Source organism: Typha angustifolia, chromosome 8 (assembly GCF_048772165.1).
Source record: "Typha angustifolia cultivar Huaian chromosome 8, ASM4877216v1, whole genome shotgun sequence".
Classification (NCBI taxonomy): Eukaryota; Viridiplantae; Streptophyta; class Magnoliopsida; order Poales; family Typhaceae; genus Typha; species Typha angustifolia.
In genome coordinates, this window is record NC_133246.1 from 7,297,227 (window position 1) to 7,369,315 (window position 72,089).

The 72,089-nt window shown below is 35.6% G+C and overlaps 2 protein-coding genes and 1 pseudogene across 3 annotated transcripts in view; 2 read left to right on the forward strand and 1 right to left on the reverse strand.

The window, feature by feature from the left end:
- Positions 1–9,487: 9,487 nt before the first annotated feature.
- Positions 9,488–34,432, reverse strand: LOC140764316 (uncharacterized). Of its 2 annotated transcripts, XM_073102824.1 has the most exons (10): positions 33,919–34,057; positions 28,642–28,834; positions 26,213–26,447; positions 25,963–26,132; positions 24,519–24,661; positions 24,171–24,348; positions 23,428–23,995; positions 18,806–18,918; positions 11,014–11,257; positions 9,488–9,782 (listed from the first exon to the last, which is right to left on the reverse strand). In XM_073102824.1, exons 3-10 carry the CDS (start codon positions 26,429–26,431, stop codon positions 9,555–9,557), a joined length of 1,863 nt encoding a protein of 620 aa, XP_072958925.1. In that variant the 5' UTR covers positions 26,432–26,447; positions 28,642–28,834; positions 33,919–34,057; the 3' UTR covers positions 9,488–9,554. The 2 variants fall into 2 exon arrangements, with proteins under 2 accessions (XP_072958925.1, XP_072958924.1); XM_073102823.1 differs by lacking the exon at positions 28,642–28,834 and having other exon boundaries at positions 33,919–34,432.
- A 5,778-nt stretch (positions 34,433–40,210) lies between these two features.
- On the forward strand, positions 40,211–41,696 carry LOC140764530 (uncharacterized; annotated as a pseudogene).
- A 28,929-nt stretch (positions 41,697–70,625) lies between these two features.
- Positions 70,626–72,089, forward strand: part of LOC140766082 (uncharacterized) — a 2,175-nt gene continuing 711 nt past the window's right edge. The window contains exons 1-3 of the mRNA XM_073105493.1: positions 70,626–71,480; positions 71,564–71,837; positions 71,960–72,089. The exon at positions 71,960–72,089 is cut by the window's right edge and continues 70 nt beyond it. Of these exons, the coding sequence (XP_072961594.1) occupies positions 71,140–71,480; positions 71,564–71,837; positions 71,960–72,089 (745 nt within the window). The 5' untranslated portion in view covers positions 70,626–71,139. The remainder of the gene's footprint in view (positions 71,481–71,563; positions 71,838–71,959) is intronic.

Here is a 72,089-nt window from a genome sequence, read left to right on the forward strand (position 1 = left end):
AAAGAGTGTGAGAACTCAGATTTTTTGCTTTTAGATTGGCAAGTATGCTTCTCCATAGTAATAGGTATTTATGAGTTATTCCTATATAGTGTCATCTCTAATTTATTATCAGTTTCTACTGTCCACGTATAGTGAGGGAGAGATTACATAGAAACCTTATATGCTTTAGCCCTGATATTAAGAACTGAACTGTGCTGAACAGAATATTAGCATTATGTTAATTTTTGGAAAGAAATTTAAAGGGCTTGGCATTTATTAAATGTGACTTTTGTTTAAAAACTATTAAATCTTGGCATTATTCTTTGAATCTCCTAATTAGAACTTTAAATTTAATTAATTATTTACTTCTAAGATTTTCTTATCTGGATAGCATATTATATCAATTAGATAAAGACACTTGTATTTGGATCAAATTTAGTGGACATCAGCATTCCATTAGGTTAGAATACTATTTAATTTTGTTTAAATTAGCAAGCGTAAAATAAAATAAAGCAACACTAAAAAAAATAATACACTTAATTCATTCATGCATATTAGTGTATGCCAACACGTAGAGGTAAGGCTTATCTCCTCAATAAATCTAGTAAGTTCAGCAGTAACAGTATGAATCCCTGACTTATTAAGAAGCTCGATGATATTATGGGTCAACTAAGTAACTTAACTCAATAGGTTAGAGATACTCAGGATACTCAGCTTGGGTATTAATAGGTGATCGATGAACGACTACATAGGGTAGAAAGACCTTGTGAGCACACCACACCTCAAAATACTTATCGCTTTGATCCTAACTATGGTGAGTCTCTCGGTCCTTTATCTCATCAACACTTTCAAGGGAATGAACGAGATCCTTATGAACGGTAACTTTGAAGCATTAAAGTTGATGCTCCGATGTTTGATGATCATTTAAATCCACAGTACTTCTTAAACTGGATCAAAGATATGGACCGTTACTTCAAATGGTATGATATGTTGGAAATCCAAAATGTCAAGTTTGCTGCCATGAAATTAATTAGGCAAGCAAACTAATACTAGACCAACGTTGTGACTCTTTGTGAGATTAAGGGTGAGCTTCCAATTGAAATTTGGGCTGATATGAAAAATGAGCTAAAACATAAATATCTCCCACCTTCTTATTACCCTAAACTTCTAAACTGATGGAACTGACTTACCCAAGGAAGTAAGTCAACTAAGGATTACATTGCAACTTTTGATGAACTACTAGTTCGGTGCAGCGTGATCGAATTGAAAACCCTTATGAAAAAATAAATCCCTAGACACACGTATGTATCTAACCTCTAGGCAATGATATTTTTCGTTCGTTTAAGTAAAAGTCGGAAGAAATATTAAAAACGAAAGTAGAGATGAACGCCAAGATTTTAACGTGGAAAAACCCAAAACGGGAAAAAAACCACGAATCCAAACTCGGATCAAAACCAATCACTATAATAGTAGCAGTTACAAGACTGACTCACAAAACACCCCGTCGATCCAAACGACTTTGTTTCTCTCAGTCTTGTTCGCTAGAACCCATGATTCACTGCTTCTTGTGATTGAAGTCCAATCTCAGTAGCCCTCGAGATTGATCTTTCGTCTAGATCACCCTTAAGACGAAAGATTAAATTCTTGTAGATGAGTGGAACATTGTTAGTTGAAGAATCGATGTAGCCTCAAGAAGTCTCCTTCAATAATATTTCTTCAACTCACCTTGAGATAGGATTTCACAATCCTTATATATGATCTTCAGGATAGAGACAAATCCGAGTCTTATCCGTACTCATGAACTTCAAGATAGAGCCAACTCCGAGTCTTATCCGTACTCATGATCTTCAAGATAGAGCCAAATCCGAGTCTTATCCGTACTCATGATCTTCAAGATAGAGCCAAATCTGAATCTTATCCGTACTCATGAAAGTCCAATATTTTTAAACTTTGTTGGTGCGTTCGAACGGGCTCGAGTGCGTTCGAACGCGATAGCTTGAATTCTTCAGGTTGCGTTCGAACGCGTTTGTGAACGCGGCTCTCTGTCTGTGTGAACGCAGTGCCCGCGTTCGAACGCGTTTGTGAACGTGGCTCTCTGTCTGTGTGAACGCAGATTTCGCGTTCGAACTCGTTTGTGAACGCACCGCGTTCGAACGCGTTTGTGAACGCGGTGTGAACTCAACAGCTTTTCTCCAATAACCTTGCAATTCTTCAGACCAGAGATATTCTAGACTTGTGTAAAGCTCATATACATGTAAAAAATACACTTAGAATATTTTGTACACAATTGCCAACAAATAAAAACCTAACACCTTATGTAAATCTTGTCCAGATTTAAAGCTGGCCTATATGAAGATTTGAGAAGTGAACTATTTGCGCGTAACATTGATACTTTGAAAAAGCCTATTAGTTCAATTCAAGACTTAGAGGAATCTAGATTTAGCCACATCCTAAGGAATTATGAAACGAGACCTCAGATCCATAAACCCTCCATAGGTTCCTATCAACCCAAACCTGCCAATCAATCCTATAATCGATCTACCCTAGCCTTTCACAACCCAAGGTAAAATACAAGGGTAAGAGCATCAAGAAAGACTTTTCTAAGGTTAATCCCAGGGTCAAATGTTATAAGTGTCAAAGCTATGACATGTTGCTGCAAAATATGCAAGCCCATATAAGATAAGCTTAATTAAGGAACCTTTGAAGAAGACTCTGAGCAAGACTTTGATGAATATGTTCACCATGTAGATGGGGAAGAAGAATATTTTGAAGGCGAAGAGAAAAAAACCACTCTAGGATGCCTGAGGCACAGGCTCCATAAGATTATAAGTTGTCAGATGTGCCCTCTCTCAACTTAAAATCAACAATGATTGGAGGCGTAGCTCTATCTTCCACACATTCACAAAAATTGGAGGCAAAAATTTTAAAGTAAATGTGGATAGTGAGAGCTGTATAAATGTTGTGTCCTCTAACATTATTTTAAAATTAAACCTCAGAACGATTTCTCATCCTAATCCCTATAAGGTTTCATGGATCAACTCAACCACACTAGAGATGAAGGAGCATTGTTTGGTCCTAATAAAACTCATGATTTATAAGGATAAAATCTTGTACGATGTATTGACCGTGGATGTGGGTCAAATTATCCTTGGAAGGCCTTAGCTATTTGATAATGACGTTCATATTTATAGTCATTCCAATATCTGTATATTTGAACATGAGAGTGAGAAGATCAAAATTCTTCCCTCGTAGCCTAAAAATGGTAAGGTTAAAAAGAAGTCTAATCTCATCCAGTCTAATAGTAAAATTAGCTTGATTAGTGCTCGAAGCATTGCATGCGAGATGAGTAAAGGAAATCCTATTCTGATTCTTACTGCTTGAGAAATCCTAACAAGCCTAATGAGTTGATTCATCTTGAGGCCACTACCGTGATTGAGGAATTCTCAAATGTCTTTCCGAAGGATATCCTAGATAACTTGCCATCCATGCGAGACATTCAACATGCTATCGATCTTGTCTCGGGTGCATCTCTTCCTAACTTGCCTAATTACCGACTTAACCCAACTGAAAGCGCTAAATTTAAATGACAAGTTGACGAGTTATTGAGAAAAGGCTTTATGAAGGAAAGCCTAAGTCTTTGTATAGTTCCCCATTGTTAACACTAAAGAAAGATAGAACTTAACGCATGTGCATCGACAACCGCACCATTAACCGAATAATGGTAAAATACCGTTTTTTGATTCCTCGTTTGGATGACATGTAGGACATGATGGTAGGGCCCACGATCTTCTCAAAGATATATTTAAAAAATGGCTATCACCAAATTCGTATACACCCTAACGATAAATGGAACACTGCATTTAAAATAAAAGATAGGTTATATGAATGGATGGTCATGCCTTTTGGCTTGACTAATGCTCTAAGTATTTTTATGAAAGTAATAACTTAAGTATTACAACCCTTTATGGGATAATTTTTAGTCGTATACTTTGATGACATCCTTATCTATAGTTGATCTCAAGAGCAACACTAGATCATCTTTGTCAAATCTGCACTGTCTTGAGGAAAGAGCAACTATATGCAAACCCTAAAAAAATGAACCTTTATGATAAAGAAGGCTATTTTCTTGGTTTTATGTTTCATCCGAAGGAGTCTCTATTGACCCTGATAAGGTCAAAGCTATTAATGAATGGCTTGAATCTCGTACTATCAGAGATGTAAGAAGTTTTTATGGACTTGCTACCTTTTATCGTTAATTCATCAGGGAATTTAGTATCATTATGGCTCCAATAACTGAATGCCTCAAGAAGGGTGAATTTGAGTGGTCAGCAAGTGCCACCAAAGCTTTCGCCGAAATTAAGAGGAAAATGGTGAAACTCCTATCATGCGACTCCCCAATTTTACTAAAGTTTTTGAGGTCGCTTGTGATGTTTCTGAAATTGATATCAGAGGAATTCTGAGCTAAGAAAGTATTTCAATTGCCTACTTTAGTGAGAAGCTGAATGAAACCAAGCGATGGTATAATTCTATGTTGTGGTTCAATCTCTTTGCCACTAGAGGCATTATTTGCTCCCACAAGAATTTGTAATCTTCTCTAACAATGAAGTTCTTTGTTACATCAACTCCCAAACGAAACTTAACGCAAGACACGATAGATGGTTGAATTTCTCCATGACTATATGTACACTTTGTAACACAAATCTGGAGCAAACAACAAAGATGTTGATTCAATGAGCTGTCGCATGATTCTTCTTTCAAAAATAAATGTGGAAGTAATAGGTTTTGCCAGAATCAAAACTAAATATGAATCATGTCCGAATTTTCATAAAGTTTACAATCTATTAAGTGATGGAGTGACTCAAGAAATAGATAGTTTCATCTTGTAGAATAGCTATCTATTTAAAGCTCGAAAGTTATGCATTCCCAGCACCTTGTAAGGCGTAATTTGGGAATTACATGTTGGAGGTTTAGTAGGACATTTTGGGCATGAATTTTTAAAATTTAACATGTTTCAAATGAATTTTTAAAATTTAACATAATACATGACCAAATAATGAAATCCATTAATCAATGTCATTTTCCACTAAGACTACATAACATAATCCACTACTTGTTAGTATTTTTTATCATATCATTCTTATACGAATTCCATCGAATTTTATTTTAGATGCATTAAAATCTTACATAATATTCTACAATTTTATCTCTTATGATTATCTTCAAATTCAATATAAATAATGCATTGCTAAAAGATGTAATTAGTTAATAGTTTATGTAATCAATTAATAAATATCTTCACTACTAAAGATGTAATTCTTTAATGATTGAACATTAATAAATAACCGAATATGCAACTCTTTAGTATTTTGGTCATAACTTTCTCATATTAACTCTATTGGTTTAGTCGCATGAGAAACTTATTCAATTATCTACGATTTTATATTTTACATGAATTTTCAAATTCAAACTAGTATATGGTTGAATGATGCAATACAATAATTAATGCTACTTTTTGTTACAAAATGACATAATTCACCACTCGATTCTATTTTGATCATATCATTTGTGTATAAACTCTGATTTAAATAATTTTCATTGTAAAGCTTATCCAATCTTCTATAAATTATATTTATCTTCAAATTTGATTAATATGCTATTGAAAGATGTAAACCCATTTATCTTCTCTTTGCGGATGATTTTTTTATTATTTCTAAAGCCAAAAAGCTTCTGCTGAGGCAGTTAAGCTAGTTGTTGATATATACTGTTCCTTGACTAATCAGAGAGTCAATAGTAGTAAGTTTAGTATGTACTTTGGTTCAACTATTCCCCAGTCCATCCAAAATAGCATATTGAATAACCTAAACATTAGTTTGGGTAAATTCCCTTTTGTTTACTTAGGGGTTAAAATTTTCCCTAATCGCATTCTTGTTGCTAACCAAAAGGACCTTACTAATAGAATTGCTAGCAAGCTTGCTGGCTAGAAGAGGGATTATCTATCCTTTTCCGGGAGGCAAATGCTAATCAACTCCACTTTGACTTATTCCTAATTACTTGCTAGCGTCCACATGGGTTTCAGATTCTACGTTGGATCAAGCTATCAAGCTTGCTAGAGGATTCCTTTGGGAAAAGGGCAAAGATAGGAAAATGCTGCATTTGGTTAGCTAGTCTAAAATTACTAGACCTAAATCTAAGGGTGGTCTAGCTATTAGGGACTTACGGTTGGCCAAAACTACTATGATCGGAAAAAAAAAACGTTTTCAAATTCCTAAATAATAATGCTACCTTTTAGGTTACAATTATGAGACAAAAAGATGGCTCCTTTGATTACTGGGATACCAAGCCAAAAAAAAGGCTCCTCTTGGGCCTAGAGGGCTTTATGGGCTGCAGCCAACAACATGAAAAGTGATATAAAGCACTTTTTGGTTAATGGTAAAAATATCAATATTTTGAGGGACACTTGGATCACTTTTGAACCCCTAGCTTATAAGCCCTCCTATGTGAATCTAAATACTATAAGGTTTGATACGATGGCCGCGGATCTTATGAAAAATGACTATTGGGATATCGACTGAAAATGGCTTTGGCCCCCCTCTCAGCAATGCTATATTGGGCCTTAGAACTGGGCTTTTGGAGGATAGGTGGAGTTGACGGCAGGATAGGTGGAGTTGACGGCCTGATTCAAAAGGGAGGGCCACTGTCAAAATCATATACTCCCACCTTAGGCCCAAATATGAGAGTAATGAGCCAGAATGGAAGATTTTATAAAAACTTAGTTAATCCAAGAGTTGAGTTCTTTGTTTGAGAACTCATTTAGGGAAGATTGCGTACTAAAGTTCTCTTCTATAGCCTACACATTAGGTCGGCAAATCTATGCCCAATGTGTGGTCTATGGGAAGAGACATTTTCTATACTTGCCGCTATGCGCTTGAGGTATAGGAGATCATTGCCCACTACCTTGGCACCACGTCGCTCCTGATGCTAACTAGATCAACTACAATTGGAGACACTTTAGGAAATAGCATGAGAAATTCCTAGCTACTGTGGCAACCACCATGGATGGTTTGGAAGACCCGAAACAAGACTTGCTTCCAAAATAATCGTAACAAACTAAAGAATACAGCGTGGATGGCGACCCACATGACCATGGAATACTATGAGAGGAGGGCTAAACCTCCGAATATGAAGAATACACAAACTGTTCAGCATTGGGGGAGCCCAAATAATGGCTTTATCAAAATAAATTTTGATGGGGCTTGGGACCTACTAGACAAAACTGGTGGAGTTGGAGTTGTCACTAGAAACAATCAAGTTGAAGTGCTACTTATCTCGGCCAAACCAATAGCGGTTAACTCAGCATTAGAGGCAATGGGACTTGCACTTTTGCATGCCATCACTAGTGTTGCCAACAACAATTATACACATATCATCTTCGAAGAAGACTCTAGTATAGTTACGAATGCAATTAACAAATCTGAACACCCTCCATAGGTTATCCCAAATGTTATATATCGATGTAAACTTTTACTAAGCTTTTGAACTTACTTTGTTGTTCATGCTAGCCAAATTTGTAATAAGACAGCTGATTGGGTTGCCGTTTGGCAACATCTTTTTGTGACTTCGAGCGTTGAGCACTCTTTGTTGTCGCCAGCGATGGTCTGTATCCTATAGTTTGACACAAATGGAAATCCCCATGAAACAGTTAACTAATCCATAGCTACCTTTGGTGCTCCTTTTAATAAAAAAAATGATCCATTAATAAATAACATAATTAGCTACTCATGAGTGTTTTCATCGTATCTTTCTAATCCTCTACAACTTATCCATGTTGACTAATATAATCTTTTATTAAATAATAAACTTTATTATTTAATAATGGATAACCTTAGTTATACATAGATTTTTTTATTCTTTTAAACTTTCCAACAAAACTTTAATCACCAAAAAGACCAAATGTTAAAGATACCCATGAAAGATAAAAATGTAGAGAATTTAATAAAGATTTTCAATGTATTGAAATTCACACGAGAAAATATAAGCAAAAAGAGTGAACAAAAATTTATTTTGTTATTTAGTAACATATTACATCATATGTCAATCGATAATATTATTTTAAGCTTTCCAAGTAATGCAAAATAATAGTATATATAAGAAAGATAAAGCAAAACATCAAACAAAATTTAATTCCACTATTTAGTAACAATACCAATGGATTGTATTATTTTTTTAACAAATTAAGTTAACTTTTTAAAGTATCCATTTTCCAATGAATTATTAGTATTGAATAATTTTTTTAATGCATATAAAATAATATCAACTAGAGTTCATAAGAAAAAGATATAAGCAAAACAGTGAACAAAAATTAATTTTATAATTTACTAATGGATTGCATAAGTTATTAGTGAATTACATTAGTTTTTAAAGCTGTCATCTTCCAATAAATTGTTAAGCCTCGAAAAAGTCAAATTTGAGTATACTTGAGTTAAAAAAAGTCAAATTTGAGCATACTTGAGTTAATCTAACAAACATGTAATCTGATAAGTTCAAATTTGAAGATACTTATGAGAAATAATATTTGAGAGGATTGGATAATCCTTCCAATACATGTAAAATAATATTGATCTAAGTTCATATGCCAAAAATAAAACCAAAACACCGAACAAATATATATATGCTTTTAAATGTTCCACTGTTATAAAGAGAAAAGTATATCTGTTCAATAAATATTTAGTTAAATATTTGAGTGCCAAATCAAATTAAATAGAAATTAAAAATCACTAATTAGTAAGTTTACTCGTTTGTTTTGAACTTAGTCTTCTTCAGTTAACGGCCCGGCCCAATAAAGGAAGGTTAATGTATGCAATGCCTCTCAAGTATGGTTTGTAGGGGTGAAAACGGATCGGTATCTAACGCAAAATTATTAAGAGTTTTACAATAAATAATTTTTTTGTATGTCAAATTTATAAAATTAAAAAAATTAATCTCTATAAATAATATATAACGTATTATTAGTAACAATATTAATATTTACTATTTAAATAAGCAAACTAAAAACTATAAATTATTTAAAAAAATATACGAGTAAACAGATATCCGATATCCGTATCCGAATCCGAAATATACATCCGACTCATATCCAAATTTTTTTAAAAATTCTATCCGTATCCGAATCGGATAAAAATTTTTTATCCGAATCCAATCTGAATCGGGTCGGATAGCGGATCGGGTCGGAGTTAATCCGACCCGTTTTCACCCCTAATGGTTTGCGTAGATAATAATGACAAGTTTGTTTCCTAAATATGGTGTTAAGAGGAAAAGGAATATTTAAATCCTTGGATTTAAAAAAGTATTATTCTCTGATAAAAAAAGCACTACTCCATTTGGATTGTTGAGGGCGTCAGTTATAATGCGATTGATTGGAGTCTGGGTATTGCATGCTTGCAAATAAGCCTTTCTTTTCATTAGAGTTTCCATCTTCTATATACATTAATAGCGATGTCTAGTACTGTAGTTTAAAAAAAAAAAGAACTTATTTATTAATAGAGAAACATAAAAGATACATGAAGCTATACAAACGTTCATCTCCTCTTCTTATCTTCTTTTTCTTTTTCAAGCACTACAGGAGCTGCGGGTATACTGAACCACCATTCTCTCATTCTTCTGGTCCACTTCTCTGTACTTGCTCGTCGTGGTGGTGAGTTTCTTGTGAATATCTCCAGAAATATCATTAGGAATATTACTTTACTCGGTAGAAAAGCAACACCTAATGCTGTTAAAATGAGTGCAAATATAGCTCTATCTGTTGCCTGCCCATTAGATGACCGAAGTCAGTATAAGATAATGATACTATCTTGGGATAAAGAGCAACGAAGATAAAGCACATTTATATCCCATAAGATATATAGCGTTGCAAGGTGAGTCCACGTGTGAAGTCCTATCCTACTGATTCTCATAGTAACAATGCAAGTACAAAAGCTATAATGCAAATTATAGTTTCAATTTCATATGTTATATCGCAAATAGGATTTGTATCTATACAACTAGAAAGCAAGTCGTATATTATGCAAAGAAAGAAAATATCTTCTAACCAGCTAAATGACATTCCACAGGTATAATATGCCTCAGTTATCTGTATAGGCAGTTCCATCCCTGCTCAATAGGTGAGGACTCAGTAGAAGAGGTAGGATAGTGAAGTGAGTCCAAAGCAACACCACCCTCGAATATTCTACCAATTCCAGATCAAGCAATCCCAAATAAGAAACTTCCATTATCTGAAGATCTCATGGCATAAAAAGGTCTCTTGATTGTTGAACCAGTGATGTCCTCTTTAACTAACTAAATTTCTTCCTTTGTTAGCACCAAAAACTTCTAAATCCCTGGTTTTATATTTGGTAGATAGATAATCCAAGGATTTAACTTGATGGAATTATAGATAGTTCCATTCTCCTCGGAAGTCATTTGCTTGAAAAGTTGCATATAACAAGGGACGCATGAGCACTAGGCAGTTCAGTTCAGATTAAGATGGAGTCAATTTGGGTCTCTATCTGTCAATTTGACAGTTCTTCCAAAGAAACATTTTCTAATTAAATTAAGTTGACAAAATTAAATTGTCCGATTAGTGAACAATGAACGCCAGAGCATTTAACTAGATAATAATAGACTTGTAATTTTAGGTACTAATCAGCATGGCCTATCATACCAAAAATCATGATATCAGCATGCTACCTCAGCAATACCTGGTGTGCTAAGCACACCAGGTCGTCTGATAAATTATTTCATGTCTGTATCATGCTTTCTCTATGTTTATAATTGTCTGACTGACAAAAAAATCCTACAATTCCTGTGATATTTAAGATAACAACTGAACATGAAAATGAACTTAAAATAGTCTGAAAAAAGTATGAAGCAGAGGTTCAATGCATACATCACAACATTTACTTTTGTCATGTGTGCAAGACAATGGAGTTCTGCTTATAAGGCAAGTAGATAACAACTCAGTAAGACAATAACTATAAAAGTATTAAAAAAACAAACTACCTGGGAAGGAACAGCCAGCAGCAAAGCTCTTAACTTCAGGAGAACAATATTTCCATCTTGAACAAGCTCTTCAACTTGAGAAATAGCATTCTGAACAGCCAAGAGCTGCTCCATCGTGGTCATTGATGGAGGAGCCATCACCTTAATCCCATTCATTGGCCTTCCCTGATTACTAAATCTCGTGATCAACATGAACACTGCAATAAAGAGGAGCACCAGAACAAAAACATAACCTAACCACCCCCTGCATGAGTTCCAATGGAGAAATAAAAAATTAAATTCAATTTCGTAAATGATATAAACAGCATTATTTTTGCTAGACAAGTGCTTCTAATTGAAAAAACAAGAAAGAATTCATATCTAATGTAGTGGTGAACTTAAAGTTGTTTTTTTGCACAAAAAGTACATGTCCTTCTGGAACATAATAGTTTTGTGCTTGAACTTGCAGAATATCCATATTCTCTATATCAATAATGTAAATACCTCAAATAGTCACATACTTTTGCCTATTCCATGTGTACTATGTACACACAAATAACATACTACACACATATAAATAAATCCTATTTATTTGCAATAGAATGAATATCTTAAATTTCGGAAGGCTCCACAGACAAGAAGGAAGCAACTCTGCTCCTCCAACATACTAGCATTGTCAATTCTATATTGCTGTTTGTTCATCATATTCACTTCTCTGTCTTCCTATTTTAAAGTTTCAAGAAGATAATCACAAAAATTTAGTCAATGTTCTCTAGAATAAACTAAAGGACAGAAGTCACATTTTCTGACTGAAAACCTTTCCCTTCTTTTTTCGGTCAAGTTAGCCCATAGGCTTAATAAGCTGGACGATGGCTAGCTCTCTACTTACAGCTGTTGTACAATGGCCCAACCCTACATACCAGCAACACATGGTCTACAACCGGCCACACCCAGACTACAACCAGCTGTACATGCATTACATCAATGCAAGAAATTGATGCACCTAAAGCACCACTCAGTTTTTGATCAGATGTACGCTCCTGTACCACAAGACTATCAAAAAAGAAAAGGTCTCAAACCATCACCAACTTAATCTCAGATATTACAGTAAAGAAGCGGTGGGTCTTCAGCTTTGCAACTAGTATTAAGGATTCAATCTAGTTACCGGGGAAAAATCATCTAGTCCCTCTCAACTTCTAAATTTCAATGACTTTTAGTTGATACTAACCTTATTTTATCCCCTGGTACAAGTTTTTATAATCTAACTCCCCCATGTGGACATAACTGAAGTTCAACAGTGGCCATTTTTCATATTGATTGATCAAAGAACTTTCAGGACAAAATCTGAAAGCAGCATTAAGTTTGGTGTATCAACAATTAAAAGATTGCATGACCAACATATACAATTCCATATTCAATTCTGTAGCAGCACGGCACCAATAAATTACAAGGGTCAAGCATATCAAACAATACCAAAGGCAAGGTGATGTGTACTGGTTAAAATATGAAGATGTACGAACTAAGTACAAGAATTTCGGCATTATACATGGATTTACTTTTATGGAGATTGCTGATTCTATTTAAGCTTGCTCTCTTATGTTGCTTCCTATGCAACAGGAAGTTACTGATTTATACCTTCTGACACAGCTGATTCCATCTTTCTGTTAGATTATCCCAAAATAAGCTTGAAAATTGTTGTCTTGCAAATATGAAAAGTGTAGCTCAATTGAAACCATAGAAAAAAAATTGGGTAACCACAGTCTGCCTAAAGTGTTCTAAACAGTGATCAGAAAAACTAGAGAGTAGTCTTGCTCGTGTCCAAGTTGGAGTATGGAAAGAGTTGAAAGACAAACAACTCTTATTTTAATGGATGTAGTGCATGGAATGAGCATAAAGTTGTATAAAGAAAGAAGGAAATACACAAGAAAACATAATGTCTTGATTCAGATAAACAAAGGGGAGAGAGAAATATTCCTTTTCTGCTTTTACGTTGTTAGACAAAAACTTTAGTGATCTTCATACTCATAAGAAAAAATTGCTAAACCAGATGGTCAGTTTGAAACCTAGGGAGTCATAACAGAAAATGATGTTCCTTTCAGGAATTCCAAAACAGAATACAGCAATGCTAGGGAATTAGTGATTCCATTGCAGTAGAGCTAACAAGAAACTATCATTAGCAGCTGGAGAGGGGCAGAAATTGACCATGAATAAAAAATTTATATTCAGATATGCAGCATAATATACAATCCCATGCTTATTTATGAAGTTTTTGACCAGATAACTCCAGATAAGTGTGCATTCTTATTCCCTGTTATGATCTCTCACATTTTCTTTCTCAATTTATCAAGTTTTTGACCAGATTAGTCCAAATAAGTGCGCATCATTATTAGCTGTTATCAGCTCCCACATTTTCTTTCTCAGTTGGTACTTTATGACCAAACTATGCATTCGAATCACCAATAACAGCCCTACCAGAATTGAACATACTCGTCCTTCCTGGACAAATATTCATGTTCTAAATTTTCAGAAGTCACCATAGTAAGATAAAGAGAAACAGTAAGATGGTGTTACAAAACCATTTTATGGATCCAAGTTCATTTTAGCACTCAAAAATCATCTCTCACAGCATTCTTTTAGTAGTCACACCTCACCAGCCATCTACTAGCTTTGTAGCTTCAATCAATTCAAGCTTGGTTCAACCATTTGGTGTCATCTCTATAAGTCTATTTTTCTCTATTCATCTCTATTTAGCACCAGTTCACTATCCAATAAAATAATATCACCTTTTTAACAACTCATGACCATGACAAATTTGGTCTATCCTTCCTCCCAAAGAACCTCCCATGTTTATTTACTTGATCACTTTTCCATGCTACACATCATCCGTTTTCTATTGGAACCAGACCAAATTACATTGATCCTCGCGTAACTTGATCTCTTGGGTGCTACCTCTAAGTTGTCTTTCAGCTACAACTGATTCTTATTTTACCAATTTACCTTTCTAGTAACTGTACTCATTTACCTTGAAATTCTTTTCCTGACAGCACTTTGCTTCTACATTCTTCTTCCCTACTTGCTCATTTTGATCCATTATGATTGGTCTTATTGCCATCCATTAAATTTTTAATATAGCCCAAGGGATATATGATCATGTAATGGCACTACTTGCACCTCTCCATTATAATCATCTCGCATGAACTCCATAGTGCTATCCTCATCAATCTACCCTTCTACTTGGATCATACTACTTGAGGTTTACAATTATTCCCTCTTAAGAATTTCATTTAGCCACCTGAGATGTTTAGTATTGAGTTCTTCACCTACCTTTAAGCTGTCTTCAAGCTCATCTCAGATTTATGAAATGAAACAATGTATTCAGTAACGCAAATAGGTATGGACTTGGTACTGAACTTTAATAAGCTTCCTTTTTTAGAAAATGACACTTCACCAAATACACTTACAATTCATTATTCAATTAAAAAATTCCTTGACAACATCAACCTAATAGCCATTCATTACTTTTCTAAAACTCACACACCTATCATCCATATTATCGTTTTTTCTAACTCAAAAATAATCAGATCCAAATCTCTCTTCTAATTCCTGCATTTATCCAATAATGTCTTTGTAAGAATAGAGATTCTGTGGTCAACCTTCCTCACATGAAACCAAATTGATTTTAGACAAAGACTGTTGTCTATTATCATTTGCTCAGTTATTCCCTTGCAGAGGTTCAAAAATATTACTCAAAAATTTGATTCAATACAATTTGTGCAATGCTACAAATCTCCTTTGTTTAAAATTTAAAAGCAAGGCCTTCTTTTTCCAATCATCCAGCATTCTTCTAGTCTTCAATACTTTGTCAATAGACAGGCCAACCAAATTATTCACATATCCTTTAAGCACCTTCAGAGTTTAGATCTCAACATCAATATCAATTAAATCTACAGCACAACAAAGTTCTAAGCTTCATCTTCTTTAAATCATCATCAACCTCACTTACCCTAGTTTAGGGGTGTAAATAAGGCAAGCTTGAGCGAGCTTTAATTTCGAATTAGTTCATCTTTGACTCACTTAATTTCGAATTGAGCCTAAGCCAAGCCTAATTTGAGCTTGAGCTTTAAAAGAGCCAACTCAAGCCTATTTCAACTGAATTTAATTAAGGACTTTCAAACTTGACCCTTAAACAAGCCTAATGCAAGCCTTATTCAAGCCAGTCAAATAAAGCTTGACTTAAGCTTAAATTAGAAAAGGCTTGATTAAAGTTTAAATTAAATAAAGTTTCACTAAAGCTAAGATTAGATCACATTAGAGATGGAAATAAAACATTAGATCATGATCTAATGCTCACAAATTATTCATAGTATAAATTAATATCATATATATAAATTTGAGCCTAACAGAGCCGATCCTGAGTAAACCGGCTTATGATCAAGCTCGATTCATTTAATATCGAGCTGAGCTCGAGTCGAGCTTGACCTAACCTAAGCTCAAGCCAAACACAAGCAGCTCAATTATTTTGATAGCCCTATTAGTTCCCTCTAATGATGGTCGTGCCTATGGCACATGCCGCGACACTTGCCGGTTGTGCTGTAAGAGAGAGAGAAAAAAAAAAGTAATGGACTACTCACCTTTGCCATTGCCATCACCATCACCACTTGACCGAGTTCGCACTCCCGTTAGGTGCCCTAGCCCGAGGGAGGGAGGAAGAAAAGTCGAAAGAGAGAGAAACAGAAATTAAAAACTTAAATTGCGAATTTGGATCTGGCAAACTGCGATTGGCAATGGCAAGTTCGACGATAAGGTAGATGGTGAGCAACAAAGCTACTAAGAGGGATGTTGTCCATGGTTCCCTCAACTTACTTATATTTCACATGTACAAATTCTCTACTAGTTCCAAATTTATACACCTTCATGGTTTTACAAGAAGTGCAAAGGTAACTCCATATTTCCACCTTTCCTTTGTATCTTTTACTTTAACCATATTTAATATCTCAAGTTTTTGGTACATTATAATAACTAAATGATTGCTCTTTATCTATCTTTAGTAAGTTTATGAATGTCTTTATTACATGACTTCAAATAGAGATTACCATATGACTTATATTTACCTCCAATAATTGGTGTTTTAGTTATTTTATACCTTTCAAGTTTTCACAATTATTTTTTTTTAACAAGATTAATCTATTTTTCTAAATTCTAACACAATTAATATTGAGCTCATTATTGCACCAACAATTCTTTATTATAACTAATTTTCTACCTATAGATACAACAAGAAAAATTCTGCCTGTTATCTATAATGAACAATCTTAATTTATTAATTCTGCCTGTAATCTATGAGCATCAATATGTCTAATTGCCTATCCTTATTTTATTATATTTTTATGAATCCTTTTACCTTGCCTCCTCTTAATTACTTAGTCTAATATTCGAACAAGATATAGTAAAATCCAAAATGGTAAATAGGCATCACACTATACAAAATATACTTTTTTGCATATCTCAAGTGGTAAATAGGCATCACTACACATAGAAAGCTAGAAATTCCATAGCACATGATACTGACTTTTGATTGAGTAGCATGATTAACTCAAAACATATTGAAACCATAGTTCCCAGTTTTCGTCGATCTCGAGTGGGATCGGTCGAAATGGTTCAGATTCAGCCCTAGCTGATACCAAAACTAGCAGGAATGGGTGGGATCCGACCTGGACCCCACCCCTCCACCTGCCTTTCTTTCTCTCTTTTCTCTTTTCTTTCTCTTTTTCTCTCTTTTTCTCTTCATCTCACTTCTTCCACCGGCAACCGAATAGATCTTCGACAACCTCGACCTTCGACGACATTCTCCGACATCCTCGATCTCTAGTGACCTTGGATGAGTTTTTTTTTAATTAATTTTTCAATTTTTAATTTCTCTCATTCCCTCTCTCTTACTCTTCTTGCACTGAGTAGATCCAACAACCTCTACTATTACTGCTGCAATGAAGCAGCAGCACTAGTTGCTGAGAGCCTGAGAAAGAGAAGGGGTGAAAGGAGAGAGAGAGAGAGAGGGAGGAAGAAGTAAAGAAAAACTAGAAACCTTGTCTGTGTGAGTAATTTTTTAGTAACTTTTAAATTTTGAGAGAGAGAAAGGGAGAGAGAGAGAACTCGATATTCATCAAAATTTTAAATTTTAAGGCTTCATATGTGAGTAATTTTTATTTTCTTATTTTTCTCTCATTCTCATTTTTTCTAAATTTTTATAAATTTTTCTGTATTTTTAAATAATATTTAAAATTTTACGTAATTAAAAAATAATCTGATCCGATATGAACAGTCGATACCAATCCCGATATTGAGAACCTTGATCAAAACCTTGAGTTTTAGTGAAATCAAACTTGATCAATTCTATAACAAAAGGAGATACAAAAATAGCAGGATGGGATAAGCCAGAACTTAACAAAGTTTAACAAAAGGGTAATCTCATGAATTCATGACACGCTTCTATATCAGTAGAAAAAATTGTGTCACTCATACTGATTAGCACAAGTCAGTAGTTGACATGTCTGCATGGGCAAATTCATGATTCGAACAAAAAAATTGCTTGCAGAAACTAGGTACCTTAGGTTCAGAACTCTAATAGCAATTAGTTGATAAAATTTGGTGTCAATTCCACCAAATAAATAAATAAACATCTGATTATAATCAGAGACTTCTGAAACATTAAGATAGAAATTTAAAAGTTTCAATGTAAGCATAGACTGTATAGTTAGTAAGATTTTGAATATTAAGGTGCTTGCAGAAGTATCTTTCAGTTATTTTGTCCATAAAAAATCAATTCAAAAGTTCCATTATTGCACTTTTAAATTTGTTGGAATATAATACAAAAACTACCATTCTATAACAATTTAAGCGTTTAGAATAGTTGGGAAATTCACTTGGTATAAGAGTAGTGATCCTAAATCCTGAGTTTAAATCCTGATAAGTCTAATCTAATATTTAAAATATAAATTCTTCACCATTTAAATCAAGTCTACTTGTTGAGAGTATCAAAATATCTCAAGCCTATAAGAAGAAGTAAGAGCGAGTGTTAGAATAAGTTAACTTGCCAAACTACTCTAAAAGCTTCAAATTATTATAGAATAATAGTTTTATATTTATATTCTAACAATCTTCCTCATTTTGGGCTTGAGATATTTTAATAAGCTCAAGAAGTGAATTTGAGTTAAATAGAGAGGTTTTATATTTTTAAGCAAAAATGAGTATAGCAGGCTTTGATATCATCACCTCTTTGCTATGGTACTATGTTAACTATAAATACTATAAGAGTTTAAGGTGTTATATTACGGTAGGTTTTATATTTTATTTCTGTAATATAAAACATAAAAACCACCATTATATAATTGCTTAAGCATTTAGAGTAATTGATGAGTTAATTGAAATGATGCAGACCAATGTAATACCAAAAGAGAAAAAAAACAAGAGCCATTAGGTCATTTAGGCAAGTTAAAAGCCCCTCTAGAATTACAAATGTGTAGAAGTTTGATGATTATATTTAGGGACCCTCTTAGACTAAATTTTTCTTAAGTTAAGGAATATATCTTGGTCTCCTTATTTTCTAGGAGACAATTTCCAATCATGACGTACCCCCTTCCTCAATAGATGAGCTTGCAATATATATCTTAAAATCCCTAGTAGAGGTTCCACCATTAGTATCTCTAACTATCACCAAGAAGAAAGGATCAATAGGTATATCAGTAATACATGGGATCATGCAGAGTGTATTTCACACAATGGACATATTCCTCCGGGGAAAAGAAAAAACACAAACCTGATCATTATGTAAGAAAGCACACAGCAAAACAAGAAAGACTTGAGGGGGTCATCCCACAATGCCAAAGATGTAAGCATCTTGCCAAGTTCAGTAATCGGATATAATAACTCCTGCACGAAAGAAAAGTTATTAAATTAAATTAAATTAATTATTATAACAATGATGATGATAATAATAAGGAAATGCAATAAGACAGATTTTATACAAGCAAATATTAAGTAATAAAAACATTATCTAACAGCTTGCAAACAGAACAACAACCAAACTGTAAGTCCCAACTATTTTGGTCAGCCATATGAACCATTTTCTCCATTCAACTCTATTCAGTTATCAGTTTGTGTTCAGTCAAGCAGTACAATATCTTTCTTACTAATTCCCTCACATGTTAGCTTTGGTTTTCACCTCCCAGTTAGGGAAGTTGCTATGTGAATAAATCACTCCTACATCCTAGTGCATCACCTCATTGAACATGTCCAAACTGTATTAATTTATTCTCATGTAATTTATCATCTATAGATGCTAACCATAGCTTAATATCTAATATCTTCCTTCCTTATTCTAGCTTTTCTAGTAAAATGAATCAATCACCTGCACAGCCTCATTTTGGTGACCGTCAACATTTGAATGTGTAGTCTTCTTAGTTGCCAACATTCTTAGACATAAAACTTTTGATCTTATAGCAGTCCTATAAAATGTTGATTTCAACTTAAGGGGTATATGATGATCACACAATATACTAGAAGCATTGTACCTCAGATCCAGTTTTTCTCTCTTAATTAAAAAAAGTTTATGTACATCATTGTCCTTGTTGGTGCCCAACCAAGCTCAAGTAAAAGTAAACTACCAGCAACCTTAGCTTGAGCTTCTCATAACAAGCTATTGTTTGCTACTTGAGGATATGAGTATTGCTTAAGATTTAATATATACATTATACATACATAATATAGTTATATAATGATTTATAAATGATTTAAGAGTTGTGGACACACCTCAGCATATGACAAGTATCATGCTAATGAGAGAAAAGGAAGAAAGGCAATGGTATGCTGCAAAGAGAGGGAAGGTGGATAGAGGACTGGTAGAGTGAGGAGAGGAAGAGAGGGAGGATAAAGAGAGCAAAGTGTGCAAGCAGGTGGCATTCGGATTAGGGCATCACATAAAGAACAACCATGGATCCCAATTTTGGCTGATTCCGATCCGGGTCGAAACTAGTCGATACTTGATCTGTTTCGGGTCACAATCAGCCGATATGATTGATCCCAATCAAAATTGCAGCTTCTCTGCTGCGGCTTCCACAGGCTTGCTACAGGAAGAAAGAGAGTGAGATTGAGGGTGAAAGAGATAGAGGCCTACTGCAGTAAGAAAAGAGAGAGCAAGAAGAGAGAGGAGATAGAGTGAGGGAGAGAGAGGGTTGCAATAGACCAGCAGTAAGATGGGATAGAGAAGAAGAAAGAATGAGAGATTTTTAGACGTTATATATGAGTAATTATTATTTTCTTATTTTCTTATAATTTTTTCTAAATTTTAAAAAATTTATCAACATTTTTAAATAATATTTAAAATTTTATTTAACTAAAAAATAGACCGATCCGATATGAGCAACCGATACAGCTGATACATGTCGTTTTTCGGACAGCCAATCCCGATCCCGATCGCGATATCGAGTTTCAGAACCTTAGGGACAACAAGCAAAGGGTCAAGTTATCTGAGCCTAATCTATCCCAACCCGAACTAAACGAATATAACTCAAGTGGGATTTGAGCCAGGTAGGTCAATCAAGATTAAACTGATCCAACACGAAGCCCATCTAACTTAAAATTAGGGGCAAGTTAGATTGGGTGAAGCTCGAATCTGGCCTGACCTTTTCTCCTCCTCCCACTTTACTTTGTGTAATATCCTAACCTAACTCCCTTCTTCTCCCTCTCCCTCCCTCTTTAGTGCCATGGTACAAGATGCTTCTTGAACCCATAAAACTGTCAATATGAGTTATGCCAATTAAGCACTATGCCTAACAAAAACTGACTAGCATTAACTTGGATTAAATCATTTATTCCAAACTATTAGCTAAAAAAAAAGACAATAGCATCAGCAATAATAAAGCATAAAACTGAACTTTCCTTCCAATAAACTTACAAATTAATAGTAACCAAATAGTCCCCTGAAACAATCCATCTTCATTTCATCATCCTTAATAAGTTCCTCTTATGCATTTTTGCCACAAATTTGGCAATCTTTCATGTGTTTTGACTTCCTTAAAATGGAGCCTCTCCATTAGTACTTAAAAGCAAGAATGGTCATGCCGCGGCCCATGCCAACCACTAGTCAACCATGCCGAAAGAGAGGGAGAGGAAAATAGGAAGAAGACTACTCACCTTCACTCTTTGATATTGTCATCAAACTTTTCCGAGCTCGCTGAGGAAGACATCGGTCGCTCTGACAGGGATGCCCTAGCTCGAGGAAGAAGGCTCGAGTGGGTTAGGTCGAGTCAATTTCGAATAAAAACTTAAGTTCAACAAGCAACGGGTGGCGACGAAAAGCTCAACGACAAAATCAATGGCGAGCAGATCACTGCTAGGAGGGGTGCCATGCGTCACCCCTCGTGCAATGTGCCGGTATGCCACCAACACAGCAAGTGCTGACAAGCAGGGCCATTGTTGCTTAAAAGTTCTTTATGCCTCTTTCTTTGCTCTCTTTTATATAATGTTTTGAAAGACGGCCGCGAATTGCGGGCGGTCACCCCACCACCTAGCGCCTAGGCGAAAGACGGGCACCAAGACGGTCTAGCAATTTTAATATGTAAAAAAAATTAAAAAAAATTCTATATGATATATATACTAATATAGCATTTATAAAATTTTAATAGTGCAATTCACAACCATAAAAATAATAGTTATAATTTATAAGTATGTATACATATTTCATTAACATCTTAATAGTAAATTATCATGATAAAAAATAATATTAATAATTAGTGGTTTCAAAATTGAAATGAATTAATAGTTGGTGGTTTGAAAATTGAAATGCATTAATATTGGTGGTTTCCAATGTTTGTTGTTTCCAATGTTAACCACGTGGCCTTTTTCCCACTAATTAAAGTTCTTTCCCACTGGTTAAAGCACAGAGAAAGCAAAAGAAAAAAAAAAGTTTGCTTTCCAACGTAGAGAAAGAAAAGAAGAAAAAGAAGAAGAAAAGAAAGAAGAGAAAGAAAAGAAGAAAAAAAAGAATAGGAGGACAGATAGGGCAATCCACGACTTCAACAAAAAGCTCTCGACACCTTCACTTCCCACCACCACTCAACACCTTCACTTGCCGCGCCGCTCGACACCTTCGCATGCCACCACAACTCGTTGCTTTTGCTTGCCGCCGCCACTCGGCGCCTTCAAGCCTTTGCTTGCCGCCACCATTTGACACTTTCGCTTGACACTGCATCTTGCTGCCTCCGCTAGCTATTTATTGGGCTAGTGGTTAGTTATTAAACCCGATCCACATTCGACCCGCTTCAATAGCTGGCGGGCCAAAGCACCTAGCGCTTTTAAGTGCCTAGGCAGCTGCCCATCATTTGTTGAAGCCAATCAGCTTCGCGGGTGGCTGGTGAGCCACCATGGCTTTTCTGCCATTCAAAACATTGCTTTTATACTATCCAGCACCCTTCCCTTAACTCTTCGTCATCTTCAGTTAATAAATTAAAAAAACCATTTATTCTTCTTATTCAAATCCCATGTCCCATAGTGGACTAATATATTTATTCTTTTGACATCTAGTTGCCAATGCATTTCTTTGGTTTATCTACTTAGAAAGAAATAGAATCAAAAAATATATATTTAACAATTTATTGCTTAAAAAGGCAAGATCAAGCCAAATCCTTGGGGAGGATGGAGACAAGTAGAGATTGTTTAAACTTTAAAGATCAAGACAAATGAACACATTTTAGTTGAAAAACTAAAATATGCTTTCTTGAAACTAAAATCAAACTTTATATAATACACCTTGTCCTCAGGTTTAAAAGAAGCCAAAGAAAATAGGAAGAAGAGGAAACTTGAGTTTTAAAAGAAGAGCGATAAGGATGGAAAAAGGGGAGAAGCTGATAAATAAGAGATTACCAACCAAATAGTCACATTCACCCCTTTATCTTTCGACCATATTAAAATAATAATAAAAAAGTACCAAATTATCCTAAAGGATCCACCATGATGCTTCTTAAAAATATCTTATATGATCATTGCACAAAACTTAAATTAATCTTTACTGAGCCAGTATACCACATATTTAGTCATGATTTTATATACTTTCTCTCAAAACAATCTCAACTCTCTAGAACCTAGTTTTGTTACTGAAAATAGTGCATGTCATGCTCATGGTTAACTTCCAAAGCACTATATCATGATTATCATCACAAACATAATGTAACTTTCTTTTTCATGTATTAGAACAAAGAGCCAAAGAACAATAACTCCAAAATGACACTAGACTAAGTATAAGACAACCCAAAAAATTTCTCATCATGTTCATGGACGCTCTAACATCTGATTAGTTTATCTCAAATCATACGGTGTTTAAATCTCAAAAATAGCAGAATAGCATTACTAATATATGAAAGAAAGTAAAGTGATGTTGGATACCTTCATCACTGCCAAATTGGTATCCAGCCCGTCTACCTTGACTCCATCAACTGTGGCTTGAGCTTGCTCCACCTTCTTATAGTTATTCCTAGAGTCATTGACAGCCTTTTCTAAGGAACTCAGCTCCCCTACAACTATTTCACCTACAAGGAGTCTTTCCTCACTAGCAGCTTGTGACACAACTCCCAAGTTGGACAAAACAGACATAGCGGAGATGGAATGCAATCCGCTCCCTAGGCCTGAACTGGTAGTATGACCAAATCCCCTGGAGGATATAGTAGTGGCAAGTGTTTCGAGTATAACATCACCTCCAGGAAGCTTATCACAAAGATTAAACATCAAAAGAACCTCACATCGGGTAGACATTGAAGGAACTGAATCTTGAATTGCCTGTAGCCGTAGAATGCCAAGCACAGCCTTCAAAAGTGTTTCCTCCCTCTCAACACCATTCATCTGGTATTCTCTAATAAATCTGTGGGCATAAAGAACTTCAAGCATAATGGCTAGCCAATAGTCACGACGAGAATGGCCTGTAAGCTCTGGAAACTCCATTATTACAGGTTCTGATCTACAAATAACATTGAATGTACAATAAAACTTTGATATTCTTCAAGAACAACTCCCACCTACAACCATTTTATCCAGCTATAATGCAACAGTAGAGAACTGAAGCTAGTTCGCAGGATTATGATAGAGTGCAAGAGTCATACATTAGTAACATTGACAAAAACATATGGACTTACAAGGACATTGATTTGTACATGACTGCTTTGTCAAAAAGGCGTGAACCCCATGGACCAGTCAACTCTGGCTTGATAACTTGCTTTAAGTCATCTGCAAGGTCGTATACTTTTGCCTTATCAAAGGTCATAACTCGTAGAGCTTCGAAGTAAAGAGCATGATCTGTCAGTGTCAATCTTCCTGCATTGATAAAGCCTGAGATGAAATTGAAGACCCACTAAACCATGAAGCAGCCAAGCAGGCAAACAAGCAGCCAGAAGAAAGGGAGGCCACCCTAGTGCATTGATGACTAAGCTATCTATGTAGTTTATCAAATATAGAAAGCTAATACTCGGTAAAGAGAAACCCACCAGGCCATGTTGAAACTCCTACATGTTCAAGGACTGGTTGGGTTGTTAATGTACCATCCACTTCAAGAATCTTTTCTCCTCTCTCTGACCGGAGAACCGAAAGAAGAGATGATTCAGACTGGGTCTTCATTTTCTTTATCGCTCTGTAACAGCAGATGATGTGTATGGAGAAATATAAAACACCCGCAAAAGAAGAGCACTAAATATAAAATCAGAATGTAACTGTGAACCTTGTGAATGCAGGACTTAAAACTTAATAGAAGTCAAAACATAGATCTAAGAAATTATGTAATGGTGCTCATAAATTCCATAATGGTGCATGTATTAAAAACATTGTTCTAAGAAGAGAAATATAGGAAAATCATCAAATGCAAATAATGAGGTCATCTAAAATAAATGGAAGCTAAAGGAAAGACATCGAAATGTTATATTAGTAAAAGATACTAAGAGCAAGGATTGTCATGCCGACCATCATATATCATGCCAATGGAGTATGGTATGTGGGCATGACAACATTCCTCCCCATGCCTTTACATATCGATCTTAATTATGGAAAATTAGGAGAAATCACTCCCCATGCCTTCACATATTGATCTTAATTATGGAAAATTAGGAGAAATCATAAATTGGAGCTAAATTGTAGTTATATATATAATTAAATATAGATTGATCTTAACCCAATTGCATATATTGATTGAATTTCAAATATAAATTAGGGATTCCCCAAATTTTCTAACCTAATTTCAAAAATGAGAAAAGTAGATTGGTGAAGATTTCAAATAGATCTACTCCATCTGGGTTGTTTTCAACCATAAATTGTAAATTATTGCTTGAAAATTTTGCAGCCATGATTACACTATTACGGTTTCTCAAACTTTGTCCCTATTTAAAACAAATCTGAGAAAATAAATTGGAGAAATTCATCAAATTGGATTCTAATTGTTATATGATTTCAACAATTTGTATCTCTAATTTGATTTATACAGGACACATTTATGCCTTGACAATGAGTCATATTCTTATTTCTACACAAAATTGGATGTGTTACACCAATATCTAGGGCTAAAAGACTTTTATTTAGTTACTATTAAATATTTTAAGCTCAAACAGACATTAAAAATCTAATTAAGAGCATGCAAGGCCATGCTAACGTCAGAACAGCATGCTAAGGCACGAAAAGCCAGTATTAGTATGCCCTGTGACACTAGCATGGCAATCCTTGATTAAGAGTACATAAATATTACCCACCTAGATAATCATTTGTTTCTTAGATACTTGATCAACTCTTTTTCAATAAAATAACTTAGCTGAATTTACCTGGAGAGAAATGGAAAATGCCAAAAAGGAGTAACCTACATTTGCTATTAAACAACATAAAGCAAAAATATTTCATGTAGCCATTACACATGAAGAACGTCCAGCTTAGTAAATGACAGAATGTAACCTGTCTAGCCCTGCTAGGTACTTGTCATATACAGAAAATGAGAGACAGCCTCCAGTTGAACTTGAAAGTACATCGAAGAGATTGCAACAAGTAATTACATCTGCAATTGTGGGAATGGCAGGTGCTACTCGAGAAAAAGCCTCTATACCAACAGTACTATCTGCATCCACCTGTTCAAATGATAAGAATTGAATTGGTAGCCCAAGTTATATCAGCATATGTGAAAACAAATATCCAAAAGTATATCCACCTTTAGCATAGGATGGCTACCAGAAGATGGAACTTCCCAGGCTAGCATCATGTCAAATGTCAGACGTCGGAAGCTTCTCTCAGCAAGGTGTCCAGTGACTTGAGTAGCAATAGCAAGTGCTCTAAAGCAACAGTACTCCAAAAAATTTCTTGCATAGTTAGAGGGATGCTTTATGGAATCAGATGCTTCCTTTCCAAAATTATTTTGGAGCTCCTCCATGGAGATATCAAGAATTCTGTAGTGTACAGTTAAGGAGAAAAAGAATAACACATTTTTAAAAAAAACATAAACGGCCATTTAACAAAAGAAAGACTTTGATAACAACCTGAAACATAAATACCTTCTTTATTTCATGTTAATGACTAACGTAAAGAAAGTGTATCAACATTTCAAATTCATCATATGCCTTAAATGGACACATGAACCATATTCATGTTTGGAGATTAACCTAAAGATGAAGTTTGCCAATGTTTTTAACTCAGTATACACTGAAGCAGCTTAAACAAATGAAATATTGCAATAGGACCTCCAGCCCCTAAAGAGTCAAACTGGTTTAACCAATGGTCTCTCATGTTACAGGAATCTACTAAAAGGATTATACATGAACTAAATCTCCATGTTACAGCAACATACTTCAAGGATTATACATGAACTAAATATCCAATAGTCCAATCGGACCTATTGTTCTAAACAGTTGATCCAGTTAAAGTAGTCTTAGAATGGTACTAGCCATCATACAAATGGTTATTCGACAGTTGAGGGGATCAGACCCATGTAGACAAAAAGAAATGAATGCAATATATTTTTGGGCTTTTTACACAATTCCCACTGGAAATGTTTAAAATACCATAATTACCAATGCATTCTTTAAGATATCATAATTGCCAGTTTGCCACTGAAATCTTTTAACTCTTTCAAAAGTATCATTTGATTAGTTTTTGACAAAATTATTTACAGAACTTTCCAAACAAGTAGTTCTTAAAGTTAACGAGGGGATACAAATGGCTAAAATATTCTTCTTTTTTTAAGTATACAGTGTAAAAGTTAACTGCTAATTTCTTTTGGTATAAAAGATTTTCTTTTTGTTGTACTATGCTACTAAGGAAAATTAGATAGCTTATTGGGTAAAACTAGATAGAAAAGTTTTTTTTCTAATCTAAGTTTAGTTTTATTCGTGATTAATTAGATGGATGAGATGACACTTTTGAAAGAGTTCAATGAATTTGGTGGAATTATGATATTTTGAGAAAAGAATATATAGCAGCAATTACAAGCTTTAAATAAATCATCACAATTATGTAAATTTCCCTATATTTTTCCATTTCTTCGTTTCAGCCCATAATTTGTCCTAGAAAAATAAGGGTGTATTGCCAATTATAAATGCTATACTAAGCAACCCAAAAGTCTCAAACAGATCCTAACTCAAGCCAAAAAATATATTAAATGATAAGAATATGATTAGGGCCATCATGTCATTCTAGCTCCTCCAAGGTGGCATCTTGCAAGTAGCAGTTGTGACAAAAGAACTAAAACATAGACATGGAACACCAAAGTAGTATATACAAAAAGCAATTTCATCCATCAAATGGGATGGCAAGTTACAATCCATCATTCTCAATAATCTGGTGCATATGTTCCTTGTGCTTAATAAAAAAAACAAAATGTCAAGCATGTAAATACAATCATGACTCATGTGGGCCCAGATTAATTGGGTCACCACATATGATGTTAGATCTGAATGACCAGTAATTTAAGGATCATCATACTATCAAGATCAAATGAAGACGACTAGCATAACTTGTTTTGTCTCCTTGAACTCTTGGATAGAATTATCATCCTTGAACTCTTGGATATTTCTTTCTTCAGTGACAAAAACACTAGATTAATGCTCTCCAACTGCATACTCCTGGGTTTAAAAACTTCTTGAGTAGCAGTTGCAAGCTTGCCCATCTTGGGTATCTCCAATTCTTCAGTCTATTAATATTTGGCAGACCGGTTATGGCAATATGAGTAAACCAAATGACTAGCGACCACATATAGGCCGTATATGCGGACCAAATATGGATATGCGTCCGCATATTGACCACATGCATATGTGCCCATATATTGACCGCCAAAGACCGCATATGTATATGCATCCTCATGCATATGAAGCACTATGTCATAATAATAGTGAGATATTTATAGTGCTTCATAATAATGTTTATTGAATAATTTTGTTGGTGCAACTAATCATATTTGAAAATACTTTTTGAGTAGTTATACGATTAGAAAGTAGCACGTTAGTGGACAGAATATCATGGAAACAATTCTCCATATAAAACTTTGTAACTTTTACCCATTTATTAGCTTGTTATGCTAAAATATTCAATAAATTAGATAGAAAAATTATATATAATTTTACTTTTAAAAATATATAAATTCCATACCCGCTATACAGTCACATGACCGCCCGCATGCCGCAAGTTGCTTCTCACAACATTGCTAGTGACAAAACAATTCATCTAAGTGACTGTATATCACTTCTGAATTACCTCCAAGAGCATTACCAAACTAAAAGACAAAATTTCTTCATCCATTAATCACTTAGTGATGTCCTCACTAAAACAATCTCCTCAAAACCTGTAAAAAAATTAATGATACTCAAACAAAGACAAATATTCATGAAACAATGTTGATGAGGCTTCTCAAAATTTGTCAGCTCACGTATTAGACAAGGTGATTAAATCTCAAAAATAGCCGAAATGGATCCGACCCCCCCCCCCCCCCCGGGCTCTTTCTTCTCTCTCCTCTCTTTCTCACCTCTTCCACTAGGGACCTCGACTCTAGAAATATTCTCCGACGACCTCGATCTCCAGCAACCTCAGATAAGATTTTTTTTCAATTTCTAATTCCTCTCATTCCCTTTCTTTTTCTCTTCCTACAGTGAAGTAGTAGCACAAACTACTGTTGCTACGGTGAAAAAGTAGCACCTATTGCTATTAAAAACCTAAGAGAGAGAGGGGTTGAAAGAAGTAAAGAAAAAAATATATAAAAAAATTAAGAGGGTTTTATTTTCTTAAATTTTAAATTATTTTATATTTTATTTTGATTTTTATTTGTCTTTTAGTTACAAAGTTACAATGAAAAACATAAAATATTAATGATTCTAAAAGAAAAGTCATATGATACCAATCTTGGATGGCAACATTGCAGTACTATTGAGCAAGATAAAAGGTGTGTTAAATACTACTAATGAAAAAACGAAATGAGTGGTGATGTCAGCCGTTTGAAAGAACATTTGACTGGAAGGCAAGGAAATGTAACAGTTTGCACTCGGGTGTCTTTGAAAGTTAGAAAATAGATGTTAGCTCATCTATTTAGCAAAAAGAAAAATAAATAATTTACGCAATAAACAGAGTCAATGATTCATAAAGAATTGATGCAGAATCATGTACATATTGATGATGATAACAGTGAGCAAAATAGAGATGATGACGAGAAGAGACTGATGAGGAAGACAATAAAAGAGAGCATAATTATACATAGAGAGGAGGAAGAGATGAAAAGAAGCATTGGTGGTAACTTTTAGAGATCTAAATCAATTCATATACAAGGAGAAAAAGAATATGAAGATAACAGTTCTACCCTAAGAACTCATGGTGTTATAGCAGAGTTCAGAAATATTAGACCAATAGGTACATATTTTTAGAAAAAAAAAAGAGGTCGTATAAAGACTTCTATTAAGACAGCTCTCAAAGGAATTCAAAATACAAAGAAACACATAGGTAGAATTATTTCTAAATTTTTCTTATACAACTATATTCCTTTTAATATAGCTGATAATCCTTATTATCACACTATGGTGGATGCTATACAATTGTAGGGCCTAATGTTCCGCTTCTAAATTCAAATGATATTGCTACTAAATATCTTAACTTAGAGGTAGATGAGCTTCATATTTATATTAAGACATTTAAACGATTTTGAAATAAATTTAATTGTACACTGATGTGTAATAAGTGGAGTACACAAAACAGAAAAAATATAATTAATTTCTTAGTGTAATCAGGCATAGAGACAATATTTCTAAAATCTGTGGATGCTACTACTCAGTTCAAAAATGCAAATTATATTTGTTAGTTAATAGATAAAGTGATACAAGAAATAGGTGAAAAAAAAAAGTAGTCCAAGTAGTTACTAATAATAGAGCCAATTATAAAATTGCTGAAAATTTACTTATAATAAAAAGACCTCATTTATATTGGACGCTATGTGTTACACATTGTATTTATCTAATGTTAAAGAATATTACAAAAGAGCAAAAAAATTAACATAAGCATACATAAAGGCTAGAGGTTGACAAATTTTATAAATAACTATAATTGGGTTCTTAATTTACTTAAGCAAATTAACATAAAGGCATCACTAGATTTGCCACTTCATTTTTAGCCTTGGAGAGCATCATGCCTTAGCAAATGTTTACATTACAATTGTGGTCTATAAAAATTAAAATATAATATACAATGATAATCTTTAGATAAAACTTTGAAGAACATGGCTCTTGGAAATGTATTTAAAAATAATATTATAATTACCACCATAGTATTTGAGTCTCTTGTCAAAGTATTACGACTTATAGACAGTGATGACAAGTCTGAGATGGATTTCTTCTATGAGGCAATGGACAACAAAAAAATCAATCAAAAGAAAAATATAGGCCAAAGTTATAGAAAGTGATGAAAAATGATTGATTCTAAATAGAACAAACAACTATATAGAGATATACACTCTGCTGGTAGGCATACTTTTATGTTTAAATTTACTAATTTACTTTTATTTATAAATATTTAAAAATTTGAATAGTTACGAATTTTAAATTTCTATAGGATATTTTTTTAATCCAAAATTTTAATTCTCTACAAATGTCAATAATGATAATCAAGTCTTGTTGGGAGTTAGAAAGGTAATCAACAAGCTTGAACTCGAAATTTATAAACAAATTATTTGCAATAAAAAAATGAGTTCTGATTCAATTAAATAATTTGATACGGTTCTACGGTACCAAATTGATAGGCTTTAGTACCAATGATAAGGCTAAGGAACGATTCCTTTAAAATCTGAATTTATTGCAGGAAGCAGTCCGCGCAACCGAGAAATTCGCCAAATATTCTCCCATAGTCAGAAAATTATGAAACCAAGTGGAATCGATTCGTAACTTCCTGATCTACGTTTTTTGTATTTACGCCCTTTGTAGATTCGAACTGTAATTAGGACGAAAATATGATATATTACGGATGATGGTGGTGGTGACGGATGGAGTAGATGTTAGGGATATAGATAATAATGAAGATAAAGGTGGATGGTTGATGTTGTTTAAGTGATAAAGACGAAGGGGAAGAAGTGGTCGAGATCTCAAAGAAGAGGGAGGACTTGACAGACGAGGAAGATTAGAAGTTAGAAGAGACCTTACCAACAGTAGAGGTGGTAGGTTGGTGAAGAGAGAGGAAGGAGATTAGGATAAAGAGAACAGAAACAAGATAAGAGACAAGAAATCAATAATCCAATAGCATAATGATTTTCGCTGTCATCCACACATTTATAGAGACTAGCCAACAAACCAAAATACAATTATTAATCCTAATTCTAGAAGATTCTCGTCGATCGTGTTCAAAAGCACAAAAGGCGTTCTCTGTATGTGCGAACGCAATGTAGGCGTTTGAACACACATTTTGTTTTCTCTATTTTTACGAACCTGATGCAGGCGTTCATAAGAGCATTCGAACGTGACCCATTCTGCGTTCGAATGCGACCTACAGGAATTTTATTTTAATAAAAATAAACAACTAATACAATAAAAAAAAACCCTAACTAAATATATCATAATATTATTATTATTTGTTTCAAATTAACTTTCAATATAATTAGTTTCTTATTAAATGTATGCAATAATATATTTTATTTCAGATGAAGAAATATAGATTGAGAGCTAGACAATTTAATACTGTTAAAATTGCTACAGCTATATCTCATACACTCTAGCTAAATGGCGGTTTATTTATAAATGGAATGAGGCACCAAATTTGACACCAATAGCAAAGAAGATTTTAAGTCAAATTGTCTTTATCATAGTGTGAAAAATATTGAACTACTTTCTTCTTAATCCATCCCAAAACATGCAACTGATTAATAATAAAAAGATTGAAGAAGTTAGTTTGTTGTCATTATAATATGAGATTGATAGAGAGAAATTAAAAAAAAGGCAGAAAATGAGCAACTAATTGATTTAAATCATGTTTTTGATGAAGAAAACCTTTTAACTCTATGGATCAGAGAAATAGAGAATAAGTTATTAGATGACAGAAATAACCATGGTTAGATGAAATATTGGGAGAGACCGCAAAAAGAATAGAGGCTGGTATGAGTTCGTTCAGCAGCAAGAGATAGTATACCTACCAATACTAGTCATAATCTTGATGACATACCTAGTGGCAAGATCATCCAATCTACATTTGCTGAGAAAAATCATGGAGGTATAAGGATTCAAGACAGAAAAACTAAGGATGTATATACGTATCAACAACGTCGTTATGAAAATGTTGCTTTCTATAATTATGATGTATCAAGTATTTATTGTTTGGAGCCATCACAAAATCTATATGTTAGTTATTATCCTCAGTATCCTCAATATTCTTAGACATAAAATCCATATGCTGATTATTTTTCTTCTTAAACATAAGTCACACAACAAAATCCATACAATATGACTAGTATGATGGAGTCACTTTTTAGAGCATCAGGTTCTAGCCATTATTATTTACAAACTTATGGTGATTATGAGAACGAAGACCATATAAATTTACGAGAGCCGGCTCACTATTTATCAAAGTTTTGAATTTTGAGTAAGTTAATACATTCTTTAAGTTGCTTCATATATGAGTAATTTTTATTTTCTTATCTTTCTGTCATTTTCTCTAGATTTAAAAAAAAATCTACATTTTTAAATAATATTTAGAATTTTATATAATAAAAAAAATAGTTCGATTCGATACGATACTACCAATACATATTATTTCTCCGAGCAGCTGATACCGATCCGAATCTCGACACTATACTAGGAACCTTAGTATTAGAAATGTGTTGGCTTTAACATAATCTCTTTGTCATATGATCAAATCCACATCTAAGTTATTTCTCTATATCTTCTCAAAACATGTTAAACAACTAGTAATGCTCATATGAAAAAAATATTCGTGAAGCAATGTTGACGAGGCTTTTCGAAATTTGTCAGCTCAAGTATCAGAAACATGTTGGCTTAAACTCAGTCTTCTACTTTATCTTTGCTATATCCACATCAAGTTATTGTATTATATCTAAGAATCTGCACCATCTGACATGTCCTCCATACAAAATGAAATGATACCACAGTATCAAAGGAGTATATGATCAGTAATCTCAGCTTATGGCCACTAAAATCTATATGCTCTTATTTCTATCGAACAAAAACCAGGAAGGTATTACAAATTACAGACTCCGATAACAACTTACCCAAACTAAACCATAATTGAAGAATAATATCAACTATTAAAAACTAGTAGCACTACTACGATCATATCAAATACCAAATAGCCGCACAATTAACGAAAATGTACAGTTTTTTTTCAATTCCCAGTCCAATTAAGAAAAGATTTATGCGCATTCATTAGCATAGATTTACCGAAACATACCGAGAGCATCGGCCGACAATCACATTGGCAATAGGCGACAGCTCCGAAATCCACTTTCTCCGGCCAGACGGCGACCGACCCATCTCCTCAAATTCCTCATCAAACGACGTCCGGCGGCTTAGCACCCATTTGAAGGACCCCTCCTTAACAAACCCTTCCAGTAAATCCCTGGTCTTGCTCATCATCGCCATTTCTCTCGCGCTCTCCCAACACAAAGTAATCCTTATACCTAATTCGTCTGCTCTCCTACCTCAACTACGAAATTTTCACAGTTCTCGGGGTGCCCTACTCGAGTCCCACGGTAGCAATACATTCTGGCCAACAAATTTCCGGATTGGAGGTCGAACCCAAAAATATCTTGCTCACTTTGTGCTTCTTCTCGGATTATCCCCTGGGATTGGGATAAGAGAGGAAGGAAAGGGAAAGTTGGGTAGACGAAGAGGAGTGAGCAGAGGGCCCGCCTTAAAAGCGAAAGGACGCGAGTTCTGGGTGTGGGTTTGGTATCTTTGCCTTTAGGGCGGTGAGTGAGATAACGCCATAAATGGGGAGGTGGATCAGAATGGTTTTTATCTTTTCATGCGGTGAGCGGTCCAAAGAGATGATAAAAAAAAAAAAAAATTAAAAGAAAATTTCTATTTCTTGGTGATATGTACCCAAAATTCACGGCGTTTTATTACCAACCAAACCATCCTTATAAGTCTTAAATACCAAATACCAACTCAAAACTTAACAGTACGTTTGGATTGATAATCAATCCTCCTCTACCATCTTTCCACGCAATCTATTTAATAATATATCTCTTTCCTTTTCTCTGCTGATAAAGGTATTTTGTTCAATTGACGTAAGAATATCTTCTAAAATCACTTCTTACTATAATATAAATTCTTTTTTTATATCCAATTAAAAGTAATGAGGACACCATGATTTATAATCAAACATTTAAAATTTCGAGACTAGTTATAAAATATCATTTTTAAGAATAAGAAATAAGATTAAGTTTAGTATGTTTTGGAGACAATATATTATCATCTAACACAACTAAAAAAAACTAATAATTTATCAAGAAAAAGGTAAGAATAATAGTTTCTCGATTTCCATTTATTCCATGCACATCACAATCTACATTTTCTAATTTATCCTATTATAATATAAAAAATTTATATTGTAATGAAATAAATTAGGAAAAAATATTAGATTGAGATTTTATCGAATCCTATCTTCTCACTTTCATCACATATTCTTATTAAGAGAATTTTTTATGTAATTCTTAAGGAAAGCCCCAACAAAATCTCAAATTGGTTTTTAGTTGATCTAACTTAATACATACAATTCTTGAGATTTTGACTCCGTTATATCACACTTTTGATTATTGAAGTCTTGTTGCATAAGTGAATTTTGGATGTATTGTGTTTAGATTTGATTGAAAATAATTAGAAAATATTATTTTTATTGATATAGATTTTTAATTCAAGTAGATAACTTTTCTTTGCTTGGTTGAACATTCAAATGATGCTTCTTTACAATTTTTTCCTCTTCTCTATTTACAGTATTTTATTATTATTTATTACCATTGACAATTTGTGTTAAAAATAATAAAATTTGTTACGAACTGACCTAATCTGATCTGCAACAGTTTTCGACTTAATGAAGCTCATAACTTTCGATGAGATCTGCGAACAATCTAACCAATAGATCCTCCTAAATTTTAGATATGTTATCACTCTTAGAGAGAGCTTTCCAACGAATCTAAAATCACAGAATTTAAATGGTTAGATATCAATATATCGACCAAATAGTGGTCGAAGGTCAATCGAATCCTAACTTGATAACCCTCTAATAACTAGATAGATACTAGGTTTACTTCTTGGTATGAAGGGAAGTTGTAAAAAGAGGGGTTAGAAGCTAAAAGAGGCCGACTAAAGACTTAGGTGGTGGAAGAAATGAGGTGGGAGAGGGCCTAGAGACAAATAGAAAGAGAGATAAAGGCCAAAACCAATTTAATTATCTAAGATAAACTCCAATTAGAGTTTTCTCCATATATTTATAGAGGCTCACCCTAAGAACTCATCAACTGAGTTGAACAACTCTGACAAACCCTAACAAAACCCACACTTTCGCAGTGGTACGTTCACTATGCCAAAATAGGATTTTCCTAACGTTTATTTACTAGCATGTATAATAAATGTCTATATAAATTAGTATTTGTCGACGCTTAGAATTACACAATGATAAAAATGTTCAACTTACAATACCTATCACTTTTCTTGGCATATATGATGATGTTTAAAGAAATGTCAGTAAAATTCGGAGACTTTCTCGTCGTTTGTTAAATAACGCCACAATAAATAAAGAATATAGCGATGAAACGCTGGGATTATGGTGACGTTTATTCCAAATACCAAGAGAAATTATAGAATATAGCGACGTTTATATAAAATACCAGGATAAAATATATAATATAGCGACATTATATTTAAACGTTGGGATAAATTATATTAAAGATAACGGCATGAGCGTAGAAACGTCAGCATAAAAAATTAACTATACTAGTGTTTCTTAGAAACACTAGGAGACATTTAAATAAATTAGCACCTATAATATATTTGCCGCGAGATGGGAGGATCCACAATTTCCAAATATAGTTTGGAATCAATCTCAGCCACTAATTATTTTAGGATCAATTGATCCAAATCAATTAGAGATCGCAGTCATAAATCCTAAATCTTGGGATATATCTTCAATTCCCAATTATTGCTCATCTTCCTTAACAATTCTTCAACCTAGCCACTATAGCAACCTTACTCGATCCCATCCCTCACCAATCACACCTCTCATTGGCCACATCCCTCGCCGTCGTTTTGTTCTATTGCAGCCTTCGCTGGGTTGTAGTCGTCATAGTCTAAGCCCACCGAGTCTTGCATCTCTGTCTAGGTATCGTAGTAAAGGTCTCCTCTCCTTGGTTTCCGTCACACTCCTCACATCTTCAGGCATAATATCATTTTACATATAAATTTGCAATGCAATGCATGTCAAAAAGCCAACGTTGAAGGAAGCATGTATTTATAGTTTATCATCCAATTTTAAGAAACCAATATTACCATTAGTAAATTGCCAAATTCAAGCCATTGTTATTTTGTGTTGAAGTAACTCCCAATAGGTAAAGGAATACGGAATTAGATTTGCCTTTATGATGAGACTAATGAACTTTATATTTCTTTGTTGACTGAGTACATTTCATGTAAATCTCTATAACATATAATTTTATCTAATTTTATATTTAGATGCAATTTCACATACTTATGGTAGGACTAGGATTTGTTGTTCTGCATATGACACAAGTATAGATTCTGATGTTTAAGGTGGGTTCCTTTTGCATGTATAATGCTTGATCTTCATGTATATATATACATCTTAGATTTTGGAAGATCTGATTTTTGTGCAAGTGCACTCAGCCTCTCATTTTTTGTTTGAGCAAGGATTTCTTTTAATCCTTTTCTTTTGTTTCCAAACTTGGGTTGGATAGATATATAACCTTGTTAATTGCTACTTCAAGATGTAATGTGGAACAGTATCATCAGCTTTAATTTTTCTAGATTTTAACTATTTCTAGTGAGTAGAGGGATATTGAATGACTATTTAGAACCCAGTAATCCTCTGTTTTCTCAAGTTGTATTTCTCTCTTCCTTTAGAATTGATTATAGTTAATGACCATTAATGCTTACATATATTATAGATCTGTACTTATTACAGTAGACTTTTCTAAGGACTTGTCCATATATTAATATACATCTCTCTTGTGGTTATGATCTCAAATATATAGCTAACCAAAAAAATGTATATATATATGCGACATGAATCTCAAAGAAGGAATTCTTATATTGTGTTATATTTTCTATATGTGCTATATAAATATATATTACTATGAACAAGATTGCTGCTAGATCCTATAAATATTTTCTCTGCATTTCTTGAGTTGCAATTCAATTCCTAAGCTGCTAAATCCTATATGTAACATTGCATGCATGATCGATGATTAATAATGACTGCAAATTAGCATCTTATTGAACTACTAATTTTGCAGTTAGTGATGGAATTTTTTTTTTCTTTCCTTGTTTTTAAGGTCCATAGGATAAATATTTTTTGGGATCAGATAAAAGACAAAGCCTTTAATTTCCAGTTAAATGATCATCTTGCTTAATTTTGAGGCTCAAATTTGCTTCATTTTATATGTATTTCCCCTAACTGTATTGATTATTATGTTATATTTTTTATATATTCTATATAAATATATAGATTACTATGAATTTTATGTTATAGATAATAGTCAAGGAACCAAATATGGATAAAAGCTGGATGACTAAGTCAAGGTGATGATCATATATACTTTCTAGAATTTTGCAAACTGTTGTACTACGTAATTTCTGAATTGTCTTAGGTTAATTTACAATTATGTAGGTCAAGTATTAATTATGATAATGGTTTGAGGCATTTCCTCCAATTTGCATTCAATAATGCATCTAGGGATGGTATGATACTTTGCCCATGTAAAAAAAATACACAAATAGCTTCTGGTAGGAAAAAAAAAGTTACCTACGAGCATTTATTATGTGATAAATTTATGGGAGGTTACACACGTTGGATCTTTCATGGAGAAGGCATTCTGATATAATATCGATTCATACATCAAATTCTCATGGAGAGCAAAATAAATGCGATGAAATAGATACAATGTTACATGATGCTTTTGGTCATCCTATTTCATATTTGGGCACAAATGAGTTTAGATCTAATGATTCAAGAGAGGAGACAAATGAAGATGTAGAAAATTTTTATCAATTATTGGATGATGTAAATCAAGAACTATATCCAAGGTGTATAAAGTTTTCTAAACTATAATTCCTTGTTAGATTATTGCAAATAAAATATTTAGGAGGATGGAGTAACAAAAGTTTTGATATACTTCCTCTATTGCTAAAAGATGCACTATCTGATGGTAAAACTTTGCCAAGTAATTTTTATGAGACAAACAAGATTATTAAAGACTTGGGCCTAGAATATGAGAAGATAGATGCATGTCTAAATAATTATATTTTATACAGAAAAGAGCTTGCCAATGAATCATCATGCTATATATATGGAGCTTCAAGATGGAAAATATTTGAAAATCCATCGAATAAGAAAAAATTAGGTAAAAAAATTGTCGTGGAGCCCCTACAAAAGTATTGAAATATTTTTCTCTTAAGCCAAGACTTCAAAGATTATTCATGTCATCTGAAACAGCATCCGACATGAGATGACATAGGAAGAACGTACTAAGAATGGAATGCTAAGACATCCTGCTGATTCCTCTGCTTGGAAGGACTTCGACTATCGACACCGAGAGTTCTCAATTGAATCTCGTAATGTCCGACTAGGACTAGCAAGTGATGGCCTTAATCCATTTTGATTAATGAGTATTGCACATAGCACATAACCTGTTATTTTGATTCCATACAACTTACCTCTGTAGATGTGTATAAAACAACCATATTTCATTTTCTCTTTACTTATTCCTAGTCCATCACCACCTGGAAATGATATTGACGTGCATATGCAACCTTTGATTGATGAGTTGAAAGAATTGTGGATTGAAGGAGTTATAACTTTTGAAGCATCTTGTGGCCAGAGCTTCCAAATGTGTGCTGCAGTTTTATGGACAATTAATGATTTTCTAGGTTATGCGTGCTTATCTGGGTGGAGTACCAAAGATCGATTTGCTTGTCTTTCTTGTAATAAAGATACCTACTCAAAATATTTGAAGTATGGTAGAAAGTTTTGTTATATGGACTATCGTAGATTTCTAGATAGTACCCATAAATTTTGATGTGATGTAGTTTCATTTGATGGTAATAGTGACCATGCAAAAGCACCTATTCGGCTTTTAGGATCAGATATTCTAGAACAAGTGAAAAATGTAGTCAATAATTTTGGGCAACATAATAATAATCAAATTCAAAAGAAACGTGGACAACAAGATGTTGTGCCTCAACAATAAAATTGGAAGAAAAAAAGTATTTTATTTGAATTACCATATTGGAAAATATTATTATTGCATCACAATCTTAATGTCGTGCATATTGAAAAGAATATATGCGACAACATACTTTATACCATTCTAAATTTGGAAGGAAGATCAAAAGATAATATGAAAGCTCATCTTGACCTTCAGGAAATGGGCATAAGGCATGATCTACATCCAATAGCAAGAGGCAATAAAATATATCTTCCACCGGCATATTTTTCTTTTAGCAAAATGGAGAAAGAGTTATTCTATGAGGTGTTAAAAAAGTAAAATTTCTAGATGGCTATGCATCGAATATTTCAAATCATGTGCATGTCAAAGAAAGAAAAATATCAGGTCTCAAAAGTCATGACAATCATATTTTAATACAACAATTACTTTTTTTAGCTACAATAAAGTTTTCCTAAAAAAATGTCAATTCAGCACTATTAGGATTAAGTAATTTCTTAAGAGAATTATGTTCTAAAGTTCTCCATGTAAAGAATATATAATAGTTAGAGTAACAAATTGCTTTAACGTTATGCCATTTAGAAAGAATATTCCCTCCATCATTTTTTAATATCATGATACATTAACTATTCATCTTGCTGGTGAGGCTAGAATTGGGTACCGTTGGATGTATCCAATTGAAATGTATGAATATTTTTAAGCATGCTCCAATTTCTTTTATTTTTTATTTTTGTCATGAATAACATTAGAACTATACTTTATTGCATAAATATCTTCCATGACTAAAATTATACCTGCGTAATAGAAGCCATCCAAAGGGTTCAATAAGTGAAGGTTATATAGTGAAGGGAAGCCTAATATTCTGTAGTTGTTATTTACATGGTGCACACACTAAATTTAATCATTCGGTGAAAAATGATGACTTGAACAATGGTCTATATTATGTAAAACAATTTTTATCACTCAATGGTCGTCCTCTAGATGATGGTGACATAATCACATTGGATTATATAACTTTTGCACAAGCACATAGATATGTTGTTCAACTATGATATTATTAACCCTTATCGTGTGTAAGTTGGACATTTTTATCTCACTTTTCCTTTTCACTTTTTTTTTCCACTTTTCATGTTTAATAATTCATGTATTATGCAGAAAGCATTTCAATGAAATTAAAACACAAAATCGCCATGCATGAAGGCGAGACATAGAACAAATTCATAATAATATTTTTATAGAATGGTTTAGATCCCAAGTATAAGTGAAATGTAAATTCACATATTAAATTCATATTTCTTTCGATTACTAAATTTATAAAATGATACTTTTCTTAAATAGGTTGACAAATTGGTTACCGAAGGTAATAATGATGTGACAGAGGAAATTAAGTGGTTGGTAGCAGGACCTCTTTTGGTGGCTAGGAGTTATTTGTAATCAATAGTTTTAAATTTCACATAAAAGATGTTGAGGAGAGAAGAAAACACAAAATAGTGGGGTCGTTGTAATAGCTAGCACGTCAAGTTTTTCTAGTGTAGATCAAAACCCTTTAAGAGTGGATATTACATATTATGGAATTTTGAAAGAGATTTTAGAGTTGGATTATAATGGAAAAGATAATGTTGTTTTATTCAAATGTGATTGGGTAGATGTACATTCAGAAGGCAGAGGAATAAAAATAGATGAATATGGATACACTTTTGTCAACTTTATACATTTATTGAATAATTACACAAATTTATCTGATGAACCATTTATTATGTCTTCTTAAGCTGAATAAATTTTTTACATTCAAGATCCTATTGAAGCAGATTAATATGTTGTTATTGGAACCAAACCTATAGACTTTTTTAATATGTTTAGAAAACTAACGATGATGATGTGGAGGTATATTTTTCTGAAGGTTTTAACAACAATCGAGATATAACTAGTATCGAATCAAATGATCTTGACAATATAAGTTGGGCAAAAACAAATATACTTGATATAACAATTAATGCACATTTGGAAATGACAAATATAAGAGGAGGTGATCAAAATTATGATTTAGGAGATGAAGGTGATCTCAAAAATAATCTTTCTTTTCATCACATAATTCAATATTAGATACACTGAAAGTTGATTTCAGTAATCTTTTTTATATTGCAGATAATTGCTGAATTCACAAGCGATCTTTTTGGAGTTAGATGTAATATAAATTGTTGCAAAATATAATTATTTTATCATTTTAGTCATGTTTCATTTGAATTTCTTTAATCATAATTTGTATTTATCTTTTTCTCCTTTAATTGGTTAAGCAGGGTAGTAACATGAGCTTAGATGTTTGAAGAAAGTGATGCTTTGATGATATCAGACGTGTTATGGTTCATGACTACCATTTTTTCTTTCTTTTTTTTAGTCAAATTTAAATTCATATTGTGCAATCCTTTTGTTACTTTTGATATTTGTTAATATAGATTATTATTGTCTGTTCTCATCTTATATAGTTTTATATGTTGAATTAATCTTTTTTTTAACTAAATCAATTTTTTGCAAAAACGTTGCATCTACAATGCGACGATCAAAGATTCAACAAACAAATACTAATAATGCATTTGCCTTAAGTACTACATCTCAACTTAGGCAAACAAACACACAATCAGTTCACCATATATTACAAACATCTCAACTATGTAGCGGTCAAAATAGGGCAATTAGAAGTCAAATGAGAAAAAGTATTAGGTTTAGGGGTGAAAACGGATCGGATACGGATCGGATAGTGCTCAACCTATATCCGGATCCGTATTTTTAGTTCGGATACGGATATTGGACGGATAGCAAAATTTAAAACCATATCCTAACTAAACGGATACGGATAATTTTCGGATAAAGGATCGGATATTAAACGGATATTGATTAAATTTAAAATAATTATAATATTTTATTTAAATATAATTAACACAAAATTATTAAGAGTTTTACAATAAATAATTTTTTTGTATGTCAAATATATAAAATTAGAGAAATTAATCTCTATAAATAATATATAATGTATTATTAGTAATAATATTAATACTTACTATTTAAATAAGCAAACTAAAAACTGTAAATCATTTAAAAAATATGCGGGTAAACGGATATCCGATATCCGTATCCGAATCCGAAAAATTTATCCGACCCGTATCTGAATCCGTATCCGAATTTTTTTCAAAAATTCTATCCGTATCCGAATCCGAATCCGAGTCGGATAGAAATTTTTTATCCGAATCCGATCCGAGTCAGGTTGGATAGCGGGTCGGGTCGGAGTTAATCCGACCCGTTTTCACCCCTAATTAGGTTGCATGTTATGGCAAGTGGAAGCAGCAATATACCTTCGAATAATCTTTACTAATGTAAAAAGCTATGCACCAAATAATCCTAATGACGAGCAACCACCTCATGATCCGCAATCTACAACGAACTTTGGTACTTTATTTACCTTTCCTCTTATAAAACTATTATTATTTCAACTCAAAATAGTTGATTAATTTAATATATTTATTACAAAGAATGATATCAACGAGAGTATTGGATGTGGTAGAGGTCCAACCCGAATGCCAGAAATCTGGTCTTTGAGAGAAGGGTAAGATCAATTGATAAAAGTGCAATTTAATGAATATAATCAAGTAGTTGATATAAATGGTTCGAAGTTTACTCGCTTTCTTGGTACAATTGTAATAAATGGTTATGATGCTTCATTAACATTTAAAGAATGGAGGTTAATGCCAATACATAAAAAAGAGAGAATGTGGGATTAAGGTACTAATTATATTTTAATTTTTTTTTATTTCCAAGTTATCTATTTTCTTATTCTTATACATGATTAATGATCTCTTATAGGCAAAGTATGATGTTGATCAAACAAAAAAAAACATGGGTTATAAAAGCTCTTGGAAAGAAGTGGAGTGGAAAGATTTTAAAGGTGAACTAAAAAGACATCACTTTGATTCTACTACAACAACGGCTAAGCCTAGTCAATTATTGAAATAGTGACGAAGGAAAAGTAATACTCTTTTAATTTATTTGCAATCTTATTTAGCTAATTTTAAAGTTGTATTACACTTGTGTTTTAACAAATATAGACACACTGTGAGAAGAATAAGATGATTCGTGCAAAATAAACTACTACCCACACTGTTGGCTTGAAAAGCTTTGCTTGTATACGTGAAGAGGTGAATCATTATTTTAATTATTTAGATTTAATATATTACTTAAGCATTTCTCTTATGAATTATATTGCTAATATTAAAAACAACGAAAGAAAAAGGGTGAAGATATAACGAGAGCTATGATTTATAGGATTACCCATGTTCATAAAGATGGAACTCCTTTGAGTACAGATTGTGCTAAAAAAATTATGAGTCAATAAATATTGACATTTTTTATATGCTATTATTTTCTTCATTTCTTTTTAACATCAGCACTAAATGAAATTTATATAGATGGAAAAAATAGTTGCTAGCCAACCAGAGGGTGTGGAAAAAGAGAAAGATCATAATGACATCTATTCTCAAGTATTTGGTGCAGAAAGAGGCGGTCGTGTTCGTTTACTAGGTTTAGGGCCCAACTTTAAGGATGCAACATGAGATATACCTTCTCCTTCATATATTGCAGAAAAAACTATATAGGAAAATCATGCACTATGAGAAAGAGTTGATTTTCTTAAACGTGAGTTGGCCGAAATAAAATTATTAATGAAAATGCCTACTGATATTGACCAGACTGGTTATATACCAGTTGAATTTGATGATGAGATACAGGTTTTTACTTTACATATGTTTGTTTGCTTAAAAGAGTGAGTTATAAAATTATGACACATTCTTTTTAAACATAGGAAATTTCTCAACAAAAAGTTCTCAATGAACCAAATGCAACTGATGTTGAACATCACAATCTTGATGAACCAAATGAGAAAGATGCATATTCTTCCTCATCTAGTCATGCAATTCCTTCGAATCAAGTAATATCTGATATCTTATATTTTTTTAACAAATTATTTTATATTTTTTAAAATTGGCTGACAACACATTATATGATAGTTTCGCCTACAGAAAAGGAAGAGAGTTCAACATGACAAATCAAGGAAAGTAAGTCATTATGTAAAACTTTTTTCTCTTATATGTACGACATATCATATATGTTATATGATTTTCATTTTATTTATGAGTGTGGGTATATGTCAATGTTTTTATAGGGTGGAAAAGAAGTACACTTGTTGTCTATTGGAAAACCTCATTGTCTAGTGGCAAAAGGGATTTTATTTAGCATGGAACCAGATATGATTATAGGTGGAGAAAGATTAAGACAACAATTTTGGGAGGTCTATGTTAAAGTGGCAATCGTGCCGATGAAAACTTAATTCGCACCATAGGAAACTTAAGAAATATAGGTGATGCTATAGGACAAACAATTGCTTGGCTATCATATATAGTATGTGTGATTACTTGTTTTATCTAGTCTTTAATTGTATAAATTTTTTTATGTGCAAATTTGTAGTTGATTATATGCCATTTTTTTTATACAGATCAAATAAGCGGATAAATAAAATAGAATAATGTCGTGGATCTCAAGCTTTTGGTTATATATATATATATGTCTTATTTGTGAAGACAATTTTGTTATATTTCTATTTACAGTGAAAATTGTAATTATAAAATATTGAATATTTAAGATGATACATTTTTTTTTTCTGTATTGAACATATATATCTTCTTTTGAAGACAAACTTTGTTATGCTTTATTGAATTATTGAAATTATAATGAAGAGATTAATTAGTTATTTTATCATTCTTTTGGATATCTTGTTGATCAAGCAAGTTATTTGAAGTATCAGTTCTGATATCTTTATTTTATAATTTAATAAATATTTTTCTGTTCGTGTGTTTATACACTGGCTAAGCAACATATGCCAATGTTTATATATGTCGGCATATAAACCTTGTGTGACATATAAACATGATGTGAAAAGCACTTTGCATTTACTAAACGTTGGACAATAATATTTGCCGGTGTATCTAAATGTCAAAATATAAACATTTTGCAACATATAAATCTGATGGGTTACGGTACCAAAAGATCGGCTACGGAACAATTCCTTTAAGATCTGAATTTATTATAGGAAGCAGTTCGTGCAACCGAGGAAAAATATTTGCCAAATATTTTTTGGTAGTTAGAAAATAACGAAACTAAGTGGATTAGATTTGTAACTTTCTGATCTATAACTTTCGTATTTACGCCCTTTGCAGATTTGAACTACAACTGAGATGAAAATATAAAATAACGTGGGTGATGGTGGTGGTGACGGATGGAGTGGATGTTAGGGTTATGGATGAATATGGAGATAAAGGTGGATGGTGGATGTGGTTAAGGGATGTAGACAAAGGGAACGAAGTGGTCAAGATCCCAAAAAAGAGGGGTGACTCGACAGGCAAGGAAGATTAGAAGTTAGGAGAAACCTTGCCAACGGTAGAGGTGGAAGGTTGGTGAAGAGGGAGAAGGGAGAGAGTCTAGAGAGAAGATAGGAGGTAAGAAGTCAATAATCCAATTCCATAATAAATTTGGCTGCCATCCATATAGTTATAGATGCTAACCAACAAGTCCTAATAATAATAAGTAACCCTAATTCTAGAGGATTCCCGTTGATCGTGTTCGAACGCGCCCGATCGTGTTCGAACGCACAAAAGACGTTTTCTGTATGTGCGAACGCGATGTAGGCGTTTGAACTTGCTCGACCGCGTTCGAATGCATATTATGCATTCTCTGTATTTACGAACCTGATATAGGCGTTCGTAAGGGCGTTTGAACGCAACCTCACTTGCGTTCGAACGCGACCTATAGGAATTTTATTTTAATGAAAATAAATAACTAATGCAATAAGAAAAGATCCTAACTAAGTGTATCAGCCCACCACGCTTCCCCCATCTTGCCTTCAAGGTGAAAAGTCAGGAAAACGCTTCAAAATATCAGTCTCCAACTCCTAAGTCACCTCATCGGATGGCTTGTCAAGCCACTCAACTAGAATCTCCATCTCTAATTTGGTATCATGTCGTCGTCAGCATCTAGCAAGTACATGAACTAGCTCTACGATCTCTATCTCCTCTAATGGCTCCAGTAGAACTGATCCAATGATCTCATGATCTCCAATGTGCTCCCTCAGCAATAAAACATGAAAGACAAGATACTCTTGACCTCTCCGGTAGCTCTAAACGATATGTAATCGGACCAATATGTTCAAACAATCAAAATAGACCAAAGTAACGATGTGCTAACTTTTGGTTACGCATCGAGCATAATGTCACCTGTTAATACGGTTGTACCCTCACAAACACCCAACTGCCGATGTCGAACTTTTACTCCCTATGGCTGCAATCATAAACTTGCTGATAAGCTCTAATACCAATTTGATAGGCTCTGATATCAATTCATAGGCTCTAATACCAACGATAAGCTCTGATACCAAATTGATAAGTTCTGGAACCAAAAGATCGGCTACGGAACAATTCTTTAAGATTTAAATTTATTTTAAGAAGTAGTCCGCGCAACTGTGGGAAAATATTCGTCAGATATTCTCTACTAGTTAGAAAATTATGAAACCAATTAGGTTGGATCCATACTTCTTGATCTACAACTTTCATATTTCCGCCCTGAAAAACCCCTAGACACACGTATGTATCTAACCTCTAGGCAATGATATTTCTCGTTCGCTTAAGTAAAAGTCGGAAGAAATATTAAAAACGAAAGTAGAGATGAATACCAAGATTTTAATGTGGAAAACCCAAACGGGAAAAAAACCACGGATCCAAACTCGGATCAAAACCAATCACTATGATAGTAGCAGTTATAAGACTGACTCACAAAACAACCCGTCGATCCAAACGACTTTGTTCCTTTCAGTCTTGATCGCTAGAACCCACGATTCACTGCTTCTTGTGATTGAAGTCCAATCTCAATAGCCCTCGAGATTGATCTTTCGTCTAGATAGCCCTTAAGACGAAAGATTAAGATATGTAGATGCGAAGGGCCTTGTTTGTTGAAGAACCGATGTAGCCTCCAAAAAGTCTCTTTGAATAATCTTCTTCAACTCCCCTAGGTTAGGGCAACACTATCCTTATATATGATCTCCAAGATAGAGCCAAATCCAAGTCATAATCGTACTCACGAAAATCCAATAAATTGCAAACTTCATAGGTGCGTTCGAACACGGCCCGAGTGCGTTCGAACGGCCTAACTTAATCTTAGGTGCATTCGAACGGGCCCAAGTGCGTTCGAACGCGACAGCTTGAATTCTTCAGGTTGCGTTCGAACGCGTTTGTGAACGCTGCTCTCTGTCTGTGTGAACGCAGTGCTCGCGTTCGAACGCGCTTATGAACGCGGCTCTCTGTCTGTGTGAACGCAGTGCCCGCGTTCGAACGCGCTTGTGAACGCGGCTCTCTGTCTGTGTGAACGCAGATTTCGCGTTCGAACGCGTTTGTGAACGCGGTGAGAACACGACGGCTTTTCTCCAATGATCTTGCAATTCTTCACACCAGTGATATTCTAGACTTGTGTAAAGTTCAAATACATGAAAAAATACACTTAGAATATTTTGTACAAAATTGCCAACAAATAAAAAACCTAACACACCCTTCCAAGATTCAAACTGTAGTAGGGACGAAAATATGGAATAACGTGGGTGATGGTGGTGGTGACGAGTGGAGTAGATGTTAGGGTTATAGATTGGTATGGAGATGAGGGTGGATTGTGGAAGTGATTAAGGAAAGTAGATGAGGAAAACGAAGTGGTCGAGATCCCAAAGAAGAGGGGTGACTCGACAGTTGAGGGAGATTAGAAGTTAGGAGAATCCTTACCAACGGTAAAGGTGGAGGGATGGTGAAGAGGGAGAAGGGAGAGATTCTAGAGAGAAGATAGGAGGCAAGAAATCAACAATCCAATTCCATAATGAAGTTGGCTGCCTTCCATATATTTATAGAGGCTAGCCAACAAATCCTAAAATAATACGAAACCCTAATTCTAGAGGATTCCCATCGATCGTGTTTGAACGCACTCAAAAAGCCCCTTCTCTGGATGTGCGAACGCGATACAAACGTTCGAACTCGCCCGACCGCGTTCGAATGCATAATATACGTTCTCTGTATTTGCAAACCTAATGCAGGCATTCACTAGGGTGTTCGAATGCGACCCTATCTCCGTTCGAACACGACTCCATCTGCGTTCGAACGCAACCTACATGAATTTTTTTTAATAAAAATAAACACCTAATGCAATAAGAAAATATCCTAACTAAGTGTATGGGTCAGCTCACCACGCTTCCCCCACCTTGCCCTCAAGGTGACAAGTCAAAAAAACACTCCAAGATATCAATCTCCAACTCCCATATCGCCTCATTAGATAGTTTGCCAAGCCACTCAACTAGAATCTCCATCTCCAATCTAGTACCATGTCGTCGGTGGCGCCTAGCAAGTATATGAACTAGCTCTACAATCTCTATCTCCTCCAATGGCTTCGGTAGAATTGATCCAACGATTTCATGATCTCCAATGCGCTCCTTCGGCAATGAGATATGAAAGACAGGATGCACTCTCGACCCCTCCGGCAGCTTCAAACAATATGCAATCGGACCAATACGCTCCAACACCCGAATGCATCCGCAGTCCAGCAGCAAACCGCCTCGATTCTCCTTTATCACTGTATGCAGAATTGCTAATATCTCTCTTTCACAAATCGATAATTATTGAGATTTTTGTGATAAAGCCTTACTAAGATAGGCAATGAGACGTCCTTCTTGCATTAGTACAGCTCCTATACCAACACCCGACGTATCACATTCCACAATGAATTTTTTGGTGAAGTTTGGTAGCGCTAGAACGGGTGTCGTCGTCATTGCTGTTTTTAATTTTTCAAAGGCTAAAGTGGCTTGATCCGTCCATCTAAAAGAATCCTTCTTTAACAAAGAAGTAAGAGGAGCAGCGATTTTCTCATATCCGACAATGAAGCGTTGATAATATCTGGTCAGCCCCAAAAATCCTCTCAATCCGGTGGTAGTAGTAGGAATAGGCCAAGCAGTCATACATACAACCTTTTGAGGATCCGCCGCTACACCATTCGTTAAAATGATATGACCTAAATACTCCACTTTTGGTACTCCCCATAGGCTTGTATCTCCTCTCGTGGCCCTAAAATAAATGTGCTCATCAATGTCTGTTCGGGTCAAGGTGGCTCACAACGATTACTAACTCTTTCAAACTCAGCTTGGTACTCCAATACGATCGTCCTCTGAACCATCTTGCTTAATGTGGCATCAAAATCTTCATATGCCGCTGTCCTAAATCTACGTGTAATCCTCCTACAAAAATCAGCCCATCCGGTTAATCCACCACCACGAATAATCGATCTATACCAACGTAATGCCGTTTCTTGGAGGTGAAAGCTTGCCATCTGGACTTTTTCATCTTCCATTGTACCTTGACAATCAAAATATTATTCAACTTGAAACACCCAATCTTTTGGATCACTGCCTTGGAATTTTGGAAAGTCCAAGCATGCGGTTCTCCCCCGAATAGCGTTGTCAGGTTCGCTAATGATCCTTGGTTCAGGTCTAAACCTTTGTGCATGTTGATCACCCTCTCTAAATCCTCAAGCACGTCCATCACCATCTCCATAGGGAGCAACCTCATCCTTATAGTGCCAATCCTCCTCATTGACGAAGCGCACCGATGCCGCAAGCCTCTCGGGTTCCACCACCGCCGGTCTTGGGTTTTGTATCAGAGGTGGGGGATGATGTGTGAGCATGGATAAAAGAGCATAATTGATATTAACATATCGTACTTGCACCTGTTGGGTATTGGTTCGATGTGGTCCCACTACTGGTCCTTTTTGAGGCGTCGATCTTCGTCGAGGAGATGACGAAGCCAATCGGTTCATGACATATTCTTTTAAAACATTATAATCATTCTGCATTGCGTCCATCTGATACGATCTCCCTCTTGGCCAAGGCTCGATTTGTCCTGATTTTCAGATCTAGATAGGATTTGACACGGAATTTTAAAAATAGATCCCAAAATATGTAGCCATTGGATTAACGTGCAATTTTGATATATTGTAACCCTAGAAAAGAGCTTTCCAAAAAATCTAGTTTTAGGGAAATCGAACGGTGGGATCTTGAGATATCATCTGAGAAGTAGACGAACATCAGAGAGTCCATCTATAGATTCGTAGATGGAGGCACAAGATTCTAGGTGGTGATGGTTGGTGGTAGACTGGCGATAATAGGGTGGCACCGGTGAATACGTGGAGGTGGAAGGGTTATGGGTGATGGTAGGAGTTAGGGTAAAATAATAAATAGATTGGAAGAAGGGGGAGGAGTGGGCCGCTATAAGGGTCTAGGGTGATTGGCCGGTCGAGGGAGGCTAGAAGCGGCGACGTTAGGAAACAAGAGAATGAGAGAGAAAAAGATCAAGGAGACTAGGGCAAAACTCAATTCATTCAATAATGATTCCATGATTGCCATCCATACATTTAGAGGCTAACCAAATAATTCAAAAATGGCAATTATTAACCCAAAAACAATAAATTTTTGCTAACCGCGTTCGAACGCGCCCAATCACATTCGAACGCACAATCGCATTCAAATGCAGGTGTTCGCAAGCGCGTTCGAACACATATTTTGCACTCTCTATATTTGTGAACCTGATGCAAGCATTCGCAAGCGCGTTCGAACGCGACATATAGAAAACTTATTTTTCTATGAATTACACACTAAAACAAGAATAAAAAACACCCCTAAAGTGCATCCATGCTCGAGACAACATTGGTAAAGTCCGAATTGTATCATCACTCTATGCAGCAATATTTGGAACATGCCCCTAAGTTTATCCACCAAGCACATGTTCACACTCATGGACGTTAGTTGACTCGGTCCTACCGTGGCTGCCCTAAAGGAATCGGCCTCACAATTCGGGTTATCGTGGATTGAGTCTTCCTTTGTCGGTGTATTTTCCATTGATCTCCTAGTTCATGCCATCTTCCTTGTTTTCACTATTAATGGAGGTATGAGGTTCGCCTGGCTCTGATACCAATGATATGCTATAAAACGATTCGTTTAAGATTTGGATTTATTGTAAGAAGCAGTCCGCACAATTGAGAAAAAATATTCATCAAATATTCTCTCGTAGTTAAAAAATTATGAAACCAAGTGGGATCGATCTGTAACTTCTTGATCTATGTTCTTTGTACTTATGCCCTTTGTAAATTCAAACTAAAACTAAGACAAAAATATGATATAGTGCGTATGATAGTAGTGGTGACGGGTGGAGTGGATATTAGGGTTATGGATGATAATGGAAATGAGGGTGGATGGTTGATGTTGTTTAAGGGATAAAGACGAAGGGGAAGAAATAGTCGAGATCCCAAGAAAGAGGGAGGACTCGATAAACGAGAGAGATTAAAAGTTAGGAGAGACCTTACAAGTAGAGGTGGTAGGTTGGTGAAGAGGGAGGAGAGAGATTAGGGTAGAGAGATTAGAGAGAAGATAGAGAGGCAAGAAACTAATATTTCAATAGCATAATGATTTTTGTTGCCATCATCACCTTTATAGAAGCTAACCAACAAGCCAAAATAATAATTATTAACCCTAATTCTAGTGAACTCCCACTGATCGCGTTCAAATGCACAAAAGGCGTCACTGTCGATGCAAACCTGATGTCGACGTTCGAACGCAGCGTTAGAATGCACCCGACCGCATTCAAACGCACATTTCATGTTCTCTATTTTTGTGAATCTAATGTAGGTGTTCGCAAAAGCGTTCGAACGCAAAATGGGGCACGTTCGAACACAACTTGCAAAAAATTTATTTTAATAAAAATAATTAACTAATTCAATAAGAAAAGACTCTAACAATGTGTATCAGTCATTGTCCATAACCTCATGGTTTCTTTCACTAGAAATAGTTGAGTTATAATTGGGGCTACTTAAGTGAAAACCAAGAGAAATTCAAGGATATTGTGGCTACCACCATCTGGAAAACCTAAAATAAATGGTGTTTTGAAGGGGTTAAAGGCAAACCTAACTATATGACTTGGATGGCTCTTCAAATGGCTTTTAAAAACCATGGTAGGTGATGGGTTGAACATCTAGTCAGCACTAGGAAGGAATGAACAGAGAACTAGAATACCCCTAACAAATGGAAACTTGAAACTTAACTCTAACGAGTCATGGGATGCACTTGATAAAACTAAAGGTGTTATGGTCATTGTAAGAGATGACCAAAGTAACCTTCTCCACATCATTGCTGGGCCTGTCAAGGTGGGCTCAACCCTTGAAAGTGAAGGCTTAGGTGCTCTTGAAGCCCTTATTTGATGTTGTCCTCTACAAGTATACCCATATTATTATTGAAAAAGATTCTGTCATTGTTATAGATGCTATCAACAAACCTAACAGTATCCCTTACTCTGTCCATGATATCATTTGTCAGCACAAGCTGTTATTATACCAATTGGTTTCCTTTTCCTTTGCGCATACCTACAGAGTTTGTTAGGCAACATGTTTTGTGTTTCCTAGGCATGAGTACTCCTTATTTCCCCAAAGTTTGATTTTATCTTTTTTACTAAATCCTTGGGAACTTCAAACCCTAGGATGACTAATTAAATCTTAGCTAGCCAACCAACTCTCCTTTTAATCCAAACAAAACTAAATAAATAAATACACTTTATGTGATAATCTTGTTTGAGATGTCGTAAAAGTCGCCATAGAAAGTGTATTTATAGTATTAATTTGTATTACGTGTTGCAAATCCATTAAATTTCCTATCAACATAATATTAATATTAATAGCATTATCAGAGATATTGAAAAGTCATTATACATACATTTTTGTGGCATTTCTCATTCTAAGTCTTAAATTGTATTAAGTCATTTTGAGAGGCCTAAGAACTAAGAAGTGGCCTTTGAGTTAAATAGGTGTAGATAAATCTATCTTCTTTTTCTTTCTTTTTTTTTATTTGGCGGGGCGGGGGGGAGGGGGAGCCCTTAGACAACACAATTGATTAGCAAACCAACATAATTGATTAGCCTTGTCGTTCCACTCAAACCCACCTTTGTGGAGTAGGGTGGTCAACGGGGCAGCGATCTTCCCATAGTCCTGGATGAATTGACGATAGTAATCGGTGTAGCCGAGAAAGCATTAGAGCTCTTTAGGTGTCTTAGGTCATGGCTAGCACACCATGCTAACCACCTTCGCAAGGTCAGCCTCCACACATCTATGGAAGAGATGAAGTGCCCAAGGTACTCAACTCATGGCTGCCCCCAAAGGCACTTGCTTTTCTACACCTTAAGCCCATACGCCTGTAGTATATCCATGACTATCCATAGGTGGTGTAGGTAATCCTCCCTCGATCGGCTATAAATGATGATGTCGTCAAAAAGCACCAAAACATACTATTGAAGGAGTGGGCAAAATATATCGTTCATCAACCCTTGAAAATTTGTTGGAGCATTGGTGAGACCAAAGAGCATTACAAGGAACTCGTAATGCCCATGGGTTCAAAAGGCTATCTTGTGGAAGTCGTTCGCCCAAACCTTAATCTGGTGATAGCCAGCTTACAAATCTGGCTTGGTGAAGATGGTGGCACCAATTACTCATCCAATAACTCCTCCATAATCAATATCGAATATTGGTCCTTGATGCTGATGACATTTAGTGCTCGATAATCTATGTAGAATCACCATGACTTGTTAGTTTTCGCACTAGTAGCACTAGCAAAGAGTAGGCGCTATGGTTTAGCTAGATGATGCCTTGGTCCAACATCTCTCATACTAGTCGTATGATCTCATCCTTTTGGGAATGTGGATACCATTAGGGGCTCACGTTCGCTGGTCCTGGTCCCAGTGTGATCTCGATCTGATGATCGTGGTCTTAGATCGATGATAATCTATGTGGCTCTTTGAAGACTTGATCGAACCCTTGGAGAAGTGAGTACAAATTAGCAGCTATTATGTTACTTGGGTTTGATTCCTCCGTGGTTGAGACTAATCGCATCAACAAGCCATGATAGCTGGCATGTGGTAACCCAGTTAGGGCTTGAAGGCTAGCCCTAGGGTTCAATCACAATCTTTTGAGTTGAATAGGTCTCCCCTCGTACTCAAAGTCTATCCACATCATGCCAAAATCAACTAGGATTGGGTCTAAGCCCTGAAGCCATTGAACTCTGTTAGGTTTTTAATTATTGGCAATTGTGTACAAAATATTCTAAGTGTATTTTTTACATGTATATGAGCTTTACACAAGTCTAGAAAATCTCTGGTTTGAAGAATTGCAAAATTATTGAAGCAAAGTTGATGAGATCAAGTCATACCAACAAAGTTTGAAAATCTTGGACTTTCGTGAGTACGGATAAAACTCGGATTTGGCTCTATCTTGAAGATCATGAGTACGGATAAGACTCGGATTTTGCTCTATCTTGAATATCATATATAAGGATTATGAAACCCTATCTCTAGGGTGGTTGAAGAAGATTATTGAAGGAGACTTCTTGAGGCTACATCGGTTTTTCAACGAACAAGGTTCTACTGATCTACAAGAATCTCTTTCGTCTTAAGGGCTATCTAAACGAAAGATCAATCTCGAGGGCTACTAAGATTGGACTTCAATCACAAGAAGCAGTGAATCGTGGGTTCTAGCGATCAAGACTGAGAGGAACAAAGTTGTTTGGATCGATGGGTTGTTTTGTGAGTCAGTCTTGTAACTGCTACTATCATAATGATTGGTTTTGATCCGAGTTTGGATCCGTGGTTTTTTTTTTCCCGTTTTGGGTTTTTCCACGTTAAAATCTTGGCGTTCATCTCTACTTTCGTTTTTAATATTTCTTCCGACTTTTACTTAAGCGAACGAGCGATATCATTGCCTAGTGTTTAGATACATACGTGTGTCTAGGGGTTTTTTCAATTGGTATCAGAGCAGGTTTTCTCACTCTTTGAGAGAGATCAGATAGGCATGGATTTTCATAGAGATAGACCATCATCTATTAGACCCCCTATTTTAGATGGATCAAATTATGGATATTGGAAAGCTAGGATGAGAGCTTATTTGAAGTCTATAGATAAGCGAGTATGGATGGCTATTGTGAACGGTTGGAGTCCACTAATGTACATGGTGAATGATAAGTTTATTGAAAAACCGATTGAGTCATGGGATAAGACATATTATGAAAAAGTTGGCTGGAATAGCAAAGTAATAGATGCAATTTTTAGTTGTGTTTCCTCGGAAGAATTTAGAAGAATTTCTACTTGTGAAATAGCAAAAGAAGCTTGGATGATCTTAGAAACAACTCATGAAGGAACTATGACTGTAAAACTTTCGAAACTTTAGAGGTTGACTACTAGTTTTGAAACCCTACGTATGGAGGAGAATGAGACATTTGATGAGTTTTATGCAAAGCTGAGTGATATAGTCAACTCTAGTTTCAACCTAGGAGAGAAAATTTCTGAAAACAGAATTGTCCATAAGATCCTTAGGTCTTTTCCAGAAAGGTTTCAGGCGAAAGTTACAGCTATTAAGGAAAGTAACGATATTGATTATATAAAAGTTGAACAATTGGTAGGAAATCTACAAACATTTGAGTCTAGTCTTTCAAAACCAAGAAAGTCCAAAGGGATGGCCCTATCCACAGTTGAACAAAATTTAGAGGAGTCTGACGATGAAGGTGATTTAAATGTTGAGATGTTGACTATGTTTGTCAAAAAGTTCAATAACTTCTTTCGAAAGTCAAACAAGTTGAATGCTGAAAAATTTGAGAAAAGAAAAGCCTTTGTGAAAAAGAAGAATTCTGTGAGTTCGAATATAGGTGTGAGCAACAACAATATCAAATAGAAAAATAAGAATTCTAAAAATAAAGTTTGATGTTTTGAATGTTCTGGTTTTGGACACATCGCACAAGAATGCCTTAATCGTCTTAAGAGGAAGGGTAAAGCTATGAAAGTTACTTAGGATGACTCAGATGAATCTGATGATGATTCTGAAAAAGACAAAGAAAACTTTATAGCTTTTGCCTTTTCTCTACTTAATACTGACTCTGTTGTTGATACTTATAGTTCAGATGATCAGGATATGTTACCAGTTGAGGAAGATGAATCTGAAATTCAAAAGGCATATAATGACTTGTACCTGGAGTCGTTTAAACTCAAGAAAAGCAATCTTAGATTACTTCAACGACTCAATGTAATCGAACCAGAAAGAAATCAATTTGAGGAGAAGTACAAATTGGAACTTGAATGTATCAAAGACCTTTCTGAACAACTTGACAATGCAAAAAATAAGATGAAGGCTGATGAAATTGAACTAGAGTGATTGCAAAGGAAGCGATATTTTTTAAAGGGAAGAACAAACTTGACGAGATATTAAAAGTTCAGATTTCTGGAAAAGACAGGTATGGTATTGGATACACTGGTAATTCAAATAATAATAAAATTGTCTTTGTTTCTGCAGGTATACAAAAAAAGAAAACCTAAGGTCATCAACCGCTTTTTCAAAACAATCCTGGATAAATGTTTCTAAACTTAAGTTGAATTTACAAACTGATGAATCTTCAACGGCACCAAAGGTAAACTTTAGTCACACTCCTCGACAAAAGGTGAGTAGAAAAGGGTTTGTTCCGACATGCTATCATTGCGGCATTTTAGGGCATATTCGATCTCATTGTAATTTTTTGCAAAAACCTAGAAGTGCTTTCATTTATGGGATGAAAACAAAGGCCATATGGGTCAAGAAAAGTGACTTGAAATGTTATGTTCTACATACTGCATTGAAAGATTTAAATTCTGACTTGTGGTATTTAGACAGTGGTTGTTCAAGACATATGTCAGGCGACAAATCCTTATTTTCTAATCTCAAAGAACATGAAGGGGGAGTTGTGATATTTGGAGATGGTAACTCATCCAAGGTAATAGGTAAAGGAAAGGTAAGTATTCCAGGTGTTCCTATTCTTGAAAATGTTATTTATGTTAAGGGCTTGAAAGCAAATTTACTAAGCATCAGTCAATTTTGTGATGAAGGTTATGAGGTAAAATTCTCCAAAAATGATTGTACTATTCTAGATCATGATAATAATGTTATATGTTTTGGATCTAGAATATCTGATAATTGCTATGTTGTTAGAACTTCACATAATCTGAAATATAATAATGCAAAACATGCTAGAACTCCTATTAGTACAACTATCAAACTAGGAAAAGACACTTAAGGAAAAAGTGTTGATCAGACACTATATATGAGCATGATTGATAGTCTTTTGTACTTAACTATTAGTAGACTAGACATTGCATTTAGTGTCGGTGTGTGTGCTAGGTTTCAGTCTGAACCTAAGAAGACATATTTGTTTGCTGTGAAACGTATCATAAAATATATCAGTGGCACAGTTGATTTAGATATCTGGTTTACTTATGACTCGGGTGCTATCATATTGGGATACACAGATTCTGATTGGGTAGGTTCATGTGATGATAGAAAAAGTACTTCAGGTGGATGTTATTATATTGGAAACAATCTGGTTGCTTGGCACAGTAAAAAACAAAACTTGATATCTTTATCTTTTGCGGAGGCCGAGTACATTGCAACAGGGAGTTGTTGTTCTCAGTTATTATGGATGAAACATATGGTAAAGGATTATGGCATTGAACAAGATACTATGGTGCTTTATTGTGATAATATGAGTGCTATTAATATATTGAAAAATCCTGTTCAACACTTGCGTACAAAACATATTGATATCCGACATCATTTTATACGCGAGTTAGTTGAAGACAAAACAATAGCACTAGAACATGTTGAGACGAAGAAACAGTTGGGTGATTTGTTTACAAAACCTTTGGATTTACAGAGATTTGAGTATCTTCGTACTTCTTTAGGGATTTGTTCTTTGGATTGATTTTATTGGGATTGATTTGTGTTTTTAGTTTGCGAGTTTCTTTTTATTTCATTTCGTTTTTTTTAGATTTTCTTTTACTCTGAATTTTTTTTAGGTTTCAGATTTGTCGAGAGTTTTATTTTGTTTATTAAAAAAAATTGATGCATTTTTTGATTCAAAAATATATTCTTGACATATAAGTATGATTTTTTATTTGATTATGAGTTATTATAATCAATTTTGTCATCTTGAAGTATATTGTATCAATTTTGATTTTGTCACTCTCTCGACTTCTATAATAATGAAACCAAATTTAATGCACTCATAACGTATGTGTATTCTTGAGTGAGCATGATATCATAAATTATTTTTTTAAATAACTCACTATTAACTTTGATTTGCATAGTTTGAACTCATGCTTAGTCATCAAAAATTTGTTCATAAAAGATCAATGAAAAGGGCTACAATGAGTTAGTGTGAAAGCCGTCTTATTTAGAGTTCAGTTTGACTCAGTACATTATTTACAAATTCAAAAAAAAAATGACATATGTGGATTTTTCTTGCACATTGTTTGATTTGTACTACAAGAAAAGGGTTACCTACTCATGTGTGAAAGCCATCATTGTACATATATGTTTCAGTAAAAAAAAATTACAGGAAAAATTCCTGTCATGTTATGGAGAATAAGTCGAAAAGTGCAAAATTTTCTATACTAAGTCGATTTGACTACTTGTTGCATCATTATTAAATAGGAAAGTTTGTTTAAGATGATAGTTTCATGTTATCTATGCTCAACTTGCATATACTTATTGTTATGATCAATCAAGATTAATTTAATTTTAAGTGATACATTAGAATTGATTATAATATGCTCTTGATGATTTGATTGATCTTATATGACTTATTTCATTTGATTGTCATATTCTATGTCTTGAATCTATTTTGATTTTCTAGAAGTGCATCTCCAAAAAGATTTCTGATTTTTTCTTAGACTTTTTACTTTTTTTTTAAAAAAAAGTAGGTTTTTTCAATGTTTTCTACATCAACGGCTGTAGGGCGATACAAACATAATTTTGGCACTCCACCTGTTATCTGTGAATGGCCCGTGGTTATTTCTGATTTTTGAATTGGGGGTTTGAACACAGATTTGTGCGATTGAACATGATAACTTAGCATTTTCAAGTGGAAGATGAATTTCACTTAGGGTCTTCATGGTTTCTAGAATTTTTGGATTTCTTGTTTTTTTTTTGTATGCTTTGGGCATATGTTGAATCTTGCGATTTTTTTTCTAGAATGTCTAAAAAAGCTACAGTTACCAAGAAACTAAAGCCGCCTTCGTCACCTACCTCGACTTCGTGTTGACGATTCTTTATCGTTAGTTCCCTCCGAGTTCCTATTCTTTGGCATTTGTGTCAAAAAAGAGGAGAGTGTGTAGTGTATGGTATGTGATGAGTTTAGATGCGAGTTTAAAGTTTAGGAGTTTACTGGTGTAGGGGGAGTATTGGCATAGGGAAGTTTATTAGAGTTTACTGCATAATAACTTTGCTTAAGTACTTTTGAACTTATGCTTGCTTGATAACTTGTGTTTGGATTATTATTCATTTCAAGTTATTTTCATTTGATCTTGGATTGGTATATTTTTATTATTTGCAGGGATTGAAGTGCAAAATCTTTTAGATTTGTTGAATGCTCATTTTGAATTCTTTGTAATATCTTGTAATCTAGTTGTTTTGTCACAAATTGTCAAAGGGAGAGATTGTTAGGTTTTTAATTGTTGGCAATTGTGTACAAAATATTCTAAGTGTATTTTTTACATGTATATGAGCTTTACACAAGTCTAGAAAATCTCTGGTTTGAAGAATTGCAAAATTATTGAAGCAAAGTTGATGAGATTAAGTTATACCAACGAAGTTTAAAAATCTTGGACTTTCATGAGTACGGATAAGATTCGGATTTGGCTCTATCTTGAATATCATGAGTACGGATAAGACTCGGATTTGGCTCTATCTTGAATATCATATATGAGGATTATGAAACCCTATCTCTAGGGTGGTTGAAGAAGATTATTGAAGGAGACTTCTTGAGGCTACATCGGTTTTTCAACGAACAAGGTTCTACTGATCTACAAGAATCTAATTTTTCATCTTAAGGGCTATCTAGACGAAAGATCAATCTCAAGGGCTACTGAGATTGGACTTCAATCATAAGAAGCAGTGAATCGTGGGTTCTAGCGATCAAGTCTGAGAGGAACAAAGTTGTTTGGATCGACGGGTTGTTTTGTGAGTCAGTCTTGTAACTGCTACTATTATAATGATTGGTTTTGATCCGAGTTTGGATCCGTGGTTTTTTTTCCGTTTTGGGTTTTCCACGTTAAAATCTTGGCGTTCATCTCTACTTTCGTTTTTAATATTTCTTCCGACTTTTACTTAAGCGAACGAGCGATATCATTGCCTAGTGTTTAGATACATACGTGTGTCTAGGGGTTTTTTCAAATTCCTCGGACCAAATTGGTCTCTTTGAGCACCAGCGGGTGTAGGTCAAACTGAAACATCTCACCTTGGATTTGTAGCTTGATTCCATCGCACATATTATCGATCCTCAAGACTGTGCCATCTTTGATGGCTACATGAAACTCGATAGTTGGAGTCACCTCTAACCTAATTTGTCACACCAACTTCTTATCCATGAAATTATGTGTGCTACCTGTGTCAATTAGTATCTCGACTTGATGCTTCTTGATCAAACCCTCTACCCATAGAGTTCAAGGTGCTCACGAGCCCGAATAAGCATGTCGGCTCAACTCAGCAAGCACCTCATCCTTTTGGTCTGCGACCTCCATGTCTGCTACCTTTTCTTCATTGCCCCACTGCTCCATTTCACCATTCTCATCTCTTCCGAAGAACATGATCATCATAGGTCGTTTTCCACACTTGTGGCCCAGAGCAAACTTTTTATCACAGTAGAAGCACAAACCCTTGGCCCTCATTTCCTTAATTTGTGTTGGGGTTAGCTGTCGGGAGAAGCTCCTCTGTTACCCTTCGAAGTTGGTGAGAGGAGCACTATGTTGATACACTTAGTTAGGATTTTATCTAATTAGCTAAATTTAGCTCTTCGCAGTTTTGGAAAAATATTTATAGAATATTCGACACATATCCAAATAATATCAAACTAGTTGGATAAGGTCGTAACCTCCAGATCTACAACTTTGATATTCATGACTTCTCCCGATTCGGAATATATCTATGACAAAATGAAAGCTTAATCCAAAAGGTATTCGGAGAAGATAAGGAATATTGGTTTATTGGTTTGTTAGGGTTTCATATTATTTTAGGACTTGTTGGCTAGCCTCTATAAATATGTGGATGGCAACCAACTTCATATTGCTATTGGATTCTTAATTTTTTGCCTCCTATCTTCTCTCTAGACTCCTCCCTCCTCCCTCTTCACCATCCTTCCACCTCTACAGTTGGCAAGGTTTCTCTTCGCTTCTAATTTCCCTCGACCATCGAGCCACCCCTCTTCTTTTGGGATCTCGACCACTTCATTCCCTTCGTCTACTTACCTGAATCACTTCCACAATCCACCCTCATCTCCATACCCATCTATAACCCTAACATCCACTCCACCCGTCACCACCACCATCACCCACGTTATTCCATATTTTCGTCCCTGCTACAGTTCGAAACTGCTAAGGGCATAAATACAAAAGTTGTATATTAGGAAGATACGTATCCAACATAATTAGTTTCATAATTTTCTAACTACCAAAGAATATCTGACGAATATTTTCCCACAGTTACGCGGATTGCTTCCTACAATAAATTCAGATCATACGGAATTGTTCCGTAGCCGATCAATTTGGTTTTCGAGCTTTAATCAATTGGTATCAAAGCCTATCAATTGGTATCAGAGTAGGCAAATCTCAGACCTCCATTAATGGTTGAAACAAGGAAGATGACATCAACAAGGAGACCTATGGAGAGCACACCAACAAGGGAGGACTCAATACACGATGATCTTAACCATAAGGCCAATTCCCTTAGAGTGACCACGGCAGGACCAAGTCAACCAACGTCTATGGGTTCGAATATGGATGAACTAAGGGGCATGTTCCAAACATTGTTGCATAGAGTTGACAACATACAAAAGGATCACAATAAATTCAAGGAATATATCGTAAATCGATTAGGTTCGTTATCTCCTCGACGACGAACGGAGTTTCAAGAGGGACCAGCGGTGGGACCCCATCGAATCGATACCCCATAGGTCCAGGTGCGTCATATAAGTGTCAATGATCCCCTCCTAGCTATGCCTTCATATCATCCCCCACCTCTATTACAAAACCTAAGACCGGCAGTGGTGGAACTTGAGAGGCGTGAGGCACCGGTGTGCTTCGTCGATGAGGAGGATTGGCACTATGAGGATGAGCTTGATCCTTATGGAGATCGTGATGGATGTGCTCGAGGATTTAGAGAAGGTGATCAACATGCACAAAGGTTTAGACCTGAACCAATGATCTTTTGCGAACCTGACAATACTATTTGGGGGAGAACCACACGTTTGGACTTTTCAAAATTCTAAGGCGATGATCCTACGGATTGGGTATTTTAAGTTGAACAATATTTTAATTGTCAAGATACAGCGGAAGATGCAAAAGTCCAGATGGCAAGCTTTCACCTCCAAGGAACGGCATTGCATTGGTATAGATCGATTATTCGTGGTGGTAGATTTACCGGATGGGCTGATTTTTGTAGGAGGATTACACGCAAATTTGAGACAACAATATATGAAGATTTTGCTACCCCATTAAGCAAGATGGTTCAAAGGACTACCGTATTGGAGTACCAAGCTGAGTTTGAAAGAGTTAATAATCGTTGTGAGCCACCGTGGCCTGAACGTACATTGATGAGTATATTTATTTCAAGGCTGCGAGAGAAGATATAAGCGGATGTTCGTGCTCTATGTCCTACTACTCTTGAGGAGGCCTTTGAGAAGACCATGAGGATGGAACAAAAACATAGGGCTCTAAAGATGGCAGTGAAAACCAATTTGAGCAACCGAGATGGGCGGTTTGCACCTAGAACACTGGTTGTAAATTCTGTGATTTAAAAAACAACGGCTGCAACTACTAGACCATGACCACCTTTGAGACCTTCTTCCGATATTAGAGGAGGCACTAGACTCCCCGTTCGAACTCTCACACCTACCTAGGTCATCGGTGTTCTAAACCGATCGGGAGTGTGATGCTTATCGATGGTCCTAAGGAGAATGATGAGATTGATGATGATGGAGAGTGTTCAGAGGAGACCCATGAGGAGACCGTTGAGAAGGGCATTGAGGAAGATATCCAAGCTGAAATATCGATGCATGCATATTCGGGTACTTCTGTGCCGAGGACGTTATGAGTAGATGGACTCATTAGAAAGCATTGTGTGCACATCCTCATTGATTGGGGGAGTACACACAACTTTTTATACGAGAGATTAGTGAGAAGATTGGGTTTGGATACCGAACCGACTACGGGGTTTGACGTTGCTATTGGAGACGGCACGAAGTTTTGGGCGGAGAGCTTCTGTCGCCGAGTCGGTATACGAGTGCAAGGACACGACATCATTGTGGACTTGTATCCGTTGGCACTACGAGGAGTGGACGTTGTCCTTGGTGCTCAGTGGTTACAAAGTTTGGGACCCGTCACATTTGATTTCGGGAGCATGTGGATGAAATATAAACAAGGAAATAAAGATGTGCGGCTTGATGGTGTACGGACTTCGTCGATTCCTGCGATGCAGCCTATGGTGGGGCTGCTTAGTGCATATGATTTGGCCTACCTTCTTCATTTAGGACCAACAGGAGATGAGCCTCAAACGAGTTTAGGTACTACAATTGAATTGTCTAATTTATTTGATAACTTTTCTGGACTGTTTGAGGAGCCGCAGGAATTGCCATCGAGGAGAGAGGCGGACCATCGCATAGAGATTGTACCCAGGGCTGCACCGACGAACGTGAGGCCATATCGGTATCCACATGTGCAAACAGAAGTTATCTCAAAGATTGGTAGCCGAGATGTTAGAGCAAGGCCTCATACAACCAAGTCATAGTTCATATTCATCCCCCGTGCTTTTGGTGCAAAAAAAGGATGGGACATGGCATTTTTGTGTCAACTACCGAGTACTAAATGCTATTACCGTCAAGGACCGATATCTCATTCCGGTTATCGAAGAGTTGCTGGACGAGCTTGCAGGAGCGACTATATTTAGTAAGCTTGACTTGAGGGCCGAGTATCGTCAAATTAGAGTTTACCCGGCAGATGTGCACAAAACAGCATTTTGGACTCCGGACGGGCATTACGAGTTCCGAGTGATGCCTTTTGGTCTCACCAATGCTCCAGCTACCTTCCAAGGCCTCATGAATGATATATTTCGGCCTCTCTTGCGAAGGTATGTCTTGGTATTTTTTGACGATATTTTGGTGTATAGTAGGACTGAATTGGAGCATTGGCGGTATTTGGAGGATGTGCTGAATTTGTTGGCGCAAAACCAATTGAAGATCAATAAGTCCAAGTGCCTATGGGGAGTACCAAAAGTGGAGTATTTAGGCCACATCATTTCAGCGGATAGTGTAGCGGCGGATCCTCAAAAGGTTGCATGTATGATCGTTTGGCCTATTCCTACTACTATCACTGAATTGAGAGGATTTTTGGGGCTGACTGGTTATTATCGTCGATTCATCGCCGGATATGGCAAGATCGCTGCTCTTGTCACTTCTTTGTTGAAAAAGGACTCTTTTAGATGGACGGATGATGCCACTTTAGCCTTTGAAAAATTAAAAACAGCAATGATGACGGCACCCGTTCTAACGCTACCGGACTTCACCAAAGAATTCATTGTTGAATATGATGCGTCGGGTGTTGGCATAGGAGCTGTACTAATGCAAGAAGGACGTCCCATTGCCTATCTTAGCAAGGCTTTATTATAAAAATGCCAGCAATTATCGACTTATGAGAGAGAGATGTTGGTAATTCTGCATGCGGTGATAAAGTGGATGCCTTATTTGATTGGTAGACGATTCATTATCCGAACCAATCAAAGGAGCTTTCCATACTTTATGGGACAGCGCATACACACTCCGGCACAGCAGCGATGGGTCACAAAATTGCTGGGGTATGATTATAAAATTCAATACAAGAAGGGAACGAAAAATAGAGCGACGAATGCACTATCGCGCCAACCCGATACTGCCGAGCTTGCAGCCTATTCATCTCCTACCTTTCCCTTCCTTGACGAGATGAGGTATGCATGTACATCTGACCCAGATATTTTGAGATTGTTGCAGGAGGTGATGGATGATCTGGAGTGCCGTCCAGAGTTAGAGAATCAAGGCGGTTTGCTGCGGGACCGCGGATGTATTTGGTGTTGGAGCGTATTGGTCCGGTTGCGTATCATTTAGAGCTGCCAGAGGGGCTTGGCAAGCCATCCGATGTAGTGACATGGGAGTTGGACACAGATATCTTGGAGTATTTCCTCGACTTTTCACCTTGAGGGAAAGGTGGGGGAAGCGTGGTGGGCTGATACACTTAGTTAGGATTTTATCTAATTAGCTAAATCTAACTCTATGTAGTTTTGGAAAAATATTTGTAGAATATTCGACACATATCCAAATAATATCAAGCTAGTTGGATAAGGTCGACAACCTCCAGATCTACAACTTTGATATTCATGACTTCTCCCGATTCGGAATATATCTATGACAAAATGAAAGCTTAATCCAAAAGGTATTCGGAGAAGATAAGGAATATTGGTTTAGTGGATTTGTTAGGGTTTCATATTATTTTAGGACTTGTTGGCTAGCCTCTATAAATATGTGGATGGGAACCAACTTCATGTTGCTATTGGATTCTTGATTTCTTACCTCCTATCTTCTCTCTAGACGTTTCTCCTCGTTTCTAATTTCCCTCGACTGTCGAGCCACCCCTCTTCTTTTGGGATCTCGACCACTTCGTTCCCTTCGTCTACTTCCCTTAATCACTTCAACAATCCACCCTCATCTCCATACCAATCTATAACCCTAACATCCACTCCACCCATCACCACCACCATCACCCACGCTATTCCGTATTTTTGTCCCTGCTACGGTTCAAATCTGCGAAGGGCATAAATACGAAAAGTTGTATATTAGAAAGATACTGATCCAACACAATTGGTTTCATAATTTTCTAACTACTAGATAATATCTGACGAATATTTTCCCACGGTTGCGTGGACTGCTTCCTACAATAAATTCAAATCATAAGGAATTGTTCCGTATCTAATCTTTTGGTTCTAGATCATATCAATTTGGTATCAAAGCCTAATAAATTGGTATTAGATCCTATCATATGTGGCTACGGTCGAGTGGGAGGACCAAATCCAGCCCTGCTCGATATAGTCGGTCGAGATCTTCTCTAGTCCGTAATGGTCCATGGCACCTTGGAGCTTCTACATAGCTCCTTGACTTTCTCCTCCATCATGGCTGTTGTAGAAAAGGCCTCCAACAATGTCCTAAGCCTCATGGCTATGACCTTCGCTTGTATGTCGCATTTGACTCCACTAATAAAGGTGTTGCGGAGGGCTGAGTTTGACCAACCTAGTACACGATTGCAAATTCTCTCAAACTCTTCTTGATAAGCTCGGGCCATTATCTGTTGAGTTAGCTTAATCAAGATTGCTTGGAAGTCTTCATATTCAGTCAGAGTGAATTGAATACATAGGGCGAATGCAAACTTGTCCCAAAATAGAAACGGTTGAGTTTGTTGTGCCGCTTGGAATCATTTGATCACAATATCTTCCATGTGGAACGAGGCTATTAGGACCTTTTGGTGGTATGAGGTCTCTTATTAGGTGCGCTTGATAGAGCTAGTCTAGTGGATTGCCTTCCACAAACTTGGGAAAATCGAGTCATATGATTCAAACCTAAGCCCCTACAAACAACTCATCTTTGTGGATGGCATGTTCTCTTTCCCCATGTGGGTCCCTTCTATCACGTAAAGGGGGGCCCCACCATGGCATCGGCTCCATAACCCATTGCCTACCCTAGCCATAGGTGGCTCGGGCCAATCTCTCGCCGAGGGTGGTGGGGTTGACGGTTCCGACGGTGAACTTGTGTTCTTTTGTAGTTGGGTAGTCATTGCCGACGATGAATCCTTGATAGTAGAAGTCATCTTGGTTACTCTTACTACCTGATACACCTTGCTGGAGTATTTTTTTTATTGCATTTGTTATTTATTTTTAGAAAAGTAAAGTTTCTGTAGGTCGCGTTTGAACGCTACCTTCCCCTGCTCCTTATAAAGCCCTAAAAAAATAATTGATTGCACAAGAGAACGAACTCTTGTCTTCCCTGAAAATAGGGCCACCTTTCAAGCTCCACTCGAATGGGCTGCTAGCAGATTTGTTGGAGATGGCAAGAACACCGTGGGTAGGCTTGCCTTTCACTCGCTCTGGCACATTTTAGCGGAACGTAAACGTTAGATGTTGGGGCAAGGCAAGCCCAAGGAAAGTAACGGTTGGCTCCCAGCTCCATGGCCTTTCGCCTCTGAAAGCGTCCTTCCTTCTCAATACCGGGGATTGAAATCAGTGTGAATCAGAGTCATGCGAGGACTAATCAAGCACAGATGAAGTTTTGAGCTCTCCCATTGGAAAGGATGATTTACCATTTGAGAGATTGAGATTAACGTCTCCAGAAGACCAATGGCTGGAGAGATTCGAAATGGCACGGTAGTTGACTTCTCTTTCGATGAATGAAACTTGGAACCACCATCAAGCTCCCCCTTTTTCGAACGCTCGTGCAAACGCTTGCATTAGTTTGCATTGCCAGAGAACACAAAATATGCGTTTGAACACGTTCGGCCGCATTCGAACGCCCGCGTGTGAATGCCTGCTTCTGTTTGTATTGATAGAGAATGCATTTGGTGCATTAGAACACGTTCGGCCACGTTCGAACGCGATCGGCGAGAGTTCACTATTATTAGGGTTAATAATTATTATTTTGGCTTGTTGGTTAGCCTCTTAAAAAGTGTCGATAGCAACCAAAATCATTATGATGAATGAAACTTGATTTTTATCTTTTTCTATCCTCTCTCTATCTCTCTACCCTAATCTCCCTCCTCCCTCTTCACCAACTAGCCACCTCTACTGTTGGCAAGGCCTCATAAATCTTCTAATCTCCCTCGTCTGTCAAGTCCTGCCTCGTCTATCAAGTCTTCCCTCCTCCTTGGGATCTCGGCCACTTCTCCCCCTTTATCTTTATCCCTTAAACTACATCAACCATCCACTCTCATCTCCATTATCATCCATTACCATATCATCATCTTCATCCGTCACCACCACCATCACCCCTACTCTTGCATATTTTCATCCTAGTTTCAATCCGAATATGTGAAGGGTGTAAATACTAAAAATGTAAATCAAGAAGTTACGGATCGATCACCCTTGGTTTCATAATTTTCTAACTACGAAAAAATATCTGGTGAATATTTTCCGTTGGTTGCGCGGACTGCTTTTCTGCAACCGATCCAGATATCGAAGAGGACGTTCCGTACCTATCACTGCCATACCTCATGTGGTTATCATCCGGTTGAGGATAACAATAACTTTGATACTAAATTGTTACATACCGATTAGAGTCTAATTGCTATAATCTTATGGCACGTTTGGAAATATAAGAACAACAAAACCAAGAGAGAAGATATTGAGAAGATGTGAACTTGTGTTCTTACTAATGATATTTTGACAACATTAATATTAACCCCACAAACCTCGCTCCTCCAATCTTTTGATCCCCTAGTAACCACCACCCCCTAGTTGGGTTTAAGTTAACATGGTTGGTTCATTATTTTAATTGGAATGAGATTGGTAGAGCGGTCTTTATAGTCGGGCAACCCAATGGAGCTCCCATCTATGGAAGGTTTTACCAAAAATTTTAGTGCAGTCTTAGGGCCAGAAGTAGCGGCTATGCACAAAGCTATTCTCTACTTGAAAGACAAAAATATCCTTAAAAAAAGAAGTTTTAATTCTAACTCACTACTGGTCAACATTATTAACGAAGCTAGCTCTAAGTCATATGTTATTGACCCCATTAATGGTGACATCAATTCTCAAATTAGAAAGTTTTAAATATGGAAAGTATATCACAATCTTTGTGAAAAGTTGCTAATTGGTTAGCAAATAGGGACCCTAGGTTTTGGGAGTACTTAAGAATAGATTTTTCTTCTCGAGCTATTTCCAAGCCTCCAACTTGAGGGGGCATTTTGAAGTCTTAGATAGCGTGAACTCTTAGATCAATAAATATTTTCAACCAACCAGCTATTCATGTTAGTAGATTTTTAATAAATAATATTTTAGATTAAACATTTTCTTTTTTGTAATGAAAAAAGAAGTGGGTTAAATACATTATTTGTTTTACTATACCTTACTACCCTTTTGACTAACAAATCAAATATTATTAACAAAGATTACAAAGTTTCTTTATAACTAACCCTATATCTGTTAGATAAATATGTATTGGGAGAAAAAAAAATTCAAGAGTACAATTTTTTTCCATTCAAATTGATAATAAATTTTAATTTAGAAAAAGGCATTGAATCAATAAACTTTAGATGAGCTAAAATTGATGATTTAATTTTAGTCGTAAGTATAGGAGCTGGTTTGAGATTTTTTAAAGTACAAGATATAAAATGATTTTAGATATAAATATAGAAGAGTAAAATATATTAAAATCTAAAAAAGACGATGAAAAATGTAAGAGTTTCTATGTGAAAATTTCCATAAATTTGTATTTAGGGAGAGCTCATTTTTGGCAAAACTACTCCTTTGTAATGTTCGACTGAGTAAGAAGAAAGAATGTGCGCCTTATTCCTCCTTTGGTACCATTATTTCCTGTCGATTTCCGTCGGGTTCGCCCTCGTAAGCCCGAGCTTGGCAATCGCATCCCTCTTGGGACTCAAAATGGCACCGGTCCCGAAGTGAGCTCGCGAGTTCCACATGATCCATGCCAAAGCAGAGAAATCAAGGACAAAGGCATACATGAATTACAAGGAGCCAAAGGAAGAATTATAGCGACCTCTATAATGGGAATCAAGTACTTCAACAATTGAAAAGAACCCAAGAGAGAATTGAATCAATGGTTATTATTGGACGAGCAAAAGATGAATTGAACTTGGTGTAAAGCAAGTAGTAGTTGTGCTCTTCAACTGTTTGATATATAGCCTGTGAGATTCCATTTTCAGAAGTAAAGGGAAGAGAAGAGGGTAGGGAGAGAAAGAGAGAGAAGCATGGCATTACAAGCTATGCCCTCTTCTCCCCTCTCTTTTGCTACCACCCATACCAAACAAAATGGGTCTCTCAATGCGATGACACCTTCGTCGTCCTTTCCGCACAGCCAACTTCTCCTTCCTCCAGTCACCAGTAATGTTTCCGTCAAAGAAGAGCTAGCCTTGAATCTAAAGCCACCACCTTTAACAATCATTAATGGCCAAGATGGTCATTCACTTGTAGAGCAAAGCATCCTTCGCAATCGAAAGTATCTGAAGGAACTCAGCAGCTGGGGCATTGGAGGCCCCTGCAACTACTTCCTGCAAGTCTCCCGGACTTCTGAGCTCATCGCAGTAATCCAGTCAGTAGTCATTTCATCAAATACTTGTAACCAAGTTCATTCTTAGCTGTATCTCACACATTACATTGCTTACATTGCTGCAGCTATTGTCAGACTAGATGCATTCCATTGTTTATAGTGGGAAAGGGATCCAATTGCCTCTTCGATGATCATGGTTTTGACGGTTTCGTTGTGCTGAACCGGCTCGACCAATTTGAGGTGATTGAGCCTGGTGTTTATAGGGTAGGGAGCGGTTATCCGTTCAACCGGCTTGGTTTCAGATGCTCAATAGAGGGATTTTCTGGGCTTGAATTTGCCGGTGGAATACCCGGGACTGTTGGTGGAGCAGTGTTTATGAACGCAGGAGCTAATGGGCAGGTGAATCCATTTCTGTGTTGTCTCTTATTACGTGATGGATGCTTTGTGATAACATATATTGAATGGACTTGAGGACTATGGTTATGGTTAATCACATTATTTTGCGTTGTATTCCTTTTCAGGAAACTGGCAATGTAATAGATGCAGTGGAGGTTGTCACCAAGGAAGGAGAGCTAAGAGAGCTAAAGAGGAATGATATAGCATTTGGCTACCGTTGGTCATCCTTCCAAGAAATGAAGGACCTTGCCGCCA

What these genes read in the sequence shown, in the direction of transcription:
- LOC140764316 (XM_073102823.1), bottom strand. Translation starts at nt 34,109, where the DNA reads ATGGCGATGATGAGCAAGACCAGGGATTTACTGGAAGGGTTTGTTAAG. An exon ending in ATGTACAAATCAATGTCCTT is followed by an intron (nt 23,996 to 24,170) that starts GTAAGTCCATAT and finishes TGTTATTTGTAG; the next exon opens with ATCAGAACCTGTAATAATGG. An exon ending in CTTTCTTACATAATGATCAG is followed by an intron (nt 11,258 to 18,805) that starts GTTTGTGTTTTT and finishes GAACTCATGCAG; the next exon opens with GGGGTGGTTAGGTTATGTTT.